The sequence below is a fragment of the Ovis canadensis genome, chromosome 2 (assembly GCF_042477335.2).
Source record: "Ovis canadensis isolate MfBH-ARS-UI-01 breed Bighorn chromosome 2, ARS-UI_OviCan_v2, whole genome shotgun sequence".
Lineage (NCBI taxonomy): Eukaryota > Metazoa > Chordata > Mammalia > Artiodactyla > Bovidae > Ovis > Ovis canadensis.
Window position 1 is genome coordinate 240,064,277 of NC_091246.1, and position 60,137 is coordinate 240,124,413.

General features: G+C 46.4%; 1 protein-coding gene across 10 annotated transcripts; it reads right to left on the reverse strand.

Annotated features, from left to right (window-relative positions):
* Window positions 1–550: 550 nt before the first annotated feature.
* On the reverse strand, window positions 551–44,497 carry AZIN2 (antizyme inhibitor 2). Of its 10 annotated transcripts, XM_069574730.1 has the most exons (13): window positions 44,324–44,471; window positions 44,114–44,231; window positions 43,638–43,728; window positions 43,335–43,512; window positions 41,344–41,517; window positions 29,446–29,618; window positions 28,323–28,457; window positions 26,281–26,446; window positions 21,932–22,094; window positions 20,411–20,523; window positions 7,746–7,960; window positions 4,484–4,618; window positions 551–1,908 (listed from the first exon to the last, which is right to left on the reverse strand). In XM_069574730.1, the coding sequence occupies exons 4-13, from the start codon at window positions 43,437–43,439 to the stop codon at window positions 1,737–1,739; spliced, it is 1,551 nt and encodes a 516-aa protein (XP_069430831.1). In that variant the 5' UTR covers window positions 43,440–43,512; window positions 43,638–43,728; window positions 44,114–44,231; window positions 44,324–44,471; the 3' UTR covers window positions 551–1,736. The 10 variants fall into 10 exon arrangements, with proteins under 10 accessions (XP_069430831.1, XP_069430834.1, XP_069430832.1 ...); XM_069574733.1 differs by lacking the exons at window positions 43,335–43,512; window positions 43,638–43,728 and having other exon boundaries at window positions 553–2,092; window positions 29,446–29,661; window positions 44,324–44,410; XM_069574731.1 differs by lacking the exons at window positions 551–1,908; window positions 43,638–43,728 and having other exon boundaries at window positions 4,136–4,618.
* Between the last annotated feature and the right edge of the window lie 15,640 nt (window positions 44,498–60,137).

The window sequence follows — 60,137 nt, forward strand, 5'->3', positions numbered from 1 at the left end:
CCAGCATCAGGGTCTATTCCAATGAGTCAACTCTTCGCATGATGTGGCCAAAGTATCGGAGTTTCAGCCTCAGCATCAGTCCTTCCAATGAACACCCACAACTGATCTCCTTTAGGATGGACTGGTTGGATCTCCTTGCAGTCCAAGGGACTCTCAAGAGTCTCCAACACCAACAGTTCAAAAGCATCAATTCTTCGGCACTCAGCTTTCTTCACAGTCCAACTCTCACATCCATATATGACCACTGGAAAAACCATAGCCTTGACTAGATGGACCTTTGTTGGCAAAGTAATGTCTCTGCTTTTTAATATGCTATCTAGGTTGGTCATAACTTTTCTTCCAAGGAGTAAGCATCTTTTAATTTCATGGCTGCAATCACCATCTGTAGTGATTTTGGAGCCCAAAAAATTTATTCAAAAAACACTGAGCACTTACTTGGTGTCCAGCACTGACTCAGGCTCCAGATGATATTGGCAAGTATGAAAAACATTCCCTCTCTTTGTGTAATTGACAGATTTGCAGGGAGACAAGAAGAAAAATTACAATGCACTATGATCAACAGTTCTTTAATATGGGTGAATACAGAGCAGTGAAAGTGCAGAGATACAATTCCCAGGCATAGAGTAAAAGAAAAGGGATACATCCAAGCTGAGACGTGAAAGATTTGTTCAACTTATATGTTGGACATTCGTGTGTAGGGTAGTGTTTTAGGTGCTAGGAACATGGCAACAAATATAAACATATCTCTGCCCTTAAGAGCTTCAGTTCAGCTCAGTCGCTCAGTCGTGTCCAACTCTGTGACCCCATGGACTGCAGCACGCCAGGCTTCTCTGTCCATCACCAACTCCTGGAGCCTACTCAAACTCATGTCCATCGGTCAGTGATGCCATCCGACCGTCTCATCCTCTGTCATCCCCTTCTCCTCCTGTCTTCAATCCTTGAGAGCATCAGGGTCTTTTCCAATGAGTTGGTTCTTTGCATCAAGTGGCCAAAGTATTGGCGCTTCAGCTTCAGCATCAGTCCTGCCAATGAATATTCAGGACTGATCTCCTTTAGGATGGACTGGTTGGATCTCCTTGCAGTCCAAGGGACTCTCAAGAGTCTTCTCCAACACCACAGTTCAAAAGCATCAATTCTTCGGCATTCAGCTTTATAGTCCAACTCTCACATCCATACATGACTACCAGAAAAACTATAGCCTTGACTAGACAGACTTTTGTTGGCAAAGTAACGTCTTTGCTTTTTATATGCTGTCTAGGTTGGTCATAACTTTTCTTCCAAGGAGCAAGCATCTTTAATGGCCACAGTCACCATCTGCAGTGATTTTGGAGCCCCCAAAATAAAGTCTGTTACTATTTCCATTGTTTCCCCATCTATTTGCCTTGAAGTGATGGGACCAGATGCCATGATCTTAGCTTTCTGAATGCTGAGTTTTAAGCCAGCTTTTTCACTCTCCTCTTTCATTTTCATCAAGAGGCTCTTTAGTTCTTTGCTTTCTGCCCTGAGTGTGGTGTCATCTGCCTGTCAGGTTATTGATTATTTCTCCCCACAATCTTGATTTTCCAGCTTGTGCTTCATCCAGCGTTTCTCATGATGTACTCGGTGTATAAGTTAAATACACAGGGTGACAATATACAACCTTGACGTACTCCTTTCCTGATTTGGAACCAGTCTGTTGTTCCATGTCCAGTTCTAACTTGCTTCTTGACCTGCATACAGATTTCTCAGGAGGCAGGTCAGGTGATCTGGTATTCCCATCTCTTGAAGAATCTTCCACAGTTTGTTGTGATCCACACAGTCAAAGGCATTGATGTAGTTAATAAAGCCAAAGTAGATGTTTTTCTGGCACTCTCTTGCTTTTTTTGATGATCCAACAGATGTTGGCAATTTGATTTCTGGCTCCTCAGCCTTTTCAAAATTTTAGAATTAAGAGCTTAATTCTAATTAAATGTATGTCAGATGATGAGTTATGGGGAGTGGGAGGAGGTAAGACTATGGAGGGGATCATGGGATGGTGGGGTGGGGTGGGAGTGTTACAGTTGTAACAGTGGTCAGGAAGGCCTCACTGAGAAGGTGGCATCTGAGCAAAGACCTGAAGGTGTGAGGGAGAGAGATCAGAGAGCTATTGGGGTTATAAGGAAATGCACCTGGCATGTCAGAGGAAGACAGGGAAATAATGAACTGCCTCCAATGGGATAGCTTTCTCAGGGATTTTCAGTGGCAACTGTGACTGTGTTTCTTGCCTTAAATGTTACCTTTAGAATCTACTTTCTGTAAAATGTGACCACCACTCCCCCCCACACATAATTAGATGGGAGGGGCACTTTGAACAGGGTGTACAGAAAAGGCCTTCCTGATGCGCTCTTTAAGATGGGAATGAGTCAGCCCTGAAAAGCTGGAAGAAATGCAGTTTAGGCAGAGGGAACAGCAAGGGCAAAGGCCTGGAAGCAGAAAAGAATTCCAATAAACGTGAGGAACTGAAAAGAGGCCAAACAGGCTAAAGAGTTTTCAGCAGCAGATTGACAAGATTGGATTCATATTTCAAAAAGATCCCTCTGACTGTTAGAAGCCTACATTTAATAATTTTGCAGGTTAAGTTTACACAGGCTTAGCTACTCATCCGCTAGGTGCCAGGATGAGGGTTTAAAATGGAACAAAGGGTTGACTGGAAATGCCCATCCTGTTGCCTTCCCTATGGTCCCTTTGCAGCTGGAATGAGCTGGCTTGGGCAGATGGGTTTCCTAAAGGGAGAGGGGTGGACGGGGTGGGTGACACCCAGAGAGGCACCATCTTCCTCCTGAGCAGGGGTGCACAGAGGGGACAACTTGTGCCTTTTGGACCCCCTGGCTGGACCTGCCTTAAACAGGCTGGGGGTGAAGGAAGTGGATGCTACCTCCAGGTCTCCCTCTGCCGCCTGTGAATAAGCTTTCATTTATCCTCTCAAAGGTCTTACCATGCTTCTGCTCCAGAGGCATGTAGGGCTCCCTACTGCCTGCAGAATTAAGTTCAGACTCCTTGCTTTGTTGTTCAGATTTGTAGGACTGAGCCCTTAACCTGTGGGATCTGATTCTATCTCACTCTAGGTAGGTAGTGTCAGAACTGAGTGGAGTTCTGGGACACCCAGCTGTTGTCAGAGAATTGTTTGGTGGTGTAGGGGGGAAAACGCACACATTGTACCAGGCTTACCCAGGAAGAAGCTCAATTCAGAATATCTAGACCAGGCAAATCCACAGAGGTGGAAAATAGTTAAGTGGGTACCAGAGGCTGGGGGAAAGGGAGAATGGGGAGTGAGTGTGAATTAACGCAGTTTCTTTTTGAGGTAATGGACATGTTCTAGAATTAGATAGTGGTGATGGTTGCACAGACTCTGTGAATATACTAAAACCCACTGACTTCTACACTTTGAAAGGGTGAGTTTTAGGGAATATGAATTATATCTTTTTTAATTGCAAAAGAAAAATCTCTAGGATCACCCATTAACAGCTGGGGGACCTCTAAAATCTGAACTCCTTTGCTAAGCAGCTCACACACCCCACGCGCACAGTTTTGTGATCCTAACAATGTGAAGTCCTGACGAGAACTGCCCCACTGAGGAGCCATGGGCCTCAGGGCCCTTGACGTTGGATGCGGCAGCAGTCTGTGGCCAACCACGTGCTAACAGTCACTGCCTGAGTAAGCAAGACCAGCTATGTATCTGTATTGCTCCGACTGCCTTGCTGACACGCAAGCAGAGGACGGGTAGGGGATCTCCTTAGAACCTCCCAGGTATCCACCTCTTCACTCTTCATCTTTGGTAGGAACTCCCAGAAGCTGTGTCAAATATTCAATTGCCTCCACTTTAGGCCAGGACTTAAGCTGGGTATTGGGGACACCCAGAGACACCTCCTCAGCCATGAGCTGCAGCTCCAGTGCTACAGGGAGGCAACCCTGACCCCCACCCCAACTCCTGATAGCTCTGCCTTCCTCATGATGCCAGCGTGGAAGCTTGAGAAAACAAGAGAGGTGAATCAGAGAAGCTGGGCGCCAGTAGGGGAGGCCCACACTGCAGTGTGAGGTTATCATTGTAGGATGGGGAAGTCTCAGCCCTGGCCTAACCCAGGCTGCTTTGTGAACTGAACTGCCGATTGCACTGGAGTATTAAAAAACCTAAATATTTTATTTGCTTAATATTTACAAAGGTGAGAAGGAGACCAAGGGAGACCCCCAAGAACACGCCCACACCTGGCTGACCAGGCCCCTTGCGCTGCAGAGGAGGCAGACACAGCTGGAAGGGACAGGATTTATGTTGCATACTTGAACTACAGCAAGTGTAAGACTGGTCCTATTTACAGGGCAGAAACACTACAGGTGGAGCATGGGGGGTGGCAGAGCGAGCACCAGAGTCCTGGCCAGAGGGTGCCCTGCTTGCCACTTTCCCCACCTCTCCCAGAGGCATCTCTGGGGCCCCGCTGGGGTTCTCCGGGGGGGAACGGGGCCCGCTCACATGATGCTCGCCGGGGTGAAGACGGGGCCCATGCACAAGGTGTCCGTGATCTCCCAGCCACAGGACAGAGGCTTGCACATGCCCTCGGCATCCTCGTCCTGTTCTGCAGGCAGCAGCTGCCCTTGCAGGGCTTCCCTGCAAGGGAGAGGGGGTCTCTGGAGGCAGCTGGCACGGGGCCCATGGGCCAAGAACTCCCCATGGCTCCTGCACTGGAAGACCTGGTGCCACTGGGGCCCCAGCACCCAGGGGCAAGGGCAGGGGGAGGCCTGCTGCCCCCTCTTCCCCCACTGCTGTCTTCTCCCAGAGCCTAACCCACAAGGGAAAGGAACCCACATTCACTGATGTGCCCATTATTGTGCCAGGCACTTCACTTACAGTCTAATTGTATTCTCCCAAAACCCTGTAAGGGTGACTTTATCGTCCCCATTTTACTCTGAGCAAACTGACTTAGAAGTTACCTGCCCAAGGTCACAATCCTAGAAGGAGGTAGAACGACCCAACACTCACTTCAAAGCCCGCATTCTTCATACCCCAGGCTTGGTACTTAAAAAATAAAAATCTGCCCTTCCCTCAAAAATCCTACAAACTGTTTCTCCTACATCCTCACGTTAATAAACGGCTCCTGTTCTTGCCATGAGTTGGAGATCTTGTTCCCACACACAGTGGATCCTTGCTGAGCCCCATTCCTGAGCATCCCCAAAAGCACCCACTTCTCTCCATTCACACTGACACCACCAGCTCTAGCCAGGAAAGCACATTCTCCCAGAAAAGTCCAACCCAGGTTCATCTTTCCAAAAAGCAAATCCCTTCTAAGTTGCCGGCAGTCTCCCTCCACGCTCAGGCCACACAAGATCTGGCCCCTGCCCGCCTCTCCCACCACGCACAACGGTGCAGCCATCTTCGGGCCTGCATCCCATCCCAGGCACATCCTGTGCACATCCAGTCTCTGCCTGCATCATCAACCCTGGTTGAGTCCCACAGCACAGTGTACTCCTTGATAACAATGAGCATTCAATACCTGCTTCCCTGACAATCCTCCAACTAGAGAGGGGCAGGGGATGTACCTGAGTTACTCATTGCCTAGTGCCCCTGACAACAAATAAATACACACTTGGTGCGGAGAGGTGGACGCTGGGTGGAGGACGGGGAAAGAGCACTGCGTTCAGTATCAAGAGGCCGGGTCAGGGCAGCATGACAGCCTGTTCCTTACTCCTGCCAGGATCTGCTTCCCAGGACCCTCCCTCTTCCATCTACATCTTCCCTCCCCTCCTTTCATACTTCCAGCCTATTCCAGTCCCCCACCTGCAGGAAGGCCTCCCCTCTTTGCTGATGTATACAATTCAGCAGCAAATCAGTAGTCAGTCCAGCCAGGCCATTCCCTTCCAGGTGGGAGGTACTCTGGGCCAAGCGCCCTCTGTCTGAACCTCTGTTTCCTTATCTAAATGGGTTTTGAAAGATAAGTTTCTTAGACTCCTTCACTGGCTCCCCACTGCCTTCAAGATCAAGGCCAACCTGGGCCTCCAAGGTCCTCCTTGACCAAGTCTTCCTCTCATGCCACTCCAGCTAGATAGAACCACTTAAAACTCTGGATGAACTGGACTCTGAAGCCCCCCACCAGCCCAGGCCAGCCTCCAGTCAGCTTGCCTGGCCCTCTGGTGCCCGGCTAACTCCTCCCTCACCCATCAGGCGGTGCCTCCTCCCCAGCTCAATGGCCCACTCTCCCCCCCTAGTGACCTCTGCACTCTGCTGGTATGTGTCTGTGTGTCTGTGTGTGTGTATCTGTGTGTGTGTGCGCGCGTGTGTGTGTGCGTGCAGGTCTGATGCTTGGCGCTCCATATTCTCAGATGTTCTTTTACCCTCCAGGATTCAGCACAGAGCCAGATTCTAAAGTCGGACATGCCCATGAGGCCTCTTTGATATGGAGAAATTTTGGACATGGCCATTTCAATACATCAGATTTTTATGTTCCTAGTAACGTGTGCATCTGACTCCATGCAACTTCATCCACCTGTGTTTGCTGACAATGGAGCTGGGATAGATAAGGAAGCTTGTGTGATTATTGGTTTTTTACATTTGGTGTTTTGTGGGGGGTTTTTGGCCTTCTTAAAACACCCATGATTTCAAAATGGCAGCATCAGCCTATCCCGTGCAGGGAGTAGAAGCGGCAGGTTTGTTGACTGGATGAACTACAGGTGACTCTGAGCCCGAGCCCGTCAGGCCTGCCGTTTGGGACCATTGTTCCTGGGCTGGGGGAAGCTCAAGCCCCTTGCATGTCCCTGGGGGCACAGGCTTCACTCATTTCTGAGGACCCGGCAAAAAAGCCCCTCCCGATGGCTCCTGCCCTCTGCAGCCGTCTCCCCAGCCCCATAAGTGGGGGGGGGCTCTTCACTGCTGAGCAGCTGTGTGACCTCAAGCAAGTGACCTCTGTGTCAACACTGATCCCATAGTGTTCTGTGTTTGAGTAAAAGAAAATCATCATACGATGCCTAGTGTAGAGCCTGGCAGAAAGACCCAGGACTTTCAGGCTTGTCTCGCTGGATCCCAGTGCTGGCCTGGCGAGGGCATGCTCAGTGAGTAGCCACCCGACTGGTCAGCTCTATCTACACCTGCCCTTGTCTTCCCTTCATCCACCCAGTAGTTAGAGTGGTCTTTCTAAAATCCAAATCGGACCATGTCACCCCCGGACTTCCAATCAGTCCCTGCCAGCTGCTGCTGGAAGCTCTAAGCTACCCTTCATGGCTCTTCCCATGTCCAGCCCTGCTCCCTCTCCAGCCCCGACCAACCTTATGTTTTTTGAAGGCATGTTTGCCCCCAATTCCTTCTAAAACCCAAATCAGACCATGTCCCCGCCGTGGAAATACCCTCTTCTGGGGGACCTTGGAACAGAACCCCCTTCCTGCCCTTCCAGCCATTTGACTCCCGCCAGGCTTTGACTTCATCCTTCTTTCCTCAGGGAGGTAGATCTGGGGTGGGGATCTAAGCCTCCAAAACCCGGCCACTCCCTGCAGCACTGTATTCTCAGGCGCGCCTGTCTGCTTCTGTGTCCCTCCAGGGCTCTGAGCTCCCCAAGGGAAACTCGGTCTCATTAAAGACCACAGCCAGGTGCCCAGCACAGGCCTCACTTGAAATCAGTAGCCCAGGATTATGTGTCCCATTGGATTACACAGGGGCAGGGCCCCCAAACCTGAGGCTCCCCATGTGGCTTCAGTCCAGCCTGCCCCCTCTCCAATCCCCATTCCATTTCCCAGCAGAGCCCCCTTACCAGGCCACCCGGGACATGGCGTAGGTGATGCGGCAGGTCTGGGCATCCCTGAGGAGGGAACCCATGCCCACAGTGTAGGCGCCCATGTTCTCAAAGACCAGCCAGTCCCCTACGTGTAGTTGCGGCAGCCACAAGCCCTCAGCTACACAGTCACAGCCATTGGCCACCGGGCCCCACAGGCTGCTGCTGTACAGGGGCTGCTCCGTGGGTGGTTTCTGCGGGAGAGAGGGACAGTCAGCTTTCCCGGGCATACGTACACAGTCTGAGCACTCCCTCCCTCCAAAGCCTGCACAGCTCCCAGAGCAAACGGGATCAAGACCAGCTGGGCCTCCTAGCCTGCATTTAAGGCCCTCCCACTTCTCTGCATTCATTGCCTCCTACGCTCAGAAGCCACAGTGCCTGGTCTTAAATGCAGGCTCCAACACTTGCTAGCTGTGTGACCTTGGGCAAGCTACTTAATCCATCAGTTTGCTCATTTATAAAATGGGAATAGAAGCAGTTACCTACCTGCCGGGGTTAGTGAAAGGATACATAACATGACTAGAGGATGAGTGTGTGAACCAGCGTCTGACTCACGGCAAGGGCCCAGTAAGTTAGCACCATCTTTATTCATCGCTGGGGTTGCCGTCAGCCTCTGGCTTTAGTCTTCACTGGACCATCTGCCGCTTTGCAGACCCTGGGTGTTTCCCCACCTCTGCAGCCCTTGCCCCTCCCTCAAATGGAGACTGTCCTCCCTGCCCAGCCCTGCGGCTCCTTCTATGCAGGCCATCACGATCGCCTCCTTCCAGGCCTGACCCAGTAACAGGGGCCAGAAGGACACCAGTGAGTTAGACCCTCCCTCAGGCTCCCACGGCACTCAGTCTGGTGAGGAGGACTGGCCTCCCACAGACGGTCACAGGGTGGCCTGGCAGAGGTCACAGAGGACCTCACAGAATTACTTCCATTTCAGAGAAACAGGAATTCTGAGAGGTTAAGTGACTTATCCAAAGACAAAACTGACTTACCCAAAGACACAACTAACAATGACGTAAAATTTTTACTTTGTCCTTAAGTGACTTCCAAATCCAGAAAAAAGTCTGTAGCACAGACCATCTGAAGACAACCAAAGTATCAGTGCCATTTGTCACAGTGCAGGGATGCTGCTAGGCAGGCTGTGACTGGGGCTGTGGAGCTGTGGCTCCCCGGGGAAACCCTGCTTCTGTCCCTCCCTCCCCTCACCCCTGGCTCCCCACGCCATCCCCACGCTATTCCCTGAGGTCCCAAACCCACCAACTCCTAATTTTCCTTTAGATCTCAGGGTCCTCCTGGAAGCCTTTACTAAGGCTCTGCAAGCTTTGCCTTCATAGCATTTCCTATCATTTATAATTCGATATTTAAGAATTGTATCTCCCAGGCCCGTCTTCCCGTCAGACCATAAATTCGGTTGAGTCCAGAGATCACGACAGTCTTGTTTACCCCCATCTCCTCCAAGCCTAGCGGTCTGGCATATAGTAAGTCCTTTTGTGAAGACTACTTAAGTGAATGAATGAATAAATAAATGAATAGGGAATACATGAGTGATGAGAAAGAGCAAAAAAGAAAGAGAAGGTACAAATAGACGCTATCCAAGAGCCTAGGAGGAGGCAGCAGAGGAGACCAATGGGAGGAGGAGGAGAGGTGTTTAGGTGCCTCAGCCAGGAGCAGGGAGAGCCACAGGTGCCATGAGCAGAAATATACTCGTGTGTTACTGCATAAGCCGTTAATTAGTCTCGTTAATAAAGACATGCACATGTTATTAAATCAAACATGAGAACTATCCTATACTCACTCATTCATTCAACAGATACTCATTAAGTACCTACTATGTGCCAGGCTCTGATCCAAGAGCCTGGGATGCAACAGTGAACACACAGAAAAACAAGGTTCCTGTGCTCATGAACCTCACATGCTAGAGGAATACAGATCAATACATCCTTGTTCATACAACTTAACACTCTTGTTCATAAGCTTCTTATTAATGAGTAAAATTCATCTCAGTTGCTCTGAATTATTTACCTTAGCTCCAACAAGTGGACTTTTAAAGACGTGTGAGGGGAAATGCTATATAAATGTATTCATGAGGATCCTTATGAAATCCTTAAGAAAATAGGTTTCAAAGCTTCTTCCACAATAAAATGAAAAGAAAAGGCACCCTTGAGTTATAATCAGATTTCTCTCACTTATTAGTGGTATAAATTTTAAATGGGTAGAAAGGAAAGATTTTAAAATTTCACAGGAAATAAGGCAATTACCATTTAAAACCTTTTTTAAAAAAATGAAATAAAAAAGGAAATAGCAAAATAAATGTTCCAAAAGTATGTGGGAGCAGGCTTTTAAGTCTCAGTTCTGTTTTTGAGTTGGAAAACTGAGCGGAAATGGGCCTGTAAACATACAAGAAGCCGAATCAGCTACTAGGGCCCCTCTCTGAGAGAGCAAGAAGAGGGTCCTACTTTACAAAGCACACCTACCACCACTTCACACTTCATCTGGGAGGCAGTTGCATTCCCATTTTACAGATGAGAAAACTCAGAAGTGACCTGCTCCGGGTTCTGGAGGGAGTGAGTGGCACAGCTCCTGGGGGTCCCAGACGAGGGCCCTCCTAGCTGCACCTGGATAGCAGCTTTCCTCAAAGAGGCCCAATATGAGGGCAGATCCACAGAAGAAACACAGTGAAGCATTTAAGATGGCACATGGCTCTGAGGGAATCCCTAAATAACTCCCCAACTTTTAAAGCATACATAAGTTAGCTCCTATAATGCATAAAGTGTACAGAAATATTTTAAAAGGAAAAAACATGGGATGAACAAGGGCAGCACACAAAAAGGAAAAACAAGAAACATAACAAAAGCCTGTGACCAAAATCTCACTTGTGAACATACAGGCAAAAATCCAAAATGAAACCCTAGCTAATCAAATCCACACTCTCATTCAAAGAATCACTTTCAATGGTCAGATGATTTAAATGGAAGGCAGGGACAATGAGCAAGGTGATCACCGGCTTCATAGTAACATGAAGAATATAGATCTATACTTCAAATTTAATTTTCCAAATCATGGCATTCAATAGCCCATAGCACCCCTTCTTGATTAAAACTATAGACAAAATTAAACTCCAATAAAGAGAAACCATTTAAAATAAGGAGCAAACTCTAACTTAATGGAGATATACTAGAATGGCTTCATTTCAGAACTAGAAGCAACCTTAATTTTACAGTTAAGCCCTCTCATTTTCCAGATGAAAAGACTATAGACACGGGGCCCAGAGAGGGTAAGTAACTTGCCTAATGTTACTCAGCTACTAGACGGCAGAGCCAAGAACCAGACCCAAGTCTTTTGACTCCAAGACTGAACCTTTCTGTCATTTCTATTTTACATAGCATGAGAAATGCTGACAATAGCTATTATCTGAAAATAAAGAAACAAAAAGATATAATATAGAAAAATAAAGAAATAAAATATTATACTGCAGACAAAGCTCGCCCACCAAGAAAATTCAGACGGGAGAGGAGTAGTTACTAGAGATTAGTGAGTTTTTACATGTAAGCTGATGTCTCAACTTAAACACACAGGGGACCATCTCCACTCACAGTAATGAAAGCATTAAGTTACTAACCTCAGGGATGTACTTGGGCCACAATAATACTTAACCCATGAAAATAATAAAACCTTGAAAGGAGAGATGAAATACAAGGACTCTACCTTCTCCTAGCTGGAAAAACTTAGTAAAGCCAAAAAAGAGAATTTCTTCCAATTTCAGAAATAAATAAGCTACTACTAATTAAAAGCCCCAGAGACAGGGATCCAATTTCATTTTTTACATAGGGACAATCAAGTGACCTAGCATCATATATTAAGCAATTCCCAATGATGTGCTTTGCAAGTCTTGTCAAAATCAAGTTTCCAGATATATGTGAATTTTGTGTGTGTGTGCTCTAATCTATGTTTTGCTGGTCTAAAATTATGCCACTCTCCAAACCAAACTGTTTTAATAAACCCCTACTATTTTAGTGGTTACTCAAGATATTTACTTTGTAATATGTATTCCTAAGGTAGTCTAAAATCAGTCAACATCTTTACCTTCTGCTCAAGCAATTGAAGGGCTGCTCAGGTGGTGATAGTGGTAAAGAACCCGTCTTCCAAGGCAGGAGACTTAAGAGATATGGGTTTGATCCCTGGGTTGGGAAGATCTTTTGGAGGACGGCACAGCAACCCACGCCAGTATTCTTGCCTGAAGAACCCCACGGACAGAGGAGCCTGGCGGGCTACAGTCCATAGTGCTGCACAGAGTCGGACGTGACTAAAGCGACTTAGCACACACACACAAGAAATTCAAAACCTTAGAATACCAGCTTCTTCACTCTCCCTCCCAACTTACATTCTATTGCTATCCAGTGTAGGCTGATAGATCGGAGCTGCTCTTTCACTATCTTCTGCCTTCCATTGCTACGGGGGAAATAAGCTCTAAGTCTAATTAATATTCTTCTACCGGTATTCTTTTATCTGTCTCGTTTCTCTCACTAGTTTTATGACCTTCCGTCTCTGGTGTTCAGTTTCACTAACATGTTGTCTACGTATGGATTCATTTTTAGGTAATATACTTGGAATTTGTTGAATTTCCTGAATCTGAGAATAAATGTTCCTCTCGTTTACTCTCTGCCAGCAATTCATTTTTATTTATTTTGCCTCAGCTCCAAATCTACCCTTCTCCGCCCTGCTTTGTGATACTGCTGCTGCTGCTGCTAAGTCGCTTCAGTCGTGTCCGACTCTGTGCGACCCCATAGACGGCAGCCCACTAGGCTCCTCCGTTCCTGGGATTCTCCAGGCAAGAATACTGGAGTGGGTTGCCATTTCCTTCTCCAATGCACGAAAGTGAAAAGTGAAAGTGAAGTCGCTCAAGTCGTGCCCGACTCCTAGCGATCCTAGAGTGCGACATTTCTTCCTTACTAGCCGGCTCTATGTTCTTGATGATGTTTAGTTGCTATGTCTGACTCTTTTGAAACCCCGTGGACTGTAGCTCACCCCTCTCTCCATGGAATTTCTCAGGCAAGAATACTGCAATGGGTTGCCATTTCCTTCTCCAGGGGGTCTTCCTGACCCAGGGATCGAACCCACGTCTCCTGCATTGGCAGCCCAATTCTTTATCACTGAGCAACCAGGGAAGCCCAGCTAGCTCTATGTTGGGCTTTGTCAATATAAGTTGCTGGAAAAACACTGCAAGGGCAGATCAGGAAGAAGGAACTCTCTCCCTTTTAGCTTGCTGTTTTCCGTGTGGCCACCTTTGGTTCAGGGTGTGAGGGTGTGGTTGCGTTCACCTCAATGGCCCTCCGTTCAACTTTGGCCTGCACAGTCCAACAAGCTTCTCTCCACTCCACAGCAGGCTACTTCTGCAATTCAGTTGTGTTGGTGACCCTCTAAAAGTTTCCTTGCCACAGGAAGGCTGCATACCATGGCCTTTCCTCAAAGGTTTCAATCTCAGACTTGCAGGGAGGAGCCCTCCTCTAAGGTGCTTCATTTTTCACTCTCCCTTACCAGATATAGTAACTGCTTTTATCCTTTTTAGTAATTAGCCATCTTTAAAGTTAGCAGTTCTTTATGTTAAAATTTCCATGTTCAAACCACCTGTCTTGTTTCTGTATCCTGATACAATCTCTTCCTGGAACTGTGGTTAGACATTACGCCCTCTCACTCTACCACACCTACGCCTTTCTTATTTCCATTTGTCTCTTTGTGCTACATTTGCAAAGTGCCTTCAGCTCTATATTCCAATTCCTTCTTTCTTTCCCCATATCCTCTCTCTTCAACTGTCTCTAATATCTTGCTTTGTTGTTGTTGTTTAGTCGTTGAGTCATGTCTGACTCTTTTCCAGCCGCATGGACTGTAGCCCGCCAGGCTCCTCTGTCCATGGACAGGCTCCTCCGTCCTCTGTCCCAGGCAAGAATACTGGAGTAGGTTGCCATTTTCTTCTCCAGGGGATCTTCCTGACCCAGGGATCAAACCCACGTCTCTTGCAGTGGCAGGTGGATTCTTTACCACTGAGCCACCTGGGAAGCCCCAATATCTTGCTTACTCTGTGTATAATTTCAATGTTCATATATTTCATTTCTACAAATTCTATTTAGTCCTTTTAAAAATCTGTTAAGTCAAGATTTTATATTTGCTTACTTTTGGAAAGCAAAACTAATTTTCAATTTACTATTTCTTTAAACACAGTAAATATTTTTATTTTTCAGTTCAGTTCCAACTCTTTGTGACCCCATGGACTACAGCACGCCAAGTTTACCTGTCCATCACCAACTCCCAGAGCTTACTCAAACTCATGTCCATCAAGTCAGTGATGCCATCCAACCATCTCATCCTCTGTCATCCCCTTCACCTCTTGCCATTAATCTTTTCCAGCATCAGGGTCTTTCCAAATGAGTCAGTTCTTTGCATCAGGTGGCCAAACTACTGGAGTTTCAGCTTCATCATCAGTCCTTCCAATGAATATTCAGGAATGATTTCCTTTAGGATGGACTAGTTGGATCTCCTTGCACTCCAAGGGACTCTCAAGAGTCTTCTCCAAACACCACAGTTCAAAAGCATCAATTCTTTGGCACTCAGTTTTCTTTATGGTCCAACTATCACATCCATATATGACCAATGGAAAAAATATAGCCTTGACTAGACGGACCTTTGTTGGCAAAGTAATGTCTCTGCTTTTTAATATGCTGTCTAGGTTGGTCAGCAAACGTCTTTTAATTTCATGGCTGCAGTTACCATCTGCAGTGATTTGGGAGCCCCCAAAAATGAAGTGTGACACTGTTTCCATTGTTTCCCCATCTATTCGCCATTAAGTGATGGGACCAGATGCTGTGATCTTCGTTTCCTGAATGTTGAGCTTTAAGCCAACTTTTTCACTCTCCTCTTTCACTTTCATCAGGAGGCTTTTTAGTTCCTCTTCACTTTCTGCCATAAGGGTGGTGTCATCGGCATATCTGAGGTTATTGATATTTCTCCCAACAGTCTTGATTCCAGCTTGTGCTTCATCCAGCCCAGCATTTCTCATGATGTACTCTGCATATAAGTTAAATAAGCAGGGTGACAATATACAGCCTTGACGTATTCCTTTCCTGATTTCGAATCAGTCGGTTGTTTCATGTCCAGTTCTAACTGTTGTTTCTTGACCTGCATATAGGTTTCTCAAGAGGCAGGTCAGGTGGTCTGGTATTCCCATCTCTTGAAGAATTTTCCACAGTTTGTTGTGATCCACACAGTCAAAGCCTTTGGTGTAGTCAATAAAGCAGAAGTAGATGTTATTCTGGAACTCTCTTGCTTTTTGATGATCCAGCGGATGTTGGCAATTTGATCTCTGGTTCCTCTGCCTTTTCTAAATCCAGCTTGAACATCCGGAAGTTCACAGTTCATGTGTTGCTGAAGCCTGGCTTGGAGAATTTTGAGCATTACTTTGCTAGCATGTGAGATGAGTGCAATTGTGAGGTAGTTTGAGCATTCTTTGGCATTGCCTTTCTTTGGGATTGGAATGAAACCTGACCTTTTCCAGTCCTGTGGCCACTGCTGAGTCTTCCAAATTTGCTGGCATATTGAGTGCAGCACTATCACAGCATCATCTTTCAGGATTTGAAATAGCTCAACTGGAATTCCATCACCTCCACTAGCTTTGTTTGTAGTAATTCTTCCTAAGGCCCACTTGACTTCACATTCCAGGATGTCTGGCTCTAGGTGAGTGATCACACCATCATGATTATCTGGGTCATGAAGATCTTTTCTGTGTAGCTCTTCTGTGTATTCTCACCACCTCTTCTTAATATTTTCTGCTTCTGTTAGGTCCATACTGTTTCTGTCCTTTATTGAGCCCATCTTTGCATGAAAAGTTCCCTTGGTATCTGTAATTTCCTTAAAGAGATCTCTAGTGTTTCCCATTCTATCAGTGCTAAAAGGATTCAGCATACATCCCCAGATAGAAGGCCAATTTCAGAGCTAGGTTTTCTCTCTGGATTAATTCACTTAACATATTTGAATAGTCACTATTGTACATGCTTGGGACACACTAGTGAACAAAATAGACAAAGATCCTTGTCCTCACAGGGTTTATAGTCTAGCAGGGGGAGGAAAACAAAAGTATATACACTATGTTATAAAGTAATTTAAAAAACAGATTAGGTGAGGGGTACAGGTGTAACATCAAATAAGGTATAAGGTGTCAGGGTGTAAGGAGATGACTTTTCAGCAAAGACCTAAAGAAGGTGACAAGTGAACCAGGGTGGCACCTAGAAGAGAAGTGATCCGGTCAGAGGGGAAAGCTGGTGCAAAAGTGCTGAGGCAGGAATATGCCTGGTGAGTTCAGGGAGCTGCAAGGAGGCTGGAGTGATTAGAGACGATGAGCAAGGGGATGTGGGTGAGGGAGGTGGTGTGAGACGTAACAGAGTCAGATCTCAGAGGGCCTCGGGAGCTACTGGAAGGGCTCTGGCTTTAATTCAGAGTGAGACGGGAGCCCAAGCAGAGTTTCAGTTAGAAAAGAGACATGATTTAACTTACCCTTAAAAAGGATCCCTCAGACTGGTGGGTTGACTGACTTTTACACTAAGTGAAGTGGAGATGCCTGCTTTCACTTGTGTAGTGACCTCTGAAGATTCCCTGCTATCTTGTAGGTCAGGACACAGTCTTCTTTGTCAGTGGGGAAGCTGTTCAGAGTATCTCCTCTACCACATTGCTGGAAATAGAAGGCACCCCCTACCAGGTTTCTAAACATAGCACAAAGCTGTTGTCCAAAGAACAGGATAAAAACTAGAGATCACTGAAAAATAAAAGTAATGGATAGTATGGCAAAGCAGAAATGAAATAAGATTAGAAATCATTACTCAAGAATTTTTAAGACAAGAACTAACCAGATCCAGACCTGAAAAAGTACTACGGCAATGTACTCCAGACAGAATCCTACTTTTTAAACCATAAAATAATTAGAATAAAATATAATGACAAATGAGAGAACCCAATCTTGGCAACAAAGCTGTCTCTGTACAGAGTGGGGTGATCAGAGCTTGTACCCTGAATTTTGCTTCCAAAGAGTCTCATAAAACTCCCATGGTACTTGCCCCCTCTGGGACCCTCCCCACACCTAACTAACCCTTGCATTTATGAAGTACTGAGACACATTTACTGAACTGCATTTTAGACCACTCAGTGAATATTTAAAATGTTTATAAATAAAAGTCTACCTAACATATCAGTAAAGAAAATCATGTCTTGGAGAAGAGAATGGCAACCCACTCCAGCATTCTTGCCTGGAGAAGCCCATGGACAGAGGAGCCTGGTGGGCTATGTCTGCGGGGTCGAAAAAGAGCCAGACGCAACTTAGTGACTAAACAAGAGCATGCCAAAAATATTTTCAAGAGTAAAGGATATTATTACCTCCATTGTTGCTTCAAAAATAGCATTTTAAAAAGATAAAATTAACATGCCCAAACATTGTTAATAAAAGACAAAGTTACTAAGTTGTTAATAAAAGACAAAGTTACTAAGTTATTATATATCCAGGGCATCTCTGGGAGGCAGAGGTTATATATTGGTTTCTAATTTAAAAATGTTCACTTTATCAAACATGATTTGGCTTTGGTTGGCCTTTTATAATTTACATAAAACAAAGTTGATTTTCCTCAATTCTATGATTTAGATATTTCCCACACTCAGCAAATGATGAAATTTGAATTAATATAAAAAAGAAAACCATGTCTCATAATATATATATATTTTTAAGTTAAAACAATGTGCACTATGACACTTAAAGAAATGAAAGTAAAATTTAACAATGGTCATCTATGAATGGTGGGATTAGCGGATTATTACTTTTGTGCTAAATTTTCTCCAGTAATTAAACATATGGTAAATCTATAACCCGCAGAGCAGGTAGAAAGAGATAAATATCCTTACTATTAATTGCAGAACACTTAGTTAAGACATATGAGAGCATGTTGAAATATCTATTAAAGAAGGCTTTATACTTGTCAAAGAAGCAAAAATGAAAGACTGAGGTATACCGTTTCAGATAAATTAGCCAACAAGAAAAAGGTCACAGTGTGTAATGCTGGTGAGCTTATTGTGAAATAGCACTACTGGTAATAATTCATATTAGTCCAAGCATGGAGGAAAACAGCCTAACAATACATATCAAGAGGAATAAAAACACTCAAATCCTCTTGCTCAGTAACCCTATTCCAGAGACTCACCATAAGAAAATGGTTTTTAAAAGGGACTATACTTTAAGGATGTACATTGAGCCAGCTATACAGAGACTAACAAAGAACAATTTTTTGACAGAGGATACTCAAAGAAACATGAATAACAAAAAATTAGCAACGCCTAAATGCTAATGAAGACATTTTACAAGGAGGCAGCGATTTTACAGGGAGACAATCATTTTATAGGAAAGTAGTTCCGAGTTTAGTCTTTAGCAACAGAGAGATACTCAAAGATGAATAAGACATGAACCCTACCCCAAGGGTCTACAGTTTAAAGAGCTGCCATTTATTAACTGTGTGACTTTGAGTAAGTTCCTTCACCTCCCTATGCCTCAGTTTTCTCACCTGTAAAATCAACTATAAAAACCATTTATAAGGGAATATCTGAACACTCACTAGATGACAAGGGATACTATGGAACTGCTCCGCTTTTAGTCTGATGATGACACTGTGTTTCTTAAGTCCTTATCTTTTAGTTGTTAAGCACTAAAATATTTTTGAAGAAAACGCAGTAACGTTTGCTCTGTACTCTTTGTACTTTTCTCATGACGTTGTTGTAGTCTGTGTACTTCTCTGTGTGTGTGTCACACACACACGTTTCTACGCAGCAAGATTGTATTTCCAAGGCACAAGCAATCCTTCCTTACCTACTACCTTCTGCAGACCTCAGTGCATGTGGAAGGTGCTCAAATATTTGTTAAATTAAACAACAAACAAAAAAAGGCCACACATATTCCAATGATGAGAAAAATACCCTGAAGCAAGGATTATGTTTAACACAACTTTTTCTACCTGAGGTCCAAAATCAAAGTCCATGGGCACAAAGAACAGGGTAGAAAGCTGCCGTCCTGGCTGGTGAGGGGGCACCTTCCTTGGGGAGGAGAGTGCAGATGCCCTGGCCGGGCTGGGCCCTCCCAACACACTCCTAGCACAGCCGGAGCCCATTTCCTAGGTGTGTTGCCATCTACTCAGTCGCCAAGGCCACACTGCGGCCCCACCCTGGGTATGGTCTCCTAAGCAGTGGGCAGCTCGAAGAAGAAACCCGGGCACCCCCAGAGGAGCAGCAGGACAGACCACTGAAAGAGGAACATCCTGGTGCCCAAGCCAGGAATACCAGCTGGCGACTGATCCGCCAAGCTCCTGGGGCAGGTGTGGGGCTGGGCTGGGACAACAGCCCCGCTCCTCGGACGAGCTGATGAAGGGAATGGGGACTGGGTCAGGGATGGCCTGCAACAGGAGGCAGCGACTGGGACCAGCAAGGGGACTAGGAAGCGACTGCTGCCTGCTGTGTAGCCTGGGGCTTGGCTGGCCTAGGCCGGTCCTTCCCCTGTGCGGTAGGATGTGGGAGACCACAGGAATGCAAGCAACGCTAGTGCATCACCGTAGAAATCTGAATTCCTGAGCACTTCATCATCGGGGAGGCTTACTAGGCACCGACTCAGCTATGGAATGAGGACTCATCCAGTTGTGGAGGGTGGTGGGGGCCGCCTGGAGGAGGGAAGCTCCCTCTGCCTGCATAGGGGATGGGCAGGAAGAGCTACAAAGAGGAGCCCACATCTGGTTGACTCTGGGGGGAAAAAAAAGATGGAAAGAAAAACAACAGCACATACTGAAAGCTCACGGTGGTCTAGGTGCTGGTTAGGCACTTGAGCTTCCTTCCTGAAGCAGGACCACACAAAGGCCTGTGAAAATACAAGTGTGTCTGGTTTCTTTCCCCTCGTAGAAGCCCACTAAAGCTGCCAGAGGCCCTGGGCTGGATTCAGCAGGCTAGGAGGAATGTTCTATCTATCCCTATTCCCTTGTTAACATGGAAAAACTCAATAAAATGAATTCTTAGAGACTTCCCTGGTGATCCAGCGGTTAAAGGTCTGCCTTGCAATGCAGGGGATGCAGGTTCGATCCCTGGTCAGGGAACTAAGATCCCACATGCTCTGGGGACATGAAGCCCACGCAGCACAATGAAGACCGAGCCCACGAGCAGTGATCAGAGATGGATGTCAAGATAGACTCAGGAAGCTCAAAAACAGGAAACCAAATGGACAATTGCTAGAGTTAGATTGCCTAAAATATTATATGGTCATCAAGAAGCATGTTGTTAAAGATTCGTGAATGGCATGGAAAGAGTCACACCCCATATGAAGTGAAAAACAATCAGGTTACAAACGAATATGATCCCAACTTTATGGGGGAAAAGTATAACACATTTTTTAAAAGACTGAAATCTAAATATTCAAGGGGTCTATCTCTACGTGGTGGAATTAGGGGTGATAAGCTTCTTCACTCTTAGTGTCTGCTTTCTCCAACGAATATGTTTTACTTTTTCAAAATTAGATAACAACACACACCAAAAAAAAAAAAAAAAGTATAAATGAACCAACCCAATTGAAAACAGGCCCAGCAGGGCAGGCTCACCTTCTGCAGGATGGGGGCAGGGCAGGTGCTGTCAAACAGGACTGAGCTGAAGACTCCATACACGCCCTCACTGAGGTGGTACACGATGCTCTTGGGGGAGGAACCGGTTTCCTCTGCAGGGAGAGGAGGGGTTGGGGGGGGGCACAAGCAAATGTGAGGGGGTGGGACAACGGCGGGCTCAGCAAGCAGACAGGAGGGTTGCCCCCTCCTCAGCTACGGGGCGGCTCCTGCCTCCTCCTGTGTTCATGGCTGGGTTGGAAACACCTTTGCAGCTGAGCAACCCTGCCTAGGACACACTCCAGGCTTGCATCTGAGCCCCTCGATGCCCCAGCAAAGGCTGAAAAGCAGCCCACCAGAACTCAAGACCCCGAGAGACTGAGTCAGCAGCTCAGAAGTACACACAGTGGGGCAACACATGAGCTGGAATGAGAAGTCGGGTCTCCAGGCTGGACTGCTGCTGCTGCTGCTAAGTCACGTCAGTTGTGTCCGACTCTGTGTGACCCCTTAGATGGCAGCGCACCAGGCTCCCCTGTCTGTGGGATTCTCCAGGCAAGAACACTGGAGTGGGTTGCCATTTCCTTCTCCAATGCATGAAAGTGAAAAGTGAAAGTGAAGTCGCTCAGTCATGTCCGACTCTTAGCGACCCCATGGACTGCAGCCCACCAGGCTCCTCCATCCATGGGATTTTCCAGGCAAGAGTACTGGAGTGGGGTGCTCAACGCCACGGACTGTAGCCCGCCAAGCTCCTCTGTCCATGAGTCAGCCTAGCCTGGACTTGAACCCTGGCGCTGCCCCCTTCTCAGCTGTGTGACCTTGTGTGAGTGACCCATCCTCTTCACGCCTATGTTCTGTAGTCTGCAAAATGGGCTTAGATCAGTATAAGTGGTTGTCAATTATTTTCATTATGTTATGAGAAGCAGTAGGATGAGTAAGAGCCTGGACTCTGGAAAGAAGACAAACATGAGGTCAAATGCAGGGTTCACCACTTACTAGCTCTTAAGCAATTCACCTGTATTCTGTCTGGCTCTCAGTTTCCTCATCTGCACTATAAAATGTGTGCTCAGTCATGTCCAACTCTTTGCAACCCCATGCGCTGTAGCCTGCCAGGCTCCTCTGTCCATGCAATTTTCCAGGCAAGAATACTACAGTGGGTTGCCATTTCCTTCTCTAGGGAATCTTCCTGACCCAGGGATCAAACCTGTGTCTCTTGCATCTCCTGCACTGGTAGGCAGATTCTTTACCACTGCGCCACATAGGAAACCCATATACAATAGGTTTAATAAAGTATCTGTTCTCCCCAAAGTTGCTTTGATCTCAATCTTCATAAAATATAAACATGCATAGGGGAAAAAAAAGCTGCTAAAAGAGTGTCTTGGGGGTGAGGAGACATGACGGTAAATTTCCCTAAAGAAGGAGCCAGTCTTCAGATTTCCCCCACCGTCTAAAATCAAACCCAGCTCACCCAACAACCATCCTTGGCTTTAGGGAAGAACGGGCCTCCACTGCCCACCTGGCACCTACCCTCCCTGCCTGGCTGATCCAGAAGAACCTCCTTCTTGGCGATGATGCTGATAGCCAAGGTGAAGGCTGAGGTCACGTAGTAGCGCCCCAGCTTGGCAAGGATGTCCACACCACAGCCCTCTGGGAAGTATAGGTCCAAGGCTGAGTTGATCACAGAAGCAATCTGAGGGTACAGAGACAATTACATGTTTGAAATGTGGGGTTTATGCTGGAGACTAGCTACAGCTCCAAGTCTTACTTCTTGAAAGCAGCTTTGATTTCAGGAAGCAGAACTTGGCAGCTGCTAAAACTCCAGCTGGTAATCACAGATAGCTGGCCAAGGCAGGCAAGCACAGATGGAGCAGGGTCAAGACCCTTACCCTTGAAAATCACCCTTCAATGCCCCCCACAATGGAAAAAGGAACTTTTAATCTAACAGTTGGTACTCAGATGACAGAATCTGTGATGCAGATCTTTCTTTCCTGAGTAACCAGTATGCTAAACAACACATTTTCATAGACAAGACAGAGAAGGAAAAAGAAGATAAAAGTCACCCCTAATTCTAACCCCAGATTAACCTATTCAATGCTAATTTATTGGAAACACTCCTTTAATTCCTTTTTATACAAACCTGAAAATCTGATTTTTTATTATAAACATAATAGGGCTATAAGTATACAGGTTTTTATAACCTGCTTTACTCAGTACATTGAATGATCTCTCCATGTATGTCAGTTCAGTTTAGTCTCTCAGTCGTGTCCGACTCTTTGCGACCCCATGAATCGCAGCACCCCAGGCCACCCTGTCCATCACCATCTCCCGGAGTTCACTCAAACTCACGTCCATCAAGTTAGTGATGCCATCCAGCCATCTCATCCTCAGTCGTCCCCTTCTCCTCCTGCCCCCAATCCCTCCCAGCATCAGAGTCTTTTCCAATGAGTCAACTCCTCGCATGAGGTGGCCAAAGTACTGGAGTTTCAGCTTTAGCATCATTCCCCTCCAAAGAAATCCCAGGGTTGATCTCCTTTAGAATGGACTGGTTGGATCTCCTTGCAGTCCAAGGGACTCTCAAGAGTCTTCTCCAACACCACAGTTCAAAAGCATCAATTCTTTGGCGCTCAGCTTTCTTCACTGTTCAACTCTCACATCCATACATGACCACTGGAAAAACCATAGCCTTGACTAGATGGACCTTAGTTGGCAAAGTATGACTCTGCTTTTGAATATACTATCTAGGTTGGTCATAACTTTTCTTCCAAGGAGTAAGCGTCTTTTAATTTCATCCCTGCAGTCACCATCTGCAGTGATTTTGGAGCCCAAAAAGATAAAGGCTGACACTGTTTCTACTATTTCCCCATCTATTTCCCATGAAGTAATGGGACTGGATGCCATGATCTTCGTTTTCTGAATGTTGAGCTTTAAGCCAACTTTTTCGCTCTCCTCTTTCACTTTCATTAAGAGGCTTTTTAGTTCCTCTTCACTTTCTGCCATAACGATGGTGTCATCTGCATATCTGAGGTTATTGATATTTCTCCCAACAATCTTGATTCCAGCTTGTGCTTCCTCCAGTCCAGCGTTTCTCATGATGTACTCTGCATATAAGTTAAATAAGCAGGGTAACAATATACAGCCTTGACGTACTCCTTTTCCTATTTGGAACCAGTCTGTTGTTCCATGTCCAGTTCTAACTGTTGCTTCCTGACCTGCATATAGATTTCTCAAGAGGGGTTCAGTTGGTCTGGTATTCCCATCTCTTTCAGAATTTTCCACAGTTTATTGTGATCCACACAGTCAAAGGCTTTGGCTTAGTCAATAAAGCAGAAATAGATGTTTTTCTGGAACTCTCTTGCTTTTTCGATGATCCAGCGGATGTTGGCAATTTGATCTCTGGTTCCTCTGCCTTTTCTAAAACCAGCTTGAACATCTGGAAGTTCATGGTTCACGTATTGCTGAAGCCTGGCTTGGAGAATTTTGAGCATTACTTTACTAGCATGTGAGATGAATGCAATTGTGCGGTGGTTTGAGCATTCTTTTGCATTGCCTTTCTTTGGGATTGGAATGAAAATTGACCTTTTCCAGTCCTGTGGCCACTGCTGAGTTTTACAAATTTGCTGAGATATTGAGTGTAGCACCCTCACAGCATCATCTTTCAGGATTTGAAACAGCTCAACTGGAATTCCATCACCGCCACTAGCTTTGTTCGTAGCGATGCTTTCTAAGGCCCACTTGACTTCACATTCCAGGATGTCTGGCTCTAGGTGAATGATCACACCATCATGATTATCTTGGTTGTGAAGATCTTTTTTGTACAGTTCTTCTGTATATTCTTGCCACCTCTTCTTAATATCTTCTGCTACAATTTCTGTCCTTTATCGAGCCCATCTTTGCATGAAATGTTCCCTTGGTATCTCTAATTTTCTTGAAGAGATCTCTAGTCTTCCCCATTCTGTTGTTTTCCCCTATTTCTTTGCACCGAATGCTGAGGAAGGCTTTCTTATCTCTTCTTGCTATGTAAATGTATATAAATCTATGTAAATTCTTTTCCCATAAGAATATACCATAATTTACTCAAGGACCTCAAACAGAGGCTCTGTGACAATCTAGAGAATTGGGAGGTTCAAGAGGGAGGGAACATATGTATACCTATGGCTGATTCATGTGGATATTTGGCAGAAAACAAACTTCTGTAAAGCAATTATCCTACAGTTAAAATAACTTTTTTAAAGTAATTAAAGAGAAAGATTTAAAAATAAAAATATTTTAATAAATCTTATTTGCATTTACCCAGAAAATACACTGGTATCATTGCCATATGATAAAATATTTTTATAAAAACATTTTTATAAAAAACTATATCTTTATAAAAGTAAAAATATTTTACATAAAAAGAAAGAATATACTGTAATTTAGCCAATCCCTGAGCGACTTCACTTTCACTTTTCACTTTCATGCATTGGAGAAGGAAATGGCAACCCACTCCAGTGTTCTTGCCTGGAGCATCCCACGGACGGGGTGAGCCTGGTGGGGTGAGCTGTCTATGGGGTCGCACAGAGTCGGACACGACTAGAGCGACTTAGCAGCAGCAGCAGCAGTGTTAGTTGGACCAGGAAAGTCCACTGAACTTCAGTTATGAAGAATGTTGCAATGCTCATCTTTGAAGCTAATTTTTTTTATCCGTCACAGATTATTTTCTTAAATTCAGTTCCAAGATGTGAATAGTCTAGAACGAGGCATTTACTAAGGAAAAGCACCCCCTAGTGGTTCCAGTGGGGATTGCTATGATACATTTTTCCTGATTTAATCTTGGCACCCAGTCCCATCACTTCGTGGCAAATAGATGGGGAAACAGTGGAAACAGTGACAGACTTTTTTTGGGGGGGGGGGCTCCAAAATCACTGCAGATGGTGACTGCAGCCATGAAATTAAAAGACACTTACTTCTTGGAAGGAAAGTTATGACCAAAAGAGCAGAGACATTACTTTGCCGACAAAGGTCCGTCTAGCCAAGGCTATGGTTTTTCCAGTAGTCATGTATGGATGTGAGAGTTGGACTATAAAGAAAGCTGAGTGCCGAAGAACTGACGCTTTTGAACTGTGGTGTTGGAGAAGACTGTTGAGAGTCCCTTGGACGGCAGGGGGATCCAACCAGTCCATCCTAAAGGAAATCAATCCTGAATACTCATTGGAAGGACTGATGTTGAAGCTGAAACTCCAATACTTTGGCCACCTGGTGCAAAGAACTGACTCATTTGAAAAGACCCTGATGCTGGGAAAGATTGAAGGCAGGAGGAGAAGGGGATGACAGAGGATGAGATGGTTGGATGGCATCATTGACTCAATGAACATGAGTTTGGGTAAACTCCAGGAGTTGGTGATGGACAGGGAAGCCTGGTGTGCTGCAGTCCATAGGGTTGCAAAGAGTCGGACACAACTGAGCAACTGAACTGAACTGAAACTTGCAGGTGGGAAGGAGACAGATGGACTACAAGTAGACAGAGGGTTGGCTTTTCCTTCCCCTGCCTAACTTGATTTCTCATCATCCCATAGGAGGGTGAATAGGGCACACCCAGACCCTCAGAGAACTTTATAACTTATGCAGATATGGCCCGGTTAAGCCTCAAATATGTGCATGTTCAGAGTCCGGGCAGAGCTGGGTGTGCAGCCGGCCCTGCCATGGACTCAGGAAATGAAGTAGCTTCTATGAGCCTCAGTTTGCTCAGCTGTAACACAGGGTTAATAATGAGATAATCCAGGCAAAGCACCAAGCGCAGCACATAGTACAGGGGACCCACTCACAGGGGGCTTCCTAGGATCACTGTAACCCCCCCCGACCCCCACCCAGCCCAGCGCAACACTTGTGACCCCACTTACCTCTTCGAATCTCACTTTGGCGTCCTCCACTCCAGGGAAGCCACCACCGAGGTCCAGGATGTGCATCCTGTGGCCCAGCTCAGCACCCATTTCGAACACAACCCGGGCGTCCGCAATGGACTGAGCGTAGGCCTGAGGGTCAGGACAGCCACTGCCAATGTGAAAACTGGGGAAGAAGGAAGAGTCTCAGCTTACACACAGGACCCCAGGTGTCACCACTTCAGCCTCAGCCAGCAGCAGCCTTGCCCAAGCATACCGGATGCTGTGCCCATTTTCCAGATGCAGTGACTATGGGCCTAAAAGGTTGAGTGGGTTGCCAAGGGCCATGTGGCAAATGAAGAGTGGACAGGGGACTAGATCCAAGGACCTTTGGCACTTGGTGCCGCTCTCATCCCTCCACGCTGCCTCTGGGGGCTGAGCCTTCCTGGGATGAGGGCTAGGGCCCCAGAGTCAGCCAGAACTAATGTACATCTCACTCAGGAGTGTGGCCGGCCATGCTTCAGTTTCCCCATCTATAAAGTGGGGATCGGTTCAGTTCAGTCGCTCAGTCGTGTCCGACTCTTTGCAACCCCATGAATCGCAGCACCCCAGGCCTCCCTATCCATCACCATCTCCTGGAGTTCGCTCAGACTCACGTCCATCAAGTCCGTGATGCCATCCAGCCATCTCATCCTCGGTCATCCCCTTCTCCTCCTGCCCCCAATCCCTCCCAGCATCAGAGTCTTTTCCAATGAGTCAACTCTTCGCATGAGATGGCCAAAGTACTGGAGTTTCAGCTTCAGCATCATTCCCCTCCAAAGAAATCCCAGGGCTGATCTCCTTCAGAATGGACTGGTTGGATCTCCTTGCAGTCCAAGGGACTCTCAAGAGCCTTCTCCAACACCACAGTTCAAAAGCATCAATTCTTCGGCACTCAGCCTTCTTCACAGTCCAACTTTCACATCCATACATGACCACTGAAAAAACCATAGCCTTGACTAGATGGACCTTAGTTGGCAAAGTAATGACTCTGCTTTTGAATATGCTATCTAGGTTGGTCATAACTTTTCTTCCAAGGAGTAAGCGTCTTTTAATTTCATGGCAGCAGTCACCATCTGCAGTGATTTTGGAGCCCCCAAAAATAAAGCCTGACACTGTTTCCCCATCTATTTCCCATGAAGTGATGGGACTGGATGCCATGATCTTCGTTTTCTGAATGTTAATCTTTAAGCCAACTTTTTCACTCTCCTCTTTCACTTTCATTAAGAGGCTTTTTAGTTCCTCTTCACTTTCTGCCATAAGGGTGGTGTCATCTGCATATCTGAGGTTATTGATATTTCTCCCAACAATCTTGATTCCAGCTTGTGTTTCTTCCAGTCCAGCGTTTCTCAGGATGTACTCTGCATATAAGTTAAATAAGCAGGGTGACAATATACAGCCTTGACATACTCCTTTTCCTATTTGAAACCAGTCTGTTGTTCCATGTCCGGTTCTAACTGTTGCTTCCTGACCTGCATACAGATTTCTCAAGAGGTAGGTCAGGTGGTCTGGTGTTCCCATAGCTTTCAGAATTTTCCACAGTTTATTGTGATCCACACAGTCAAAGGCTTTATCAAAGGATAAAGTGGGGATAAAGTCCCAAAATTTTGGGACAATGTCTATGGAGCGTTTAGCATAGTGCCTGGCCGTCCAAAATCCAGAGCATAGAAAAGTTAAATCATCAGGTCCTAATTCTGGCTTCTTCCACATCCTCACCAGAAAAGCGTCAAAGACAAGGTGTGCCAGGATGACATTTAGCTTCAGGCTGGGGACACTTCCTGCAAAGCCAGGTCCCTCCTGGAACCTCCTGGGACAGGACCCTCTGCAGACTGTGGGGTTGGGGCACTGGGACACTCCAAACCTTCTTTCCAAAGGGAAGAAATTCTCAAATGGCAGAATTCCAGAACCAGGGACAGGCCTGCCTTGAGGGCCCTGGGGGAGGTCCCACACAGAATTGAGTAAGTCCTGGGAAAGAAGCAGGAGGCGGCGGGCATGGTGGGGGATGGCAGGGTTCCAGCACTCACCTCACACCTATCACCTCTACATGGTCCCTCTTGGCATTCTCAAGCAGGTGTCGGCAGGATTTCAGTGACGCTCCGAACTTGAGGCTCAGGCGGCTCAGAGAGTGGGAGTCCTCGGTGGCAATGCACAGAACCATCCTGAGGAGGGAGACACGGGGCAGCACCTCGGTGGGGGTGGGAGCCCACTTCCTCCACCCCAGCCACGTCTTCTCTAGTCTAGGGGGATGAACCCTCATGGCTCAGAGCTATATCCAACCCCAGAAGCCCTGGCCCCTTCCTCCCCCTGCACAGCCAGTCAACCTCTGAGTCCTGTCCAATCCACTCCCTAAATGTTCCCAGACCCTTCCATGGGACCCCTGCCCTGGTCCCGGCCTCACCAGTTTCCCCCTGGGCAGCCCTACTTCCTCCCAATCAGGCAGGCTTTGCCAGCTTCTCTTGTATGGTGGCGTGGAGGGGACCATTTTATTTTTTTAAACAGTCTTATTGAAAACGCCTGTATCCTCAATAAGTGAAATAGTCAAAACAGAAGCTGCTTTGGGTGAACCCGAGTGGTGCCCCTCTTGGCCCCTCCAGTGTGTCCAGTGACCAGGTGAGGGGCACACATGAAAAAGATGTCCAGCCCTGACCCCTTCCAAAGCCCATGTGCACTGGGGTGCCTGCCCTGTGACCAGCATCACTGACTTCTCCTTCACCCCTGGCCGCACATGGTATGATCCAGCCACATCAATTTCTGCTTATCCTGCAAACGCCCTGTGCTGCTTCTGGCCTTCATGTGCTTGCTCCTGCAGCTCCCTCTGATGCACTGTTTATGACCGCTCCAGATGCCAGTCGCCCCTGAAGGCCCACCTCAAATGCCGCCTCCTCAGTGGCATTTCCTGACCACTGCTCCTTCTGCCATGACTTTGACCTCTGTAATACCATGGGCTTTGCCTGGACTATAACCCATCATTTCTACCTCCACCCTAGTCAGCCTCTGGCATCCTGGGTCCAGCCCAGGAGTGCCTGCCCCAACCTCCTGTGGCTATGACTGGCTCCAGGGCAGGGTCCTCAGCCCCAACCCTATTTCACCTACTCCCCCCACTCTCACCCACAGCCCAGCCTCCCACCTGAGTGGTTCTCAGCTTACTTGGCACTGGGGTGGCTTTTCACCACCTTTGCCAGCTCCATCTCGTTGTCAAAGCTCAGCAGCCGGACCCCGTGCTTGGCAGCATACTTGATGTGTGCAATTTGCTTACAGGGATTGGCATAGATGATCTTACTGGCGGGGACACCAATATCCTGGACCAACTCCATCTCTGCCTGTGGGGTCCCAAAGGTGGTGGTGAGGAAGCGCCAGAGCCTGCTGGGCCCATGGAGGCCAAGGAAGCACAGATGAGGGGCAAAGTCATAGCTATGCCTAAGGAGGTCCATAAGAAATGGGCCTCACTTTTAGACAACAGATATACAACAACCAGAATTCACACTGATTCCCTGTTGACAAGAAGGGCTGCCACGTACAGCTGTGCAGAGGGTGAACCGCTCAACCCTAGGGAGGGTGGGGCCCCATTCAGAGAATCATGCATGCATATTCAGTCGCTCGGTTGTATCCAACTGTTTGCAACCCCATGGACTGTAGCCCACCAGGCTCTACTGTCCATGGAAGTTTCCAGCGAGAATACTGGAGTGGGTTGCCATTTCCTATTCCAGGGGATATTCCCAACCCAGGGATGGAACCCATGTCTCCTGTGTCTCCTCCATTAGTAGGCATATTCTTAACCACTGCACCACCTGGGAAGCTCCATTCAGAGACTACACAGTATATTGGTATGTTTATTACAACTTCCTAATGGTGAAGCATCTTACTCTAACAAAATCCATGTATTTGTAACAGTGTCTTCAAGATACATTTTAATTCCCACAAAGGCACTGTACAGATTCATGGTGGCCCTGAAAACAGACTTCTGACATATTTTCCTGGTAGATTTAAATGGATAGAAAATATCATTTGATGTAGCAGAAAGTTTGCCAGCTCAAGAGTCTTCTTGGCACAGGTCATCCCACATCCAAAGGCCGGCCCTGTGTGTGGCACTGTGCTGGCTGCTCCAGCAAGGCCTCTTCCTCCTCACCTTTCCAGAACAGTGCTTCACATGATTGCTGCATTAATGATACAGACAACGATGATGGTGTTGGTGAAGAAAGCAGCCACAGGCGCCTAACACAAGGAGGCACCAAATGACAGGCTTTACATAGGCCTTGGCAAATTTTTCCCATGAAAGGCCAGAGAGTAAATATTTTATGTTTTCTGAGCCAGTAGTTTCTGCATAGCTAAGCTGCCTTTGTAACACCAAGCAGCCACAGATAAAGCATAAGTGAATGGACGTGGCCGTGAGCCAGTAAAACTTTGCAAAACACACCATCCATAATTTGTCAACCCTTGTTTTAGATTCACTCTTATTTCCTCCTTACCATACCCCACCAGAGGGGTATTGGCTCCATTCTACAGAGAAAAAAACATCCTCAGAGAGGCCACATAGCATGTAGGAGGCAGAACCAACTTTCAACCTCAAACCTGATTCTCCATGATTAACAAGGAAGCAGTTTTGAAACATGGTAGAGACACAGGGCCATCCTTAGCCATCCTCAGTTTGTAACAAGACTGTATGTAATTTTAATGTATCAACTTTTCAGCATGAAGTTTTTCTGTGCATTATCTCATGTGATGTCTGTAACTATCCTATGAAATATTTATGGCCATGTCTTACAGAGCACGAAATTGAGTTCAAAGGAGCCCGCTTGTCTGGGTGACGCAGTCAGTGAGTAGCAGAGGGAGAATCAAAGGCCCCCTCCAGAGCGGAAACTGCCCTCATCAGAGCTTGCTTCCAAAGACCCTGCCTCTCTGCAGACACGAAAATGTGGTTCTCCTCCCAGCTTCACCCATGAGGTGAGCGGAAGCAGCAAGGGTAGCACTTTGGGGACCTGTGGTTGAGCTTTGATTATAGTTATTTAAATAATAACCATTGTCACTCCTTGACGGATTACCATACGCCAGTCATTGCATTAAATATTTTATAGACATTCTCATCATCCTCATAATTATCTTATGAGACAGGGAACAGAGGCCCTGAGAGGCCTTAAGTGACTTGTTCAGCATCACACGGCTTGCAGGTGGCACAGCTAGAATTCTAACCCAGCTAGAATTCTAATTGTGCGACTTTAGCTCACTGGATCTCAGCCACAGCGCTTCGGCGGAAAAGACGCCTTGATGCTGCCCTGGTAAGTGTCTCTTGCGCATCTATCGAGTCGCCAGGCTCTGTGACAGGTGCAAATGAAAGCAAAGTGCTGAGTAAAGCAGACAGGGTCTCTGACTGTGGACCTTTCAGACAGACGGGAAAGAAGGGGAGGAACGAAGGAACACTGAATAATGATAGGATTACAAATGGATAGGAGCCATGGAGAAAAAGTATGGGATACTAGAGAATGTGGGATGCAGAGACCTGGGTGAGAGGTGTGGCAGGCAGCTTTCTGAGGGTCAGAAATTTAAGCTGAGGAGAAAGTGTGGGGAAAAGGGAACCCTCCTAGCCTGCTGGTGGAAATGTAAATTGGTATAGTCACTATGGAAAATAGAATGGAGGTTCCTTAAAAAAACTAAAAACAGAGCTGCCATATATATGATCCAGTAACCCCACTCCTAGGCATATACCCAGAAAAGATGAAAGCTGCAATTCGAAAAGATGCCTGCACCACAACGTTCACTGCAGCACAGTTTATAACAGTCGAGGCATGGAAGCAACCGAAGCGTCCAGTTACAGATGAGTAGATGAGGAAGATGCGGTGGATATACGCAATGGACTATTACTCAGCTATAAAAGATGAAATCTTGCCATTTACAGTAATGTGGATGGACCGAGAGATTATCACAGTAAGTGAGTAAGTTAGAGAAAGACAAATACCATATGATTTCACTTATATGTGGAATCTAAAATATGACACAATGAACTTATTTACAAAACAGACTCAGACACAGAATATAAACACATGGCTACCAAAGGGGAAGGTAGGGGAGGGATAAACTGGGAGTACGTGACTGACAGACGCACACATCCATGCGCAAAACAGGTAAACAAGTATTTACCATATAGCACAGGGAACTACATTCAATATGTTATAATAATGGAAAAGAATTTTTAAAAATATATACACACACATATATATATATAACTGAACCACTTTGCTGTACACCCCAAACTAACACAACATTGTAAACCAACTGAACTTCAATGAAAGAAAAAGATTTGAGCTGAGCCCTGCAGGAGGAGTCGGCCAGGCTAGAAGGGAAGCAAAGAATATTTCTGGTACCGGAAGCGGCCTGTGCAGAGGTTCTGAGATAAAGCCACTCAGCTTGATGGAGGAACAGAGAATGCTGGTGTGGTCTGGGCAGGGTGACCAGCGGGGGAGGATGAGGTTGGAGGGAGGCAGGCAGAGCCAACAGGGAGAACAAGAAGGCTGCTGTGGATTTATGTTCGATGCTGCAGGTTGTGGGAGACGGTCTGATGGGATCGCAAGAGGGAAAAGGACATGGTCAGATGCACATCTTGAAGGCAAGGCCTAAGTGCATGTCACTCCAGACACCATGTGAAAACGGACAAGGGAGGGCCCGGAAGGACCTCCCCGGGAGACACGACACGCTGCACTAGAAAGCGGGGAGGGTGTGGTCTGGAGGCAGGGCTGGAAAGCTTGCTGATGGACGGCACGTGGGGACGTGGGGTAAGAGGGGGACTTCACACCCAGCAGACCTAAGGGCCCCTCTTGAAGGGAAGATTGTGAATGCATTTGAACACGCTAGCTCCAGGCATCCTGCAGTATCAACTAGGAGTCCGCCTGCCAATGCAGGGGACACGGTTTTGATCCCTGGCCCAGGAGGATCCCATGTGCTGCAGCACAACCGGGCCCATGCATCACAACTATTGAGCCCATGCTCTGCAAAGAGGTCACCGCAGAAAAGCAGTGCAACAAAGAAGTAGCGTCTGCTCCCCATAACTAGAAAAAGCCTGCAAAAGCAACAAGACCCAGGGCAGCCAAAAAGTTAATTAGAAAAAGAAAACTGGGGAGGTGGTGACATCTTGGGGATACTTGAAGCCATGGGAGGAGATGAAATCCCCTAGGAAGATGAAGCGGAGAAGGCAACGGCAGCCCACTCCAGTACTCTTGCCTGGAGAATCCCATGGATGGAGGAGCCTGGTAGGCTGCAGTCCATGGGGTCGCTAAGAGTCGGACACGACTGAGTGACTTCACTTTCACTTTTCATTTTCATGCATTGGAGGAGGAAATGGCAACCCACTCCAGTGTTCTTGCCTGGGAATCCCAGGGACAGGGAGCCTGATGGGCTGCTGTCTATGGGGTTGCAGAGTCGGACACGACTGAAGCGACTTAGCAGCAGTAGCAGCAGGAAGATGAAGAGTTTATAAAAGAAGGGAGCCTGAGCTGGAATCCAGAGGAACAATTCCAGCTAGAGCGAGGGGCAAGCTGGCATAGGACTGGCAGAGAGGGAAGAGACAGCATCTCCAGAAGAGGCAGGACAATGCAGAGGTTACTATGCCATTCCTGCCAAGGTAACCCTGTCTTACAGTTCACAACTGAGCAGGAGACGCCTACACTGTCAGAGGCCTCAGACTTCGCTGTCAGACTTCACTTTGCTGTGCTTCACAGATATTGGGGTTTTTCTTTAAAACTGATAGTCTGTGGCAACCTTGCGTGACGCAGGTCTACCGGCACCATTTTTCCAACAGCGTTTGCTCACTTCACCTCTCTGTGTCACATTTGAGTAATTCTCTGGATATTTCAGACTTCTGCAGTGTGACTGTATCTGTTATGGTGATCTGTGATCAATGATCCTTGATGTGACTTTGCCATTGTTTTAGAGTGCCATGAACCACGCCCATAAGAGATGATGAACTTAATGGATAAATGTTGTGTGTTCTGATGGCTCCACCCACTAGCCATTCCCCAGCTCTCTCTCCCTCTTTTTGGGTCTCCCTATTCCCTGAGACATAACAACCCAACCATACTGAAATTAAGCCAATTAATAATCTTACAACAACCTATAGGTATTCAAGTGAAAAGTAGAGCTATCCCTTAAGAAACTAGCCACCCCAACCTTCAGCAACAACCACCCTGATCAACCACCAGCCATCAACATCGAAGCAAGACCGTCCACCAGCAAAAAGATTACAACTCACTGAAGCCTCAGATGATAGTTAGCATTTTTTAGAAATAAAATATTTTTGACTTAAGGTATGTTTTTTTAAGACATAATGCCACGGCACATTTAATAGACTACAATATAGTATAAGCATAGCTTTTATATGCACTGGGAAACCAAAATATTTACGTGACTCATTTTATTGTGACCTTTCCTGTAGTTGTCTGGAACCTAACCCACAATATCTCTAAGTTATGCCTGTGTTTTTAAAAAGACTACATTTCAATGGATGCAACTAGAAATTATTATACTAAGTGAAGTAAGTCAGAAAGAGAAAGACAGATACTGTAAGATGTTACTTTTACATGTAGAATCTAAAACATGACACAAATGAGCCAACCTAAGAAACAGAAATAGAATCAGGGACATAGAGAGTGAACTGGCGGTTGCCAAGGGGATGGGGTGTGGGAGAGGGTTGAATTGGGAGTTTGGGATTAGCAGATGCAAACTGGTATACAGAAAAAGGCCCTACTGTACAGCACAGGGAACTATATTCAATATCCTGTGATAAATCATAATGGAAAAGAATATGAAAAATGATATATATATGTATAACTGAGTTACTTTATTGTATAACAGTAATTAATACAATATTGCAATTTAAATATACTCCAATTACAAATAAATTCTAAAAACTTAAAAAAAAAAGAATGTTTCAAATGGGGAGTTACTGTTCAGTGTGTATAGTGTCAGTTCTGCAAGAAGAATAAGTTCTAGAGATCTGCTGTACAACACAGTGCCTATAGTTAACAATTCCTTGTTGTTCAGTCGCTCAGTTGTGTCCGCCTCTTTGCGATCCCATGGACTGCAGCACGCCAGGCTTCCCTGTCCTTCACCATCTGAGTTATTTATATACGTAAAAAAATTGTGAGGAAAGATCTCACATTAAATGTTCTCTCCACACACACACACACACACACACACACACGCACACACTCCAAAAAAACAGTACAAAACAAACAAAGCCTTTTTTCATGGTAAAAGCAAAAAAAAATAGGAGGATTAAGGAACGTCCCCTACAAGGTCTAAATGCATCAACACAGACAGATCTCCAAAGTCTGCTGACTTTTAAAGCCACTGAGGCACAGTGCCTACCAGATGAATATTTTATATTTTGTTACAAAATCACAGCATACTTTGTATATTTTCTATGGATCACATTTGTAACTATTTTTAGAAGATCGCCACCAAACTCAAACTCCGAATGTTGATTATCTCTGGAGATATAAAGCTGATGTTCAAACTTCTCTTCTGCAGATGAATCAATGTATTATTTGAATAATTCAAGATGAGTGTTTAGTATAAAGTGCTCACTGGATCCTGCCGATCACTGGGGACATTGGTAAGAGGAAATTCCTTGAAATGATGAGTGGAGGTCAGGAAGCAGTGGCTTAAGAAGTGGGTGCTAAGGGAAAGAGACAAGTGAGTATAGATAAGTGAGTGTAGACAACTCAGTTTGGTTTTCAAGAGGGAGCAAGGGATTGGACTGGGGGGAAATGTGGTGTCCAGAGAAGGCTTTTCAAGATGGGAGGATGCTGAGGGAGACAACAAGAGAGGGCAAGGGATGGGGCAGGAGAGATGACAGAAGGTCCTTGGGAAGGTGGGTGGGTGGACCAAAGCCCCAGATGAGGAATGGCTGGTGCCCTTGACCCTGGAGCCTGTCTGGGGCATATCTGTACACAAAGCCCCAGCTCGCGCCTGTCCCTTGGCCATGCATGTGAGTGCATGCTTAGTCACATCCAATTCTTTGCGACCCCATGGACTGTAACCCGCCAGGCTCCTCTGTCTGAGGGATTTCCCAGACAAGAATACTGGAGTAGGTTGCCATTTCCTTCTCCAAACCGTCTTCCCAACCCAGAGACTGAACTCATGTCTCCTGTGTTTGCAGGTGGATTCTTTACCACTGAGCCACTCGTGAAGCACAAAAGCATGGTGCTGTACAGGGTGGCCACCAGCTCTAGCCTACCAGAAGAGGGCAGCCTCGGCCTTCCAAGAAAAGCTGTACCACCTCGACGTAAAAGCACCCAAGGGCTAGGTGATCCCACCTACCCAGGAGGGGTCCCATCTCTGCCATCCCCTCCCCAAGAACCTTCATGAAGACAGCAGCCATGAAGTCAGAGAGGCCCTCACGATACTCAAGCGGCCCTTCCCTGGGCATCCCTCAAACCTCTGGGCCTCCTTCCCTTATATGCTAACTGCTTCCTCATGGGACTGTTGTCAGAATCACTGTGATAATAATTACTTTACAGAGTTGTTTCGAGAATCAAATGAGATCATGTACAGAAAGCGCTTGGCAGACAGCCTGGCATAACAGATGCCCTCAGCAAACAGTAGATGCTTTTAACATTCCCCACTGACTTCTAAGCCCTAACACCACAGTTTCGCTCTTTGAAGGCCAGTCCTGAAGCTTGAGGGCCAGCACAGGGCCCACCTCTAGGTTTCCAGAAGCAGAGGAGTCTAGTCAGTGAGGTTTGGTCTTGTTCTTCACCCCTACACCAAGCAGGCTGGAAAAGGGTCCCCTTCCGCCTCGGTCAGAGCAGAGACTCTGAGAGCTGCAAAGGGCAAGTCCTGGCTTTGCCATCAGTAAGTTCGGTGCAGCTGGTCCCCAATTTCCTCAACGGCAGAATGGCAATCTCCCCCTCAGATACCTCACTGGGTCTTATGTAGGGCATACATGAAACTAGGCGCGCAAAACAAGAGCTGATGCAAAGGGGCTTCATGGGTGACAAAAGAGAGATTTATCTGCAACTAAGGACACTGATGGGTATCTCTGATAAAGGCGAACCTGCTCACTCCAACCCCCACCATTGGTGCGCACCTATCCTCCACTCAATCCCTCCATCCCTGCATGCTGCCCAGGCAAACTCTCCTTCTGTCTCCTCCAGGATCCCTTTCTAGAATCCTTACAACACCCAGCCATATTGCTGACCAGAATTTAAAAGGGGTTCCCTCTCAAAACAATCATTACTAACTGTTAAAAAAGTAACAGTAATAACAATATCACAAACCAATGCCCACCAGGCTTTCTCCCACCTCAGGGCCTTGGCACTTGCTGGTCCTTTTGCCTGGAATGCTCTTCCCCTAGTTATCCACCTGGATTGATCCTTTGCTTTCTTAGAATAAGTTCAGATCTCAGTGAAGCCTTCCTTGGCCAAACTTTCTAAAAGTACAACCCTCTCTCCCAACAACCATGTCTCTTCCCTACTTCCCTTTCCCGCCGTAATTTTCTCCACAGCATTTACCATCTAAACTACCATAGATTTTCATTGTTTGCTTGTTCTTTAGAAAGCAACTTCCATGAAGGAAGAATCTTTTTTTTGTTTTGGTCACTTGCTAAGTTCCACTGAGAAAAGAACTTGACCCCACAGTAGGTGCTCAATAAACACTTGCTGAATGCATAACTATGTCAAACCTGTCTATGTCTTGGCGGAAACTCTGTCTCACAGGAAACTCTATAGCTAAAAGACTTTATCAAGTGAGAACAGAATGAAGATAGATAAGCTGTGCATTCAACTCAATGACAACAGAGTCTGTTTTACTCAATACTGTATTGCCAGCTAAGTAAGGCTTTCTTATCTCTCCTTGCTATTCTCTGGAACTCTGCATTCTGATGCTTATATCTTTCCTTTTCTCCTTTGCTTTTCACTTCTCTTCTTTTCACAGCTATTTGTAAGGCCTCCCCAGACAGCCATTTTGCTTTTTTGCATTTCTTTTCCATGGGGATGGTCTTGATCCCTGTCTCCTGTACAAGGTCACGAACCTCCGTCCATAGTTCATCAGGCACTCTATCTATCAGATCTAGTCCCTTAAATCTATTTCTCACTTCCACTGTATAATCATAAGGGATTTGATTTAGGTCATACCTGAATGGTCTAGTAGTTTTCCCTACTTTCTTCAATTTAAGTCTGAATTAGGCAATAAGGAGTTCACGATCTGAGCCACAGTCAGCTCCTGGTCTTGTTTTTGTTGACTGTATAGAGCTTCTCCATCTTTGGCTGCAAAGAATATAATCAATCTGATTTTGGTATTGACCATCTGGTGATGTCCATGGGTGGAGTCTTCACTTTATTGTTGGAAGAGGGTGTTTGCTATGACCAGTACGTTCTCTCGGCAAAACTCTATTAGCCTTTGCCCTGCTTCATTCCATATTCCAAGGCCAAATTTGCCTGTTACTCCAGGTGTTTCTTGACTTCCTACTTTTACATTCCCGTCCCCTATAATGAAAAGGACATCTTTTTTGGGTGTTAGTTCTAGAAGGTCTTGTAGGTCTTCATAGAACTGTGCAACTTCAACCTCTTCAGCGTTACTGGCTGGGGCATAGACTTGGATTACTTTGATATTGAATGGTTTGCCTTGAAAACAAACAGAGATCATTCTGTCATTTTTGAGATTGCATCCAAGTACTGCATTTCGGACTCTTTTGTTGACCATGATGGCTACTGTATTTCTTCTAAGGGATTCCTGCCCACAGCAGTAGACATAATGGTCATCTGAGTTAAATTCACCCATTCCAGTCCATTTAGTTCACTGATTCCTAGAATGTTGACATTCACTCTTGCTATCTCCTGTTTGACCACTTCCAATTTGCCTTGATTCATGGACCTAATATTCCAGGTTCCTATGCAATAGTGCTCTTTACAGCATTGGACCTTGCTTCTATCGGACCTTGCTTCTACGCTCAATAAAGGACAGAAATAGTATGGACCTAACAGAAGCAGAAGATATTAAGAACAGGTGGCAAGAATACACGGAAGAACTGTACAAAAAAGATCTTCACAACCTAGATAATCACGATCATTCATCTAGAGCCAGACATACTGGAATGTGAAGTCAAGTGGGCCTTAGGAAGCATCACTACAAACAAAGCTAGGAGAGGTGATGGAATTCCAGCTGAGCTATTCTGAATCCTAAAATATGATGCTGTGAAACTGCTGCACTCAATATGCCAGCAAATTTTGAAAAAGTCAACAGTGGCCACAGGACGGGAAAAGGTCAGTTTTCATTCCAATCCCAAAGAAAGGCAATGCAAAAGAATGCTCAAACTACCGCACAATTGCATTCCTCTCACACACTAGTAAAGTAATGCTCAAAATTCTCCAAGCCAGGCTTCAGCAATACGTGAACCATGAACTCCCTGATGTTCAAGCTGGTTTTAGAAGAGGCAGAGGAACCAGAGATCAAATTGCCAACATCCGCTGGATCATCGAAAAAGGAAGAGAGTTCCAGAAAAACATCTGTTTCTGCTTTATTGACTATGCCAAAGCCTTTGACTGTGTGGATCACAACAAACTGTGGAAAATTCTGAAAGAGATGGGACTATCAGACCACCTGACCTGCCTCTTGAGAAACCTGTATGCAGGTCAGGAAGCAACAGTTAGAACTGGACATAGAATGACAGACTGGTTCCAAATAGGAAAAGGAGTACGTCAAGGCTGTATATTGTCACCCTGCTTATTTAACTTATATGGAGAGTACATCATGAGAAATGCTGGGCTTCAGGAAGCACAAGCTGGAATCAAGATTGTTGGGAGAAATATCAATAACCTCAGATATGCAGATGACACCACCCTTATGGCAGAAAGTGAAGAACTAAAGAGCCTCTTGATGAAAGTGAAAGAGGAGAGTGAAAAAGTTGGCTTAAAGCTCAATATTCTGAAAACGAAGATGGCATCTGGTCCCATCAATTCATGGCAAATAGATGGGGAAACAGTTGCTGACTTTATTTTGGGGGGCTCCAAAATCACTGCAGATGGTGATTGCAGCCATGAAATTAAAAGACACTTACTCCTTGGCAGAAAAATTATGGGCAACCTGGACAGCATATTAAAAAGCAGAGACATTATTTGTCAACAAATATCCATCTAGTCAAGGCTATGGTTTTTCCAGTAGTCATGTATGGATGTGAGAGTTGGACTATAAAGAAAGCTGAGCACCAATGAATTGAGGCTTTTGAACTGTGGTGTTGGAGAATACTATTGGGAGTTCCTTGGACTGCAAGGAAATCCAACCAGTCCATCCTAAAGGAGACCTGTCCTGGGTGTTCTTTGGAAGCAATGATGCTAAAGCTGAAACTCCAGTACTTTGGCCACCTCATGCGAAGAGTTGACTCATTGGAAAAGACTCTGATGCTGGGGGGGATTGGGGGCAGGAGGAGAAGGGGACGACAGAGGATGAGATGGCTGGATGGCATCACCAACTCGATGCACATAAGTTTGGGTGAACTCCAGGAGATGGTGATGGACAGGGAGGCCTGGCGTGCTGCGATTCATGGGGTCGCAAAGAGTTGGACACGACTGAGCGACTGAACTAACTAACTAACTAACCAACGAGAGCAGGAGGGAATTAAGACAATAGCATTAATCAAATCAGAAAGGCAGCAGAACTGGCAACAATAACAAAACTCTAAGAGGATTAGTTAAAAAAAATACAGCCACACATTAATATTATAAAAGAAAAAAATAAAACCAACGATAGAAAGGTGTTTTTGTTTTGTTATGCCTTAATTACTAGAATATCACATATAGCTCTATGCCAAGAAGTTTTAAAATCTCCATTAAAAAGGTGACCCACGTGCCCAGGGACACATCTGATTCCAATGTGGAACTTAAAGGCTGGCAGATTCCTCCCTCATCCCTTAAACTCCTCCCAAGTGGGTGGCCCCTCCCAGAGGACAGGGGCCATCACAGGTACTCCTGCTTCCCCTGGTCCACCGGATTGCAGCAGCTGTAATCGGGCCAGGTGTGCGCATTCAGTAAGTCAGTTTGCAGGCAGGGGATGGAGGCTCACCTTGTTGGCACAGCTGAAGCCCAGCCCCAGCTCGGCCAGGACCTTCAGCACGCCAGGGCTGCTGTTGCACTTGACAGCGTAAAAGGATCGGACTCGAGGCAGGCACTTCAGAAAGCAGAAGTGCTTCCTCACCACGGCACCCAGGTCGGCCACGAACAAGGCAGCGACCTCTTCCTGTACAAGAAGACGGGTGAAGACGAGACCCCACTCAGCTCCCTGCTAGTGCATGCCACCCACGTTCCCCCCAAGTACCCTGCTCTAAAATTCTCTGGGGCTCCTCAAGAGGTTCTGTGATCCAGCTCCAGTCCCTCCCCTCATGGCAGCTCAAACTCCAGCTCTGTCTTCCATCATTTCCCACCTCCCACCCTTTATTGTCACCATGCCTCCATGTAGAATACCCTGTCCCCGTAGGAGTCTGGCAAATTCTTAATCTACCTTCAAGTTTCAGCTGAAATGCCACCTGCCCCCAAACCAATAAGGCAATTCTGCCTTTAATGCTCGCACTGCATTTTGCACATGTTGCCAGAGTATCAGAACTGGGTATATACACATCTGTCTCCTCCAGACCAATTCCTTGAAGACCAAAGCTATGGCCTTCAGCCACTGGCTTTCCTGTTGAGGAGCTCAATGAAGCCTTGAGGTAGTCCCACTGTAGAACTGCAGCCCAAACCTGTGGATAACCGGCTGGACGTGTATGAGGCCATGGGTGAGACCACATTATTTAAACTTTTCCTGTGCCTCAGTTTCCCTTTTATGCGACACCTTTTTACTGATGCCCACTTGGCATCTGATCAAGCATATTTATGCAAGTATGCTAAATAAGGTACAAAGATGAACAGACAGGGCTCTAGCCCTAAAGGGGCTTGGGTCTGGAAAGGAACTAACCCTGCAAGCAATTACAAGCCCATTCAGGAAATGCTAAGCAGGAGTTTCTACAAAATGCAGAGGGAGAAGTACAAAACCTGCCTGGGGCAATCAGGAAGAGGTGACAGATGAGTGATAAGCAAAGAGCAGAAACAGGCATTAGAGAAGGAAATGGCAACCTACTCCAGTGTTCTTGCCTGGAGAATCCCAGGGATGGGGGAGCCTCGTGGGCTTCTGTCTATGGTGTCGCACAGCGTCGGACACGACTAAAGCGACTTAGCAGTAGCAGCAGAAATAGGTAAGAGGCAGAGAGGCTGGGAGAAGGGTGTTCCATGCATAAGGAACAGCCTGGACAGCAGAGTGATAATGGAGCACATGGAATCACTGGGGAACATGAGCAGAGTAGTTCAGTTCAGATGGAGCACGATACATACCCAGGGAAAAGCCAGAAATGGGGCTATGAAGGCAGAGGGGTTCTGACTTGGATCCTGTAGGCACTGGGAAACTGCCAAAGAATTTAGATTTTGAGCAGGGCTGTGATAAAGTTGGAGGGGGTGGGATGAGGCAGGGAAAAGCTTAGGAGGGTTATCGAGAGATGAGGCCTAAACTCCAAAGTGAGGTTCCAGAAGAGCACGTGTGTGCGTGCGAAGTCCCTTCAGTTGCGGCTGACTTCTGCGACCCCATGGACTGTAGCCCGCCAGACTCCTCTGTCCATGGGGATTCTCCAGGCAAGAATACTGGAGTGGGTTGCCATGACCTCCTCCAGGGGATCTTCCTGACCCAGGGATTTAACCCTTGTCTCTTATGTCTCCTGCACACTGAAGGATAATTTAAGGAGGCTGAATTTACAGAACTTGGTGGTGCCCAGGTGCAGGAGAGAAAGTGAGGATTCCCAGGTTTCTGACTTAGAGGGCTGTGTAGACGACGGTAGTGTTGTTCATGAAAGTGGAGGACACAGGAGGGGCAGGACTGGGGCAAGGACCAGGAATTTGCAGATAAAATGAGCCCCTCTCTTGCAAACAGCAAGGACTGAATACCAAATGAGTGAAAAGAAGCAGATGAGGGCCCTAGGGGGCAGCCGAGCCTGCTATGAGAATGGAGGTCCCGCCCCCACCCCAGACCCTCACCGCGGTGGCCTGTGAGGCCCCCAGAGTGAGCTCCTCCAGCAGGTCTCGGGTGCTGAAACCCTCCTCCACCATCACAAAGTCCGTTTCTCTCAGGTAGCCAGCCATGCCGAGGGGGAGAACCCGATGGGCTGGATGGTGTTGCCGCTGCCTCGGGCCGCCTTAGAAAGTATGCAATACACTGCGGGAGGAGAGTGAGGGACGGCTGGGGCACTGGCCTCAGCTGCGCCCCGCCCCTCCCCAAGCCAGGGCACCCAGTTCTGTCACACCCTGCCCCCAGCACAAGCCTGGGGAACTTAGGCTCACTGGGGAAAGTGAGGACGATCAGGACTTCTGGCCTGGGACTGGGTATTATATGCCTAGGTGTCATTGCCTCTCCGAGCCTCAGTTTCCCCATCTGTAAAATGGATGAATTGCTTTGGCGATCCTTTCCAGTTCTGAAATTAGGGTTTTGGTTAAAAGGGAAAGAATGAGAGGGAAAGGGCAGGACAACCGGGGGGAGAAGTTTCCAGGTGCGCCCCCTATCAGGACCACGCCCACTTAAAGGGGCTGCAGGTGGCCCCACCAAGGAGTCTCAGCTCTCTAACCCTGGATATGGCCGACCCGCTCTCAGAGGCTAGTTTCACCGTTTGTAAAGTCGGGGGCGGGCTGGTCCTGACGTGCTAGGATTCTAAGCATGCATAGGAGCGTCACATGTGGGTGGGGGCCGCGGACTGAGGTTCTGTCCTGGTGAGCCCTCCTGAGTGCAGAGCCGAGGTCCCGCCCCCACAAAACCCCCTTACCAAGCCCCGTGCTCCTTCGCGGGGGCCAGAGCCAGGCGCGCTGCTAGGGGGGGTCGCCGGTGACCTCGAAACCTGTGCAACACCCCGAGGAGTGGCAGTTGCGGAGCCGAGGCCCCTGCTGAGAGAAGGCAAGAGTAGCCAGGGAGCAGGTCAGCACCAGAGCCGAGAGCGCCCGCTCCCGAGGATCCCCGAGGGTCTCCCAGCACTCGCCTTAAAACGCATTTACACGGCTTCGGCCCATAGGTCTCCCCAGCGAGTGAATCGGATCCTCGGCGCCTCCGCTCGCTCGCTCCCCCCGGCTCGGGCCCCGCGGCCTGCGCCCCGCCCGCCCAGCAGCCACCGACCCCCCCCACGCCCCGCCTTCCACCCGCCACCCACTTATATAAGCCCCGCCCAGACCCCACCCCTGGCACACAAGCCCCGCCTCCACTCTGCGGCCCCCTCCGTAGCCCTGGCAACGGGGTGCGCCGTCCCATTGGTCGATTCCGACATAAAGCCTTCAACTCTGCTAGTCAGCTTCGCAAACCTGAGCCTCAGTCCCACGGAGACCCCTCCGCGACTCCCCTACGCTGGTAAATCGGTACTGCAGGACCGCCAGCTCAGAATCCTGATCGTCTACGCCATGGGACCCTTAGCTCCTGGATCTTGGGTCTTAGAGAATGGGCAGAAAGCCAGATTTACTATTCGCTCTGAGAAGCCTCTTCTGACGATGCCTCTCTTCTCTGATCTGGTGAACTGCCCACTCGTCCCTGGAAGCCCAGGCCAAATGTCATCTGCTTGTATTACTTTTCTCATCAAGTCCTTTTCATTTGTCTCTTCCAGCATCCTCCAATTCAAAACCCAGATGAAACGTCTTCAACGATGCTTCTTGTCATTTTCCCAGCTCAGGGCAATCCCTCCCTTCATCCCATCTGAATCGGGCAAACTCCTACTCACTTCTCAAGTAAAATGTGTCCCTCTCTCCAAATAGCGTTCTCTGACTTTCTCAAAAGAGTTTCTTCTTTTATATCTAATGAACTCCTGCTCCTGCGCATCTATCAAATTACAGTATGTCACCTCCCCCGTTGAGCCTACCAAGACTTTCCTAGCTTGGAGAAGCAACGGAATTCACAGCACTTACCTCTGGGTGGACTCCTTTTTCCGCTTTTGTTTCCTCATCTTATAGCATGAGATTCCTGTTGTTTTACACTGCTTGTTTGGTTACACTGCCCGGTTGGTTTGAGAGCTCCCAAGAGCAGGAACTGAGTGCCTGCCTCCTCAGAGTGCCCAGAACCTGGCATAAACAAGAGTGCTGAGGAAGATTCAATATCTCTGCTATTCAAAATCGAACTGAAACGTTCATCTGAAACTGTAATTGTACTAGAACAGCCAAGACATTCTTGAAAAAAGAAGAGGATGTCTTCTACAAGATAGCAAAGTATTTTATAAAGGAAATGGCAACTCACTCCAGTATTCTTGCCTGGAGAATCCCATGGACAGAGGAGCCTGGTGGGCTACAGTCTACGGGGTCGCAAAGAGTCGGACACAACTGAGCGACTTTACACACACACATGGTCTTTAAAGCAGCATGGTGCTGGTGCAGGAAAAGGCAGTGGTAGAACAGAATAGAGTTTAGAACAGTCTTGTGCATGTTGGAGAGTTTGGTACACAGTGAAGGCAGCATGTCAAATCAGTGTGGCCAAAGAGCTTTTGGTATAATGTATGTGCTCACATCCCATTGTCAGGCTATAGGCTTCTTGAAAGTCAGAGGCACTTCTTTTTTTATATACATGAACTTGTTTTATATTGGGATATATTCAGTTAACAAACAATGTTGTGATAATTTCAGGTGAATAGTACAGGGACTCAGCCTTACCTATACATGTATCCATTCTCAACCAAACTCCCTTCCCATCCAGGCTGCCACATAATATTGAGCAAGGGTTCCATGTGCTACACAGTAGGTCCTTGTTGGTTATCCATTTTAAATATAGCAATTTGTACATGTCCATTCCACACACTCTAACTACCCCTTCCCCATTTTTTTCACCCTGGCAACCATAAATTCATTCTCTAAGTCTGTGAGTCTCTGTTTTTATAACTAAGTTCATTTATATCATTTCTTTTCAGATTCCATATACAAGGGATGTCATTTGACATTTCTCCTTCTCTGATTTACTTCACTCAGTATAACAATCTCTCAGTCCATACATGTTGTTGCAAATGGTATTATTTCATTCTTTTTAATGGTTGAGTAATACTCTGTTGTATATATCTTCTTTATCTATTCCTCCATCAGTGGACTTTTAGGTTGCTTCCTTGTCTGAAAGTCAGAGGCACTTCTTGTTCTGCATCAGTATCTCCCTAGGGCACCCTGCACAACCTAATCAAGGCATCCTTAGCACACAGATGGTACAGAACGTTGAAGTCTGGAAGAACCATTTTCTGCTCCCCACCTAGCATGGCTGCATAACTGATGGATGTCCTTGGTTGGACCATCCTGCTGAGACCAGGGTCATGTCTGCCTGGTTTGATTTCCCCCTGTGAACTGAGAGCATTCACACTGAATGATATCTGTGGGCCTTTCTGCCTGGAACACTCATGCTTTCTATACTAGGAAAAGCCTTTCAGAAAGCAGTCACTTTTACCAGAGGGGTCTTTTGGCAGATCCATTCCATGAGAGATCTGTAGCCATTTGCACCGTAGTATGAATTAGTGACTGAAGTCCTGCTAAGAATAAGCATCTACTGACTGGGAAGGAGTAGACCAGGATGGCCATGGCAGAAACCTCAAAGGGAGCCCTCAAGAAAAGACGACAGTAAGAGGAGGGAGGGGCACCCAAACGAACTGTCTCTACTTTTTAAAAAATCATCGTTGAGCTGGCTTTATGATGCCATGGTCTAAGTTTGCCTCACTAGCTCTTTTCATCACCTGGTATACAGTAGGCATGTAATAGACACATTCAATGTGCTAACTGAATGAACCAATAAAGATAAAAAGAAACAAACCATAATCCAATCTATCCATTTGAAATCTGTTAAGGGTTCGTAGTCAGAGCAGAAAAACCATCTCCTGAACTGGATACAAATACACTGTGAATTTATCTTTTACCCTACTGGGTATATGATGTTACTGAATCACCGTGACAACCCTATGTCATAGGGCTATAATTGTCCCCATTTTGCAGATAAAGAGTCTGAGATTCAAAGAAGTCAGTAACTTACTCGGGGTCACACAGCAAGTCAGGGTGGAGCCTAGGCTTAAACCCATCTGACCTGACCCTTCACCTTCATGCTCAACTGCCAACCAGTGGCTGAGTATTTGGGCTCCAGCTCAAAAAATGTCAGCCAGTCATTCTGCTGGCATCCAGGCTGAAATCTGGTGGCTCTTGTGCCACTGTTATCAATGCATGCTATGCAGAGCCCTCAAAAACATATTGCTGAAGCAGGACGAAGAGACTTTGATCATTGTATAAGTCAATTTCAACCTGTTCTGCTTAAATCAGTTGTAATTGTATTCACAAACACTCGGTAATAAAAATGCCTTATGTGTGCCTATGGAACAACAGATTGGTTCCAAATAGGAAAAGGAGTACATCAAGGCTGTATATTGTCACCCTGCTTATTTAACTTATATGCAGAGTACATCATGAGAAACGCTGGGCTGGAAGAAGCACAAGCTGGAATCAAGATTGCCAGGAGAAATCTCAATAACCTCAAATATGCAGATGACACCACCCTTATGGCAGAAAGTGAAAAGGAACTAAAAAGCCTCTTGATGAAAGTGAAAGGAGTGAAAAAGTTGGCTTAAAGCTCAATATTCAAAAAACGAAGATCATGGCATCCGGTCCCATCAATTCATGGGAAATAGATGGGGAAACAGTGTCAGACTTTATTTTTGGGGGCTCCAAAGTCACTGCAGATGGTGACTGCAGCCATGAAATTAAAAGACGCTTACTCCTTGGAAGGAAAGTTATGACCAACCTAGACAGCATATTAAAAAGCAGAGACATTACTTTGCCAACAAAGGTCCATCTAGTCAAGGCTATGGTTTTTCCAGTAGTCATGTATGGATATGAAAGTTGGACTGTGAAGAATGCTGAGCGCTGAAGAATTGATGCTTTTAAACTGTGATGCTGGAGAAGACTCTTGCAAGTCCCTTGGACCGCAAGGAAATCCAACCAGTCCATTCTAAAGGAGACCAGTCCTGGGTGTTCTTTGGAAGGACTGATGCTAAAGCTGAAACTCCAATACTTTGGCCACCTCATGCAAAGAGTTGACTCATTGGAAAAGACTCTGATGCTGGGAGGGATTGGGGGCAGGAGGAGAAGGGGACAACAGAGGATGAGATGGCTGGATGGCATCACCGACATGATGCACATGAGTTTGGGTGAACTCCAGGAGTTGGTGATGGACAGGGAGGCCTGGCGTGCTGCGATTCATGGGGTCGCAAAGAGTCTGACACAACTGAGTGACTGAACTGAACCAAACTGAGGTGTGCCTAGAACTGAAGAGTTTGTAAAATGCTTTCCTGTTCATCATTTTATTTGGGCTTCCCAGTACTTTACGGGATTGGATATCAGATAAATTTAGGTTTGGGTGAGGAAAACAGAAATGTCAAATGCACTAGAACCATGAACAACAGGTTTACTCTACTATGCATGTAATATATGAGGTGAAAGTGAAAGTGAAGTCACTCAGTCATGTCCGACTCTTCGCGACCCCATGGACTGCAGCCTACCAGGCTCCTCCGTCAGTGGGATTTTCCAGGCAAGAGTACTGGAGTGGGTTGCCATTCCCTTCTCCGAATATATGAGGTAGGCAGTCCAAATCTGGTATGGAAGCTCCACAAAGTCAGCAGGAATGAAAGTGCCTCCTTTCCTTCAGTTCTGCCTGGCTTCGAACCTCATGGTTCAAAATGGCTGCAAGAGCTCCAGCCACATTTGTAGGACTCGTATTTAACCAGTATACATGAATGTAACCAAATTGTTCATGGCCAGTGTCCTTTCTGGTTGATCAGTGCCCATCTTTATATTTATTGTTAAATATTTTTAAACACCAATCCTGTACATTCCAGGCAGGAGGAAGCAGTCACCCCCAAATTCTACACATGCCAATTTTCCAAGGATAGCCATAAGAACGTACCAAACTCTGGGTGGCTTAAAACAACAGATGTTTATTGTCTCACAGTTCTGGAGGCTAGAATAACAAAATCAAACTGTTGGCAGCACCATGCTCTCTCTGCTAATTCTAAGGAAGAGCCCTTCCTTGCCCCTTCTATTAAGAGCTTCTGGTGTCCACTGGCAGTCCCTAGTGCCCCTTGGCTTACAGTTGCTTCGCTGAGGTCACATGGCTATTTTCTTCTCCCTGTGTCTTCATATCATTTTCCCTGTGTACATGTCGGTCTCTGTGACCAAATTACCCCTTTTAATAAGGACTCCAGTCATATTAGATTAGGGCCCACCCAAATGACCTCATTAAAACTAGATTACCTGTGTAAAGACCTTGTTTCAAAATAGAGTCATATTCTGTGATCCTGAGGATTAGAACTTTAACTTATCTTTTGTGCGGACACAATTCAAACCATACCAGCACTCCAATATTGCTTTTAATATTGTTGGCAAAATATAGATACAGGGTGCCACCTAGCTGCAAAGGGGGTGGGAAGGTCTAGTTTTTAGTTGGGTACATTGTTGCTTCCTCCCACTCCCATTAAAGTCAAGATAGTAAAGAAGAAAGGGAGACTGGATATTGGGTGGAGACTGGCAATCTCTGCCACAAGTAGGAAAGGTTATTTTCTCCTTTTACAGATACACCAGCTCAGAATAACTATGGGATTTACAGGGAAAGCTGACAGGGAAGTAAATAACATATATTGAGCACCAATTTTGTGACAGACACCCTGCTGAATATATGTCACATTTAATCTTTAGACAACCCTGCAAGATAGGCATCATTAGTCCCATATTACAGATGAGAAAATTGTGATTAAATCCATTATCTGGTGAGTACAGAGCTGAGACTTAATTCTGGCCTGACTGATATTATGTCTGTGAGATGGACCCCAGGAATGGGGCATGAATGCTGAAAACAAAGGATTCTGAGACCAAGCCAAGGGCAAATAGCAGGAGACTAAGAAAGGTTGGAACTCAGAGTCAGACACAAGATGAATTGGCAGAAAAGGCTGGTGCTTTGCTAACCCCAAGTTAGCACTGCAAACTCCCCCAAGGCATTAGTGAGATGGAGACCCTTAAGTAACTAGAAGCCAAAAGCTGAAAGCAGCCATAGGCATTGTTAGGTCAAAGATGTCTTCACATTAAGACGGAAAGTAACAAGACTTCCTGGTGGTCCAGTGGCTAAGAATCCACTTTCCAAATGTAGGGGATATAGGTTTGAGGAACTAAGACCCTAAAGCCCATGGGGCAACTAGGCCCTTGCACTACAGCTAAGACTTGAGTGTATTTACAGCCAAGTAAATAAATAAATAAAATATATTTTTAAAAGACAGAAACTAACAGTAACCACCATTTATTGGCCATCTTCTGTGCTCCAATAATAACAATAGTAGCTTTATTATCAGTTCAGTTCAGTTCAGTCACTCAGTCATGTCTGACTCTTTGTGACTCCATGAATTGCAGCACGCCAGGCCTGCCTGTCCATCACCAAGTCCCGGAGTTCACCCGAACTCATGTGCATCATGTCAGTGATGCCATCCAGCCATCGCATCCTCTGTCGTCCCCTTCTCCTCCTGCCCCCAATCCCTCCCAGCATCAGGATCTTTTCCAATGAGTCAACTCTTCGCATGATGTAGCCAAAGTATTGGAGTTTCAGCTTTAGCATCAGTCCTACCAAAGAACACCCAGGACTGATCTCCTTTAGAATGGACTGGTTGGATCTCCTTGCAGTCCAAGGGACTCTCAAGAGTCTTCTCCAACACCACAGTTCAAAAGCATCAATTCTTTGGCACTCAACTTTCTTCACAGTCCAACTTTCACATCCATACATGACTACTGGAAAAACCATAGCCTTGACTAGATGGACCTTTGTTGGCAAAGTAATGACTCTGCTTTTTAATATACTATCTAGTTTGGTCATAACTTTCATTCCAAGGAGTAAGTGTCTTTTAATTTCATGGCATATAGATGGGGAAACAGTGGAAACAGAGAGACTCTACTTTTGGGGGCTCCAAAATCACTGCAGATGGTGACTGCAGCCATGAAATTAAAAGACGCTTACTCCTTGGAAGGAAAGTTATGACCAACCTAGACAGCATATCAAACAGCAGAGACATTACTTTGCCAACTAAGGTCCGTCTAGTCAAGGCTATGGTTTTTCCAGTAGTCATGTATGGATGTGAGAGTTGGACTATAAAGAAAACTGAGTGCCAAAGAATTGATGCTTTTGAACTGTGCTATTGGAGAAAACTTGAGAATCCCTTGGACTGCAAGAAGATCCAACCAGTCAATTCTAGAGGAAATCAGTTCTGAATATGCATTGGAAGGACTGATGCTGAAGCTGAGACTCCAATACTTTGGCTACCTGATGCAAAGTACCGACTCATTGGAAAAGACTCTGATGCTGGGAAAGATTGAAGGCAGGAGGAGAAGGGGATGACAGAGGATGAGATGGTTGGATGGCATCACTGACACAATGGACATAAGTTTGAACAAGCTCCAGGAGTTGATGATGGACAGGGAAGCCTGGTGTGCTGCAGTCCATGGGGTCGCAAGGAGTCGGACATGACTGAGTGACTGAACTGAACTGAACTGAGCTAACATTCTACTAACATTTTACTACTAGTAATTACTATCCTGCAGCTTTGTTGTAAATTCATGCTATGGGTATTGCAGGGCAGAAAACAAGCTTGAGAGACTAACAGACTTGCTCTAGGTCACACAGCTAATGAATGGCATCACTATGCTACATACATTTCCTCCATCCTCACAACAAGCCAGCAAGGTGGAAATTATTACTCTCATTTCTCAATGGAGGAACCTGAAGCCCAGAGAGGCCAGGTGATTTGTCCAAGATCACACAATTGGTAAGTGGCAGAACCTGACTCAAACTCAGGACTATGTGCTGGTAAGGAACTTGAAATGGTGCAGCCCAGAGTTGTGTTGGAGCAGACTCTGAACCCCAAGTCTCGGAACCCCCAAATTCTAATTAGTGAGTTGTCTGTGCCCCTGACACAGAGTCAGGCAGGAAAGAGACCCAATGTGTGCCTCAGAGCCCAGCCTGGGACTGGGCATCAAGGAGGCAAAGCCTGAATCTGTGGACTGAATGTGGGGTTATAGTCACAGCCCTTCCATAGACAGACAGGATGCTAAGATGCTGAATTTGGTCCTTTGGATTTCTATACGTTTATTTTCACTCTCTTTTAGGCTGAACACAAATGTGAAAAATAATAGTAATAGTGTGCAACAATTAAGGATTCACACACTATCTCTCAAGCCAGCCCTGAGTCATTTCTAACAAACGTGATGAGAAAGCAACAACAACAACCAAATTAAAAATAAAAAATACTCAGATGAAAATTTTCGCTTTGGCCAGCTGCTGTCGCCAGAGCCCCCTGGGAGAAGAATGGAAAGGCTGTTGATTCTTCTGCATTCTTCAACGGTTCACAAATGAGTGTGTATCAGAAGCACCTGGAAGTCTTGCTAAATAACAGATTTCTGGGGCCCGCCCTAGAGTTTCTGATTCAGTAAGCCTGAGGTGGGCCTGAGAATATGCACTCTGACAATTTCCTGACCATTTCCCAGGTGATGCGGATGCTGCCAGTCCAGGAACCAGACTTTGAGAACCCCTGCCCTAAATGAACTTGAAGTACAGCAGGCAAAGGGGTCAAAACTATGTACCCTTGAAAAATCTAATCAGGCTCTTACCCCTATCCCTTCTCTGGTATGGAAGTAGAGTGGGCCAAAAACCTACCTGGGCTAGCCAAACAGCTGTACAGTTTCTAAGTAACAAAAGAATAAACTTTGTATGTATATAAGCTTTGCTCCATTTCCTGGGGCCACACTCACTGGCTGTGTGACCTTGGCAAAGTTATTTATTTTGTGTGAGCCTCACTTTGAAAGTTAAAGTGTTAGTTGCTCAGTCATATCCAATGCTGTAGCCTGCCAGGATCCTCTGTCTGTGGAATTCTCCAGGCAAGAATACTGGAGTGGATTGCCATTCCCTTCTCCAGGGGATCTTCCCAACCCAGGGATTAAACCTGGGTCTCCTGCAGTGCAGGCAGATTCTTTACCACCTGAGCCACCAGCCAAGGTCACAGAGCCAGTGAGTGTGCACCCAGGAAATGGAGCAAAACCTATATACCCACAAATTTTGTTCTCTTGTTACTTAGAAACTGAATAGCCATTCAGCTAGCCCAGATAGGTTTTTGCCCACCCTGCTTTAGAGATCTCTTTAGGAAAATTAGAGATAACAAGGGAACATTTCATGCAAAGATGGGCTCGATAAAGGACAGAAATGGTATGGACCTAACAGAAGCAGAAGATATTAAGAAGAGGTGGCAAGAATACAAGGAAGAACTGTACAAAAAAGATCTTCACGACCCAGATAATCATGATGATGTGATCACTCATCTAGAGCCAGACATCTTGGAATGTGAAGTCAAGTGGGCCTTAGAAAGCACCACTACGAACAAAGCTAGGGAAGTGATGAAATTCCAGTTGAGCTGTTTCAAATCCTGAAAGATGATGCTGTGAAAGTGCTGCACTCAATATACCAGCAAATTTGGAAAACTCAGCAGTGGCCACAGGACTGGAAAAGGTCAGTTTTCATTCCAATCCCAAAGAAAGGCAATGCAAAAGAATGCTCAAACCACTGCACAGTTGCACTCATCTCACATGCTAGTAAAGTAATGCTCAAAATTCTCCAAGCCAGGCTTCAGCAATATGTGAACCATGAACTCCCTGATGTTCAAGCTGGTTTTAGAAAAGGCAGAGGAACCAGAGATCAAATTGCCAACATCCGCTGGATCATGGAAAAAGCAAGAGAGTTCCAGAAAAACATCTATTTCTGCTTTATTCACTATGCCAAAGCCTTTGACTGTGTGGATCACAATAAACTGTGGAAAATTCTGAAAGAGATGGGAATACCAGACCACCTGACCTGCCTCTTGAGAAACCTGTATGCAGGTCAGGAAGCAACAGTTAGAACTGGACATGGAACAACAGACTGGTTCCAAATAGGAAAAGGAGTACATCAAGGCTGTATATTGTCACCCTGTTTATTTAACTTATATGCAGAGTACATCATGAGAAACGCTGGACTGCAAGAAACACAGGCTGGAATGAAGATTGCCAGGAGAAATCTCAATAACCTCAGATATGCAGATGACACCACCCTTATGGCAGAAAGTGAAGAGCTAAAAAGCCCCTTGATGAAAGTGAAAGAGGAGAGTGAAAAAGTCGGCTTAAAGCTCAACATTCAGAAAACGAAGATCATGGCATCCAGTCCCATCACTTCATGGGAAATAGATGGGGAAACAGTGGAAACAGTGTCAGGCTTTATTTTGGGGGGCTCCAAAATCACTGCAGATGGTGACTGCAGCCATGAAATTAAAAGACGCTTACTCCTTGGAAGAAAAGTTATGACCAACCTAGATAGTATATTAAAAAGCAGAGACATTACTTTGCCAACAAAGGTCCATCTAGTCAAGGCTATGGTTTTTCCTGTGGTCATGTATGGATGTAAGAGTTGAACTGTGAAGGAGGCTGAGCGCCAAAGAATTGATGCTTTTAAACTGTGGTGTTGGAGAAGACTCTTGAGAGTCCCTTGGACTGCAAGGAGATCCAACCAGTCCATTCTGAAGGAGATCAGCCCTGGGATTTCTTTGGAAGGAATGATGCTAAAGCTGAAGCTCCAGTACTTTGGCTACCTCATGCGAAGAGTTGACTCATTGGAAAAGACTCTGATGCTGGGAGGGATTGGGGGCAGGAGGAGAAGGGGACGACTGAGGATGAGATGGCTGGATGGTATCACTGACTCGATGGACCTGAGTCTGAGTGAACTCCGGGAGATGGTGATGGACAGGGAGGCCTGGCGTGCTGCGATTCATGGGGTCACAAAGAGTCGGACACGACTGAGCGACTGAAAATAAAATAAATAAACTTTATCCATCTGTAAAATGGGCATAAGAGTAACTACTTCCTAGAATTGATGTCATGAACTTATAAAAACTCTTGCTTAGGGCTTTGCTGGTGGTGCAGTGGGTAAGAATCTGCCTGCCAATGCAGGGGACACAGGTTCAATCCCTGGTCCAGGAAGTTTCCACATGCCGAGGAGCAACTAAGCCCATGAGTCACAACTCCTGAGCCCAAGTGCTGCAGCTACTGAAGCCCGCGAGCCTAGGGCCTGTGCTCCGCAACAGGAGAAGCCACTGCAATGAGAAGCCTGCACACCACGACGAAGAGTAGCCCCTGCTCGCTAAAACTCGAGGAAGTCCTCTTGTAGCAATGAAGACCCAGTGCAACCTAAATAAATAAAATTATTTTTAATAAAGCCCTTGCCTAGTATCTGACACATACATTAGTATATGCATTCTAAGTAGCAGCTGTTAGTATTATTACCCTGAGCCGGGGTGTGCAGGGGACTAGTGGAGAAAACCTAAACTGTGTCAAAAACTAAAACTGTGTCAGAGCAACACTGCTGGAACAGGATGGGAGAGGCAGCTCCACAGGAACGTTTTGGGACCTGAGCCGAGGATCACCCAGCAGGGGTCAAAGGCTCAGTGTGAGGGGATGGGTGGATGGGTAATGGAATTCCATTCCAGCCCCATGGGATTGCACAGGGGCAGCGCCGATGTGCTGGGTACTGAGTCGTGGAAGCCTGACCCAAGTTGGGCTTCTTCCTAAACTGCTGTAGTGCCATGGCCTCCCCTTGAAAACTGCTCCCTCGCCCCCAGAATAGCCAGGTAGCCATGTCTGTGCCTCAGGGTTCCTGCTCCCCTGCCCCGCAGCCAATAGAATCACAGAGCATCCATACACCTCCAGTTAATTGACCAACCAGAGACTGTGGTCAAGTAATAAGTCAAAGCCAGGGTCAGTGAAATCCTCTCCAGAGGGAGCCAGAAAGTATTTGCCTCTGTCTCTGAGGCTTCCCTTGTAGCTCAGTTGGTAAAGAACCCACCTACAGTGCAGGAGACCCAGGTTCAATGCCTGGATTGGGAAGATCCCCTGGAGAAGGAAATGGCAACCCACTCCAATATTCTTGCCTGGAGAATCCCATGGACTGTAGCCTGCCAGGCTCCTCTGTCCATGGGGTCGCAAGAGTTGGACACAACTTAGTGACTAAACCTCCACTGAGGCTTCCAGCCCTGCCTGATGTCTATGAGAAGGCCTGCATTCTTTGGGTAAACCCCTTCACAGATGCCATGTAGCAGAGTCCTCTATAGCAGAGACACCAGACCTCCTGCCTTTGAGAGGCATAGCATCACTTCTTCTGCATTTATTGGTTAAAGTGGGCTGCAGAGCTGTCCCAGATTCAACGTGGGATGAGAATACACAAGGCGTGACTATTGGGAGGCATGATTCATGGGGACCATCTCTGAGGACTAGTGGCACAAAATCCATCCAGTCTCTATATAGCCACCTGCATGCATGTGTGCTAAGTTGCTTCAGTTGTGTCTGACTCTTTGCAACCCCATGGGCTGTAGCCCACCAGGCTCCTCTGTCCATAGGATTCTCCAGGTAAGAATACTGAAGTGGGCTGCCAGGCCCTTCTCCAGGGGATATTCCCCACACAGGGGTTGAACCCGGGTCTCCTGCATTGGCAAGTGGGTTCTTGACCACTTGCACCACCTGGAAAGGCCCTATATAGCCACAACCTCCCTCTAAGCTGTCATCATATCAGCCTGGAGGTCCGCAGTAATTTTCTAAGAGATCCCCCTGCGTTACTCTTACCTCTGCCAATCTAGTCCCACCGTGCCACCAGAGTGTTCTTATCAAAATACAAACAACATCAAATGTAAATTGTCAATCCCCATTCTAAACCCTGCAATGACTTCCCATGGCTCTTGGGAGAAAGTCCCAGATCCTTAGCCAAGCCTGTGAAGCCCTGCATCGGGGACCCAGTTGCAGGTTCCTCACTCTCCCTGCCACCACCATCCGGGCCTTCCTGCATCTCCTGCTCCGCCCTTCCCTTTCCTGAGGCCTTCTTATTCGCCAGTCCCTCTTCCTGGACCAGTGTCCCTGACTCTTCATCCAACCACCTGCTGCTCATCCTTCAGGTCTCCGCCTCAGCGCCCCTTCCTAAGAAGGCTGACACTAGCACTTTGGGGCACTCAACACATTTTTCTGTAAGAAAAATTCCGACTCAAAGTGGCCCAAGCAGAAAAAGAATTTGTTGCCTCATGTATCTAAGCCACCAAGGAATAAAAGTTGAGACCCAAACTTTGCTTCAAGTCTCAGCTGGGCCTTTAGTGAGGCTGGCTTTCCCCTCAGGCAGGCTGTCACCCCATCTGCCAGCCCTGGACCCCAGGACTGTGTCTCCCTGGGCCTGTTGCTTTATATGCATGTGTCTGATTGGCTGGACCTTCATTTCCAGCCATCTCCCTCCCCCGAGCTGGGAGATAGGATGAATGTGGAAGGAGAGTGGGGCAGGGGTAGCTCCCCAAAGGAGTGTTGTTACCTGAAGAAGAGGGATGCATGCTAGGCAGGTAATAAACACTGATGCATTCCCTTCACATATCGTCCTCAACTTAGGATGGGGTTACATTCCAATAAACTCATTGCAAGTTGAATATATCATGAGCTGAAAATGCATTTAATACATCCAACCTACCAAACATCGTAACTCAGCCTAGCCTACCTTAAACGGGCTCAGAGCACTTACATTAGCCTGCAGTTGGGCAAAATCATCTAATGCAAAGCCTATTTTATAATCAAGTGCTTAATACGTCACATAATTTATTGAATACTGTACTGAAAGTGAAAATTAGAATGGCTGTGTGGGTGCAGAATCGTTCTAAGTATATGTGTGCTTTACCCTTGTGACCACGTGGCTGACCCGGAGCTGCGGCGGCTGCTGCCCAGCATCACAAAACAGTATTGTACTGCATATCAGCAGCCTGGGGAAATATCAAACTTCAAAATTCAAAGTATGGTTTCTACTGAATGTGTATCGCTTTCACGCCATTGTGAAGCTGAAACACTGTAAGCTGAACCATCATAAGTGAGAGACCATCTGTATTTTCTTTGCTGGCACCCTGAATGTCTCCTTCACAAGTCCAGGCATGCTCTCATCTTAGGGTCTTTACACAAGCTGCTCCCTCTGCCTGGAATGCTTTTCTTTTAATAGTATAAATCTATTAAAAAATATCTACTTTGGAATTTCTTACAGAAAATTCCTAAAAATTGGATGCCCTCCTTCATCCAAATTCCCCAAATATTAACGTTTTAACAGTTTTGTCATTCTTTTTCTCTCTGTACAAGCATATTTTTCCATGTGCATATACACATAAATATTGTATGTATATATAACTTATTTTTTTCTAGATTGTCTGAGAGTAAGTTGCAGACACAATTCCCCTTCACCCCAAATATATCAGGGTGTATTTCACCTGGAGAGTGCTTCCTCCAGATACACAAATGTCTCACTCCGGATGTGACGTACCCTCACCTCCTTAAAGTCTTTGAAAGTTCAAATGAAACCTTTTTAAGGGAGCCTCCCCAACCACGCTTTTAAAGATTTCAACCCACCCCTCTACACACACTGTTGTCACTCTTGGTCCTCTTCCCTCTTCATACTTTTTCCTCTTTTATGGCACCTTTCACTTTCCAGAATCTTAGAATTTAAGTCTATGTACTTTAAGCTTCATAAAGGCAAGTCTCTTGTGTTCACTGAACTATCCTAAGCTCCTAAGACAGTATTTAGCACAAAGCAGATCGTCAATAAATATTTATTAAATGAATGAATCACAGCAGTGAGGGCACAGTGCTTTCAGCAGGTGGCGCCACGGGCCTGGGCTCTGTCTTGGAGCTTTTCTGTGATGTTCTCTGAGGCGCCCAGGCTCTCCGTGGGACAATCTGTGATGCTGGTTTATGTATCCCCTAGCCAAGGTGGGGATGACCCAAGACAAAACTGAGATGCCCATTTTGCTATTACCTTGGCTCCCCTTTTTCTCTCCTTCACCCACCCCAAAGCTACCCTGTACCCCAGTATTATTTCCCCACATGGCAACCATTCCCCTCTTGTGTGTCAGGGACAGGGCAGTTCTGTGCCAAGAGCACTGGGCAAGAACCCTTGGAAAAGTCACTTTCCTCTCTGGGTCCACGTTCCCTTCTTCATGACTCCATCTCTGAGACTCTAGGTGGCTCGGATATCCTCTGCAATCTCTTTACATCTCTGCCCTGGGAAATCTAGGTTGAGATGGCACCCTTTTCTCTGATGGAAGCTTGTGTCTCTTCTTCTTACAAGGAATGGATGATAAAAGTATTTTCAGGTCAGAAGCTTCTATTTTCTAGTCTCCCAGTTTGGGACCTAAACATAGCGGAATTTGAATCTAAAGCTGCCGCACCGAAGTAACTCTATGGACCCGGCAATTTGCTTGAGTGTTCTGAACGTCAGTTCTCTCCACTGTGAAACAGGTTTAGTAATATCTCCTGCAGAAGGTTGTTGAGAAGAGTAAATTAAAAGATGCACACAGCTCTGCACATCACGTGGCACATAGAGAGTGTTCCAAAAATAGTAGCTGCTGTTAGCTTCTGAGCCCCGAGTGGATCCCTGCAGGTGCACATGGGTGAGGTTGGGTGGGGCGCATTTCTGGAGTCCTCTCTGCTCTGCAGGTGTGGGCCTGGGCGCTGTGTGCAGCCGGCTCCTGCGGTGGACATGGGTGGAGGCTGTGGCTATTCTGGAGACACCAGTTCCTGGTGTCTAGACGGAGCTCAAGCCCCTCCTTTCCCCACTGTGGAGATGGAGCCCAGAAGTCTGAGTCACAGAAAACACTTGAAGGTCTCTGGGAAAGCTCTCTGGGCCAGGAGCCCTTAGAAGATGTTCTTCCCACATGTTTAGTTTGTTGAAATACTGTATTTGTCATTTAC

Coding starts and splice junctions, on each gene's coding strand:
- AZIN2 (XM_069574730.1), bottom strand. CDS start 43,439: ATGGCTGGCTACCTGAGAGAAACGGACTTTGTGATGGTGGAGGAGGGT. Junction 4,619..7,745: donor GCCATGTCCCGGGTGGCCTG/GTAAGGGGGCTC, acceptor TCTCCCTTGCAG/GGAAGCCCTGCAAGGGCAGC. Junction 1,909..4,483: donor TTCACCCCGGCGAGCATCAT/GTGAGCGGGCCC, acceptor AATTTTGAAAAG/GCTGAGGAGCCAGAAATCAA.